Source organism: Dermacentor variabilis, chromosome 6, assembly GCF_050947875.1.
Source record: "Dermacentor variabilis isolate Ectoservices chromosome 6, ASM5094787v1, whole genome shotgun sequence".
NCBI lineage: Eukaryota > Metazoa > Arthropoda > Arachnida > Ixodida > Ixodidae > Dermacentor > Dermacentor variabilis.
The window spans coordinates 54,014,640-54,086,728 of NC_134573.1; positions in this window are offsets into that span (position 1 = coordinate 54,014,640).

Genomic DNA, 72,089 nt, shown 5'->3' on the forward strand with positions numbered 1-72,089 from the left:
GCGGAGGCCCAACAGCTAGCGCAACACGAAAGGTTGACAAAGTCTCGAGCTGGCAGGAACATATTACAGGCAATAGGTGAAGAACTGTATACATCAAGAAGCCCAATAGAGGCTGAAGTAGAATTAAGGACTGACGTTAGGAACAAGATCAGAACCAACCCTCTCCCCAGAAACATGCATCCAGAATATAATGTCGAAAGGATAAAGGCAAGAGCTAAACCACTCTTTCAGGAAATAGAACAACAGAACCAATTGGCAGCTGTAGTTGATGCAGCCTGGGTGAAAGGTAAAGAAGCATATGCGGCCATTGTCTCAAGTTATCAAGGGAAGGTGCAAGATGCTATCACTATTTTTCCAAGGACCCCATGGTGGCGGAAGAAGTGGCAATTGCTCTAGCCATCAGGAGTAATAAGTGTGCCTGCATTTACAGTGATTCGAAATCTGCTATAAAGTGTTTTGATAAAGGCTACGTAGTTGGTGTTGCAGCGAAACTTTTGGAAAACATTCGGATTATAAGAACTGAAATTCGATGGTTTCCTGCGCATATGGGAAAAGTGGACGAGACTCGGATAAACCTCAATGAGGTTGCTCATGACTTCGCACGAGGACTTGCTAACCGTGACAGTCACAACCGAACCGTTCACCATCAAGACAGGGAATCTAGAGATCATTTAATAACATACAATGACATTACCAAACACTACTATTTAGGACGCAGGCAATTCCCATTGCCACATTCAGAACTGAACAGGGCTCAGGCAGTCTGACTGCGCTTATTGCAAACAGGTACATATCCCACACCGTGCACTATTAATAAAATATATCCAGAGAGGGAGATTAGGATGGACTGCAACGATTGTAATGGCATCTTTGGAATCAGACATATGCTGGTGGGGTGCCCCGCGACTCTCCCCAACTTCGTTGAAGAATGGACACAGTGGGAGAAAAGGATTGAAAGCCCATTGTTTCAGGACCAACTAAGGGCCGTCCAGAGGGCCCATGATGTCGCTGAATGGCTTGGCCTGACAGTGCCAACGTGGGAGCAGCCCGCCTTGACTTAAGAAGTCGAGCCTCCGGACCTCATTCGAATAAATGTTTTCACACGCACACACAAACTGCCCCTTGGTTTGTACCTCGTTTCGAACTAACTACAATTTACAACCACTTCATCTCAACTTACCATCTATTTTTAATCAATTTCCAGAAGCAACGACTTCTACACACTGGAAATTGGGCAGGCAGTTTGTATGTGAGTCACTAGCAATAGCCTTCACGTTGAGGTTATTGGAACGGCACATTTATGCCTTATTCATATAGTGCTCTTACCATTCTTGCCATAGTAGGTATTAGCCTGTCTTATCTACTATTTAGCGATCGTCTTGTGAATTTATGTTCTTATATTCGTGATGATTTATTCAACCTACCTATTTTGAGCTGCAAATACTTTTGTGCCTTTTAGTACATATATTAAGATGAATTTATTTATGCTATGTTAACGTAAAAATAAATGGGCATGGGCAGGGCATGTAATAAGGAGGGAAGATAATCGATGGTCATTAATGGTTACGGACTGGATTCCAAGGGAAGGGAAGCGTAGCAGGGGGCGGCAGAAATTTAGATGGGCGTATGAGATTAAGAAATTTGCGGGGACAACATGGCCTCAATTAGTACATAACCGGGGTAGTTGGAGAAGTATGGGAAAGGCCTTTGCCCTGCAGTGGGCGTAACCAGGCTGCTGCTGCTGCTGCTGCTGCTGCTGCTGCTGCTGCTGCTGCTGCTGCTGCTGCTGCTGCTGCTGCTGCTGCTGCTGCTGCTGCTGCTGCTGATGATGATGATGATGATGATGAAGCTTAAATGAGTCAGTGCTAAAATGACGATATAGCGTATTTTTCTGAGATGCGCTCGTGATTATTAAATGATGCAATATAGGTCGCAAGCTGTGCAAGGTGCAAACAGAGCTATAATTTTGTGTATATTCGACAACATTTTTCAACAAAATGTCATGAGGTAAAGGTAAATGGGCGCTTCGCTGTTTAGTTTCCCGAACCTGAAGTGTAAATGACCGCTTCTTCAATGGTTAGTTCTAAAAACCAAAAATGTGAGATAAAGTAAGATAAATATTTTGCTCAATCTAGGAACCGGCTAGCCTAACAACATGACTTACCACACACAAATGTCATAAAACAAAACACCGACAGCGCAGGTACTTTATGTGAAATTTTCTCTGAATAAAATATTAAGACTGCGAGACAGTAAGAAAAGGTCGGCCTACGGAAGAGGCCTTCGTTTCTACGAGAAAGCTCCCCTACGTCTATAGCGTTCGCCACCAGTGTTTCGCGGCAACCATTACGGTTACGTAAGCGCTTCCTCACGGCAGCCATTTGACAGCCACTGTCCGCGGTCATCGCTTGTGTAGTGTTTATGTTTGCCAGTGTGCGATGACACGATGCTATTTAATTTATGTAGTAAGTGAATGTTTAGAACAGGACTCACCGTGAAATAATTAGCGCGCACAATTGACAAGGACACAGTGCAGGGGGACACACGTGCGCTTTAAATGAATTTCCCCTTCACTGTGTCCTTTTCAATTGTGCGCGCTAGATATTTCATTATGAATTCGTACCAACTCGCCCAACTATCAGTTCTTTAGAACAGGATGTTCCATTCCGGCGGCGGCTGCGTATGGCACGGCCGCGCGAGCTCTGTTTTAAATACGATTTGCGATGCGGACAGATTAGGTGTATAGGCCCATTGTGGGTTGATAGTGTTGTGTGTGCAACAGAACCCGCATTCTTGGGCATGACGCGCCTTCGCGAACTCAAATGTCACTGACTCTTTTTAAGCCTAAGTGGGATGAAATTGAGGATGAATATCACAAATACTGCCCGGCGGTTACGAACACTTTGTTGTAGAAGCGTAATGACGCAACACAAATGCATATTCAAGGATCGCTTTGGAAATCATCGGTCAAATAGCGCATGATGGCAATTTAATTACCTATACTCTCGCGCAGCCCTAAACAGCTTGCGGAGGCTCGTAGAATTGGCTGCGTGCCAACATATTGTGAGATGCAGTATCGTAATAGCACAGCCTACTGTGCTCCAGACCCGCACAAATTTCTCTTCTCTATCGCGTCTGTTATAGTTAACCCCTTTTGCCGGCATGCGCAAAGCCTCCGAACGAAGTGGCGCTTATTATAACCTGTTCGCTGCCATCTATTTGCGCTGTCAGTTTTAGCGCTCGTGTCGGTTTTTCAGCTGGCTGAAGCGCTTGCATTGTATCTGACAGCACAATGTGCGATTATGAAAGAATAACAGGTTATTTACAAATATTTTGCATTTGAAGCGGGAGCCGAAATTGGAGGAGTGGCGCAAGAAAGGAAGATTACGGATGCCAACTTTTCTCCTTTGCTTGATGCGCAGGCAGTAAACTCTTCTGACGGCAGATAGCTTCATCCATGGCTTCAAACAGCTTTTATGAATCAATTATGGGTAGGCGAGTGAGCAGAAACGGGAACGAGCTCGTCAACGCAGTGCCGCTGCTGCAACCCAAGCACAATAACAGGCTCGTGCAGACAAAAGCAAGCAGCAACTGCATGCCGAGGATTCGGCATACTACCAAGTCGTCGTTTAAAGAACTGTCGGGATTATTTCAGTGATAAGGACCGGGGCCGCACATTTCAGATTCGCTCGTTGACAGCCTGTATGGAGTGAGTAAGTGTATACTTTTAGGGGGCCATCGAGCAACGAACCCGTAAGGCATTCTCATTAAAATAATTTTTCTTTGGCATAATAATACATGTTTAATGTGTAATGTCACTTCGATGCTATGGGTTTTTTCGTTTTATGACGTCGCGTGGAAAGTGGGTGAAGTGTGCGCAGTGCGAAAAAAATTTGCTGTTAGCTGAATGCTCACGTGTTGATTTACAGACCAAGGTTCTTATGGAAGCCTAATATGGCGCGTGTGACTACAGAAGAAAGGCGACGAGATACAATGACACCAATGGCATGATTATTGTTTCCCTGTTTTTTTGTTTAGCTACGGCAAAAAAACGGTACAACCCCTTCGGTTGCGACTACAACTATCGCGATGGTAGCACAATGCTGCACAGCGTCTACGCAGCTTAAGCTGTAACGAGGAGAATACCGGGCAATGTGCGCCAAGTCCGAAGTAACATCGCCCATGAAATTGCTAGCTGCCACCAGGGAAGATCGGGAGAGACTTGCACACTCTCCCTTTTATAAGCAAGTTTCTGATACGCAACGTGACGCACGTGAAGGACTTCTAAATCTGTTGGACAATCAAATCTGGCTCGTGAGTCCACCAGAAACGTGTCTATCGAACGATAGGCGCGCTCCTCTCGTTTAAAGGAGCTAGGTGCCTTTGGCTTGAGAGCGTAATAGCTGAAGCTTCGCACTGTGGCGCTGAAAGACCCAGGTTCAATCCGACTGTCGGGCGCCCAATCCTAATGCAAAGGATTCGATCGCTAATCTCAGGCAGTTGGTGGTAATTAGTTTCGTCTAAGGCATGCTTTTAGGCCATTCAACAAAAAAAAATACGAACAAAAAACTTGGAGCATCCCATGGTAGAAATAAGCCAATCTGAAAGTAGTTAAATCAACCTCACTCTCTTTCGAATGCATCACATCATGTATAAACAACTTGTATATGAGAGCTAGACAACGAATGTTTATGCCAAGCTTCGGTGGTGAGAGCTAGCGCTTTCAGACGCTATGCTACATGGCGCCGCCTTCGCGATAGGCCCATGTGTGGCAACTCTGGTTGTAACGTTTCTCTGCCGGAGCTTAAAGAGTTTCTCTTCATGTCACCGCCATCATACCTACGTCGTCGCCTTCTTGCTACTTACTAAACACATCCGCTCGCATCGTTTCCACGCACGGAATTTCTTGACGTACACAAAAAATGTCGTCCATCTGGTGGCGCTTTGCCGAAACACACACGGTATAGAAATCCTAGTCGCCTATAAACCGATTCTGATAACGTTGATTTCACGATGCGTGGAATCTACATGTTTTGTTGAAGAAGCCAGAAAAAAATGCGAGACAGCAAATCGCTTGCCCCGACGCGCCTTGCATGAGCCACAGAATGGGTCTTGTTACTCAAAACACAGATGCGGTTTCTGACGACTTCTCTAGCAAAATACTTTTAATAAGAATAGATATGATCATTGATGTCACACAAACGAAGTAAAGATGAAAAGGTCACCGTAATAATTATCCCTCCAGATGACATTCAGGGCAACGCCGTCTAAGTCGGACTGATGCACATTCTTTAGCAAAGTCCTGTGCTGATGGTTGTCGAAAAGCACCTCCACGATGTGAGAAGGGACAAAAATCCAACTGCCTAAACAAAAGTGGAACGCTTGAGAAGAGATGCCGTAAGTGATCCTTTCTATCCATTAGACTACTAGAAATTGGAACAAGCCATTTTTCCAAAATTTTGAGCTGCTTTCGAAGCACAGTGTGATCACTTATCCTCCGTAGCTAATTTAGAACATCTACAGTTTCTCAAAGGAAGATGTAGATGTAAATCTGCTCTTTATTTTATTATATGGCGAGCCTACTTACAATGCGTCTAAAGTAATGATACCCTACTTTCAATATATTTCAATACATCTGCTAAGCAAGCGTATTTGCATTGCGATACCGTATTTCTTTCAAACCCCTCACAATTTTCACACGATATCGGTGCAGTTTAGATGTATCATAATGGGCAACTTGTAACCCCAGCGTCAAGGACACGCAAAATCTAATACACGCTTAAAACCGTATGGTTCACATCAGCGTAGACAAAATTACCGGTTACTTTTAGCAGAGCATGGCAGATATTTCTGCTCCAGACCTGTCTTTCGCCTACAAATATTAATATTTTATAGGAATTACGAATAAATTAGGTTCGTTAAGTTTAAGTAAGCAAGCATTGCAAGAATATCAGCAGAATTTCTGCATGACTAATTCATTTCGAAAAACTATCCAGATCCAAGGTTCATTAGCAATAAGCGATATCAGGCCAGTAATGAAATGCTCTTAATTTGCCAATTTTATTTCTACGTCTTTGGCAGAATGGAAACTGGTACGTGCACTCGTGCTACGCAATGTGACAACGAGTAAATTGGCTTGTGTAGCCCAATTTCTTATTATTCATTTTAACTAGACCACCCACTTCACAGATCTCGCGTTGTGATCATATACGCCAGTATGGAAATCAACACGTGGCGAACCTCTACGATAATTATTTGGCGTTGGCAACGCAATGGTTAGGACATCGACCTACCGTGTTGGGTAGCTTATGCTGGAATACAATCACCCGACGCGCTTTTTCTTTAAATTGAGGAGGAATTTATTCGGTGAGAACCCGAACCGTGACCAACTGACCGAACATCACTAGCGATATCAAGTGATGGTAAGGAGAAAAAGCGTCGGTTTAAAATATACCGTCTCTAATATATGCATGCTCATCAAGATTTACATGGAAAACATTTCTTTTCCTTGTGGGAGCCAATTGATGAGCAAGGTAACCCGCAATGTATTATTTGTGAAAATTGTGGATTGATTCCATAACTCTGTGCAGTGTGAGAATATAAAGGGCAAATGTGCACCGCATATAGAGCGAATCAAGGCCAGGTTATGCACGTGATTGTATAGGTAAGCTCCAGCCGTCGTTGTCACGCTGTCGTCATTCCATTAACATCATTGCATTGCCTCCATAACATGTGAAAATTATTTAGTTGTCATGTGATCATCATCTTTGCGCCCGTATTATTGGTACCAGTGTGTTGTCATATCAAAGCTGCCACGCCGCCTTCAAGCCATCGTCATCACTATTCCACCTTTGTTGCGCCCTTCTGGACAACCCACTGTCTTCGTGTCCATGTCACGTCGTCGTCTGGAGTCCTTTTTCATCATCTCTTGTTCTCATGACATGGTCGTAATGCAGTTTCCGTCACGCCAGTGTCTTGATACGACTGTAATCGCTTTGACATCAGCATCCTATTTTCACCATGTCTGCCGTCGTTATACCTCAGTAATTTTTTCCGCCACACCATTGTCTCCGTGCCGTTGTCGTCATGCCATCGTCATCAATCCAGCATTGGAATCACGTTGTCTTATTGACGTTGTCGTCACAGCATCGCCGTCGTACCTACGTCATCCCTTCAGCATAGTCTTCTCGTTGTCCTTATTCAGTCGTCGTCACGTAATTCATCGGAACATTATGGACGTCACACCATTTTTGTCACACTATTGCCATTATACCATCATCTCGACTCCTACCCGCGTCGTACGCGTGGGTATCATGGTGCTTGGTCGAGGAAACTCCCTCTTAGGCATTCTGTGCGGACACACGCGACAGAATTGCTTTGGCCCGCATTCATTCGAAACAAGCGGTAAGAGACAGAATCAGGCTAACGAGTGGTTCCCCTTTACATAGAGTAAGTGTTTGGCGTCGGCATAAACGCAACAACCCGAGCATCCGCACGCGTCGAGATGGTGTCGTTGATTTCGTGCTTAGCGGTAGGGTCGAATTGGCCAATTGCAAGTATGCCTTGTATTTCAATGCACATAGGCTCTAAGTATCCATATTAGATTGCATCCATGCGGCCGATGAAGGATCATAGAAAGTCCCTAACAAAAGCGTATAAAAAAGAACAAAAGCTAACGCATGCATTTGCCTCGTCTCTACCTTCCAGAAATACATCGGATGCCACAGAATAAAATCAATGATTATTTCTGTTGATTTTACTGCGAAACTCGTAAGGCCGGTAGAAGCGTTCAAAAACGTTATATGGAATTTTGATGGCTTAAAGAAAGCTATCATTCACGATGGTTATATTTCAACAACATGTAAAAATGCAGGGGGCAATAAGCAGGTAAAATTTGAATTGTGTTTTATTTCGGGATTACACAAAAAATGCTAAACCCATGTTTTTGGCCCGTTAATGGCGTTAGAAGAATAACTGAAAAGTTTGCCAATAGCATGAGAGGACCATAGAGGATGTAGGTAGTATATCTGCCGGCTATGGTATCCACTGTCAGTAAAGTGAAGCAATGGTTTAAAGTGCGTGCATAAATTAGGTGCTTTGAAACTAAGTAATTGTCATCATAATATTGCAGTGATGAACAAGGGGAGGGGTAAATTATGGCACGTACCCACAACGGGTGGTCATCCAAGACGCGTGTTGACCTGCTTATTGTGATGCTGTTCATATTATGGTCGAGGCCAACAACGGGGGTTGGCTAAACTATGGCACAAGACGTGATCGACCAAGAAGCGCGATGGCCGGTTTGTTGTGATGATGCTCACATAAATCTTTGATATGAAATTATGGAAGGTGCTATCAATTGTGCATCGCATATAATTATCCTTCTTTTCTTCCTTTTTTGTCTTTTTGCAAGACATCATATGTAATTTAAATAGGTTGTAAGTGCGTTATGTTTTGCCATACTTATTGCTGTTAACATAAGTCCATTATCCTTTATACTTACTAAATACCCTTTTGTATTCTTACGTAAATGCCTGCGCTACAATGTCTACAGGCCCTCTTACCCACTCCTATAAAAATCCCTGATGGGATTGACAGTATCACAAAATAAAGAAAAATAAAATAAAATAAAAAATGGCAGCGGCAACAACGGGAGTTGGATAAACTATGGTACAACGGGTGATAGGCCCAGAAGCGTGTTGACCGGGTTATTGGAATGTTCATATTATGGCAGAGACCATCAACGGGGTTGGCTAAACTGTGCCCGAATGAGTGATCGGCCAAGAAGTGTGTTGACTTCTTTATTGTGATGATGCTCATATAAAGGCAGAGGCCAACAACGGGGGTTGGCTGAACTATGGGACAACAACGGGTGATCAACTAAGAAGCGTGGACCTTGCCCAGTGCGCTACCCCCGACCAATCGGCAGCCGACTCCCCAGAGAACAGGGACACGCCCTCCACCTACAACTTGATTACCAGACACTACTATCTCAGCCCTAGAATCTACTTCATTCCTCATCAGCGGTTAAACAGAGCTCAAGCACGAACGCTCCGTCTACTACAAATAAAAAGTATTGTAATCCGTCACTCTTACAAATAATCTATCAGGATACTTACACCGTTGGTACTTGCCGCAATTGTGGACAAATAGCTACACAAGAACACGTGGTCTGGCCGTTTGCCTGTCACGCTCAGCCAGATGGGAGGCGGTTCTCCACAGCCGTCTTTTGGCTGACCAGCTCTGGGATGTCCAGCAGACACATTATGCGGCACAGAGGCTAAGCCTTCCGCTTCGCACGTGGGAGCGGCCCGCTTACCGATTTCTCGAGCTCTGCAAGACTTCAATAAAGCTTTACCATACCGTACCAACAATGGTGTATCGCCAAACAATGGCACATACGAGGGAACGAGGGAACTGCCAAAAAGCGTTTCCGCGTGTTAAATATGATGCTGGTTCTTATACTATACCACACGCCCACCACGGCTGTTGGTCATGAGATTTTCAGTCTCTTTGTTAGAAATCTATTACGTAGGAGCTTTTTAAAATGCTGCCCCCATACTCCGGGTGCGAGAATGAATATTTGCTACTTCATAGAGTTTTATCATGTGCCCCTTATACGTCATGAAATATTTCCAACGCTGATTTCTGTGGCGAACACGCCAAGCCATTGAGCCAAAATATCGAAGGGGACACGCTGGGAGCAGCAGACCCATCAATGTTTTTGTAAACGGAAATGAGGTTCCCAAGGTGGAGGAAATAAGAATTCTTGGCATGTATATCCAGAGAAATTGGTGCAACCTCACGACAATCAGAAAGCTACAAGGAGACGCGGCACAGGTCACGGTGATTTTTAAGAGAATTTCACTCAAAGGCAGGGGCCTCAAAGGGAACGGCCTCCTCAAACTCATGCAAGCCTTCATTACCAGCCTTATAGCGTATGCCACACCGTATCTTGTGTTTGAACGAGAAGAAAAGGAGAAAATAGATGCGATCATTAGGAAGAGCGTTAAGAGAGCCCTAGGGCTCCCAAACTCGACCTCGACAGACCTTCTCCTCAAAATGGGGGTTCACAACACGCTAGTTGAACTCACTCAGGCAGTATGAGTGTCTCAGTTGGAAAGATTAGGCCAGTCTAAAACAGGGAGAAAAATTATGGAATGGATAGGAATCCAATGCGACAGCGGTGCCCCGACTGACAAGAAAGACATTCCGTTGGACGCTCGTAAATGCTTCCGACTCGCCCACTACCTGAAGATATGCATCCTATCTACAACAAAGAGAGGAGAGCTCACAGGGCTAAGGCTCTAGTAAATAAACTTAAAAACACACCGGCGCACAACCTAGCGTACGTGGACGTCGCTTGCGGCAGAGACGGGGAGGCGGTATCGACGGTGGTTCATGGCGACGGGTGCGTTAAGATAGCGTGCTCCACGTGCACGAGGGAGGCCTGCACAGCCGAGGAGGTTGCAGTAGCGCTCGCTTGTACGGGTACAAAAGCGGCAGTAATATTATGCGATAACAAATTAGCTATCCGAAATTTTAACAAAGGGAGAATCTCGGAAGAAGCCCTCCACATCACTGTCGCATCACTGTCGGCACCATGAATGATGGTGAGCACGCGGGATCAACGTCGTTGCAGCCTCCAACGTCACTGTCACCAGCTACATCGCTGTCACCTTCGGTTGTGGTTGTGCAAACCAAGGATCCTCGAACTTTCTGCGGGACCGATGGCGCGATGTTGAAGAGTGGGTCCCCATGTGCGGACGCGATAGTGTAATCAACAGATGGGACTCTACGCCTATGCTAGCTAACCTATTGTTCTACCTTAGAGGCATGGCAAAGGTGTGGTACGAAAACCACGAAGAGCTGGCCAGCTGGGACCAATGCAAACAGAAATTGACACAGTTGTTTGGAAAACCAGCCGGACGTAAAATTGCCGCAAAGGAGGAACTGGCGTCCCGTGCCCAATCCCCCACGGAGTCCTATATCTCGTACATCCAGGACGTGCTGGCACTTTGTCGTAAAGCCGACCACATGCCAGATGCTGGGAAGGTCGGGCACATGTTTAAGGGCATTGCTGACGAGGCGTTTAATCTGCTCATGTGCAAGAGTTGCTCTACAGTTCACGCAATCATTAAATAGTGCCGAAAATTCTAGCAGGCCAAAAGCCGACGCGTCTTACAACCATTCGCCAGACATCCCAATACTGCCGCAACGTCGACGTGTTACGATCAACCCGCACAACACCATGCATCGCCATCAGAGGACGTGGTGCGAAGAACCGGATGCGATGGCGCCCGCAGCTTTCTGTTCGCGTAGCCCTGATGCTGCCATATTTTCAGTTCCCCTGGTACAAGCCATCGTTCGCCAGGAACTTGAAAACATTGGTTTACAGTCTCTGTGTGCTGTTACCAATCCCAGAGCTCACGAACGCCCTCCCATTTTGGCTCCACCCCGAATCTTCTCTCCACGTTATCGCAATCCGACTGAGTGAAGAACTGCGGACGACGAGCCAATATGTTTCATCTGTCGCCGTATTGGTCATGTCGCCTGATACTGTCGCAACTCGTGGCCCTCAACAACTCGCCCACCGACCAACCTGAGCGTTTTTCATGGAAATACCCGCAATATTTCGCCCACCACCGAGTTTAACAGCGCCGACAAATCTGCTCGAAACACGTGGTACAACCGCTTACCATCACCACGCGGACACCAGTCACGTTCCCTGCAAAGACGTCCCCCATCTTCCCGTTCGCCGCAGCCACGTCGCCTTTCGTCCCCAGTGGCGTTTGGCTGCACCCTTTTAGAAAACTAGGACATGCAGCCCTCGCAGGTGGTGCTGAATTGCCAACTACTGCAGCAAATCTCTTTGTGCCCACAAGGAGAAGCTTAATTGACGTTAAAATAGACGATGTACCTGTCCAAGCACTCGTCGACACTGGAGCCCACGTATCTGTGATGAGTGCTAGCCTACGTAGGCGTTTGAAATCCTCATCCCAGCTAATACCCGAGTGCTTCGTGTGGCCGTCGGCAGCGTGCTGGTTGTTCTTAGAATGTGTGCTGCTCATTTAATTAAAGCTGCCGCCCTACTTCTGTTATCTTTGCTGTGATAGACAACTGCCCTCACGCCGTTATCCTTGGATTGGACTTTTTATCCACTCATTCTTCTCTCATTGACTGCGCGACCGGGCTTCCTCAGTTAGAACTGCTTCAACTCGCCGATGCTCCGAGTACCGTCCCACCGCGCTTAGGCTCGCTTCAATATGTGCGCCTGTCACCCGAGGCAGTTACTTCCGTAACTTTGACCGCTCAGCCACAGGTTCCTGAGGCCAATATGTGCTTCGCCCCATCATCGACGCGCTTTTGAACCTGAACGTTGCTGTTCCGCATACGTTGTCACGGTTACTAATGAGAACGTTGTTCTATCGCTTCTGAATATCAGCTTATGCCCTCATGTGCTTCCGGCCCGCATGTTCTTGGCAAGCGTTTCTAGTGGTTGCGAATTTGACATTGAGAGTCTGAATGCCGAGAGTGGCTTATTAGCGCAAATTGCAGCTGGCAAATCTTGTTCCTTAATGGATGATCTCGCGAAAATGATAGCACCTGACCTCACCTCTGCACAGGCCACGTACATGGGCCTCCTACTTGGATCGTACAGTGACATCTTTTAGGCCTTTAGGCCAAACATCTGTTGTTCACCACCGTATAAACTCTGGAGATACGAATCCTATTTGTCGCGTCCCTGTCGTGTATCGCATGCTGAACGTCGAGTCATCCAATCAGAAGTGGACAAAATGCTCCGCAAAAGGGGTCATCGAGCCATCAGCCAACCCCTGGGCTTCGCCTGTCGTACTTGTAAAAAGGAAGGTGGTACATGGCGTTTTTCCGTCGGTTATCGTCACGTAAACAAGATCACGTGAAAAGACGTCTACCCACTACCACGCATCGATGACGCCTTGGACTGCTTGCACGGAGCCAAACACTTCTCGTCCATCGATCTTCGATCCAGCTACTGGCAGATTTCGTTTATGAAATGAACCGCGAGAATACGGCCTTCACGCCGGATGGCTTATATCTGTTCAAAGTCATGCGCTTTGGCCTAGGCAATGCTCCTGCGACTTTTCGACGTATGACGGACTCTCTTCTGCGCGGCTACATATGGACAACCTGTCTTTGTTAGATTGATGACGTTATTGTTTTTTTTCTTCCACGTTCGACAGCCACTTTACCAGACTCGCTGCAATTATTGCGGTCTTCCGAAAAGCCGGCCTTCAACTGAACTCCACGATGTGTCAGTTCGGGCACCGTCAGATCACCGTGTCGGGACACTTCCTTGACGCATTCGGTGTGCAACCAGATCCGTAAAAAGTTCGCGCCGTGCCACGTTCTGCTTCGGATGTGCGCTGCTTCGTGGTCCGTGTTCTTAATTTCGCTGTTTGGTCAAATATTTAGCCGGCGTTGTTTGGCCTTTGACAGATCTTCTAAAGAATAACACGCCACTCTAATGGGGCCCGGAGCAGGCTCACGCCTTCGCCGCTTTCATCGGGTTTCTGACCACCCCTCCCATACTTGCCCACTTTGATCCGTCTTCAGCGACCGAAGTCCAGACTGACGCAAGCGGCTATCGCATCGGCGCTGTTCTCGCCCAACATCACAATGGTACCGAGTGCGGGATCGCTTACGCCAGCCGCCTGCTGTCACCTGCGGAGAGAAATTACTCCATCACCGAGCGGAAGGGCTTCGTTTTAGTGTCGGCTCTCAACATGTTCCGGCTATATTTGTACGGCCGCATGTTTTCGGTCGTGACAGACCACCACGCACTCTGCTGGCTGCCTTCCCTACGGGATCCGACTGGACGTCTTAGTCGCTGGGCTTCGTGGCTCCAGGAATTTTCATTTAGCGTTCATTACAAGACCGCACGCCTCCACAAGGACGCTGATTGCTTTCACGTCGCCCCATAGATCCTCCCGATCCTGTTGCGCATGATCCAATGACATCCTTAACGAATGTTACATAACACATTACGAGGCTTTACTTTCAAAAACCATGATTTTATTATTAGACACGCCGTAGTGGAGGATTCGGGAATAATTTATACCACTTGGGATTTTTAACGTGCGCCTAACCCTAAGTACGCGGGTTTTCGCATTTCACACCCATTGAAGTACGGCTGCCGTGGTAGCGATTCGATCCCGAGACCTCGTGATAAGCAGCCGAACCCAATAAAAGCTAAGCAACTACGGAGGGGAAGGAATGTTGGCAGTAGACAATTTGAGACAATTTGTTGCCATCCTCAAGAATGACACCGTAGAATGCACTGTATTCAATGTGATGGAGTCCGCGTCCAATATTTCAGACCCGAGTCATACAGTAACTACTGACGACCAGGCATCTCGCTAACACGTACAGTCGCTTGACAGCTGCCGAGCGCTGGCGTCGGACACAGGAACTACTTGTCCTTTTTTCAGCACTTGCCGTCATTCTCGCCTTATTTCGCACCATTCCGTTTCAGCTGAACTGCTTCTACAGCCGATTTATTTGTGCCAGAATTTGGCCACGCTGTCAACGTTATGGTTTCTCATTTTTAAGTCATCTTTTATATTTAGGCTAATGCTGTCCTGAAATTTCCAGCGGTTTCAGCTTTCCCAAAATGCCCGCATCTTTGTCGGCCTACGTTCATATTGTCACGTGGTGACGTTGAAGAACACAGTAGCAATACTGTGAAAGACAAAACTTTTATTGGGCGAACCATTCCCACAAAAACAGGCTACACTTATAGCACAACGATAGCGGCGAACACGGTCGGCGATCGTCGAAAATCTGATCAGCTGGTCAAGCGCGTCGCCTTTTATAGAGCAGTCGTCGAACGTTCCAGACTAATCGTTGGGACCCGCGTGCCTTTCACAGAGTTCTACACCATTCGCGTCACGCGATGAAATCAGATAACACAAGGTTCGGCGACAACAGACAGCGGATAGAAACATCGACAACTTTCCAGCAACTTTGGATACATGCAGGCGCGTCCCGCGCTATGCGATAACATTTGTTAGGTGGCGAAACCTGGTCGTCCGATAAAGATAAGCACACGTGTCAATATTTTGCAGGATTTTTAATAGACGTGGAAACCATTGCGTGGCCCCCTGACCAAGCTGCTCAAAAAGTTATTTTATATCCCTGAGGTCTTGTGCAAGCTTCCGCCTTCTAGCCGTTCACCAACGTTCTAATTTCCCTGTCAACTGTAACCCATTTTGACGACTCCAATCCCACGGAAGTTGGCAACGATGTAATGTCCATGGGATTAAAGTCATTCAAATCAATTCTACTGTAGATACGACAGCTGCTTTCGCTCACTATGAATGTAAATATTGCGTTAATGAGCGCCATTCTCAAGCATTTAAATTGACAGTAGAAAAATTATGCGGGTCCCTTGTATGTGCGAATCGATGTAAGCAAAGCTTTCTGTGTTTCTTGTCATTGTCATACGTAATGTCCACAAAGTGGACAGGCACTCTCTAATGAAGTGCTGTCAATATTTGCCTGATTATGCCTGCCATTGTGATGCAAATTAACGGAACTTCAACTCATTTTCTGAGAGATAAACACTGATTGAAATGCGGACGTCATCCTCAACAAGACCAACAAGTGCCGTAGTGCTCGATCTTACGATGTCCCTATTCGTAAGCTTATATCCGTGATATTTACTTTTTTGGGGGGGGGGGCGGGGGGGGGGCGATGTGCTCTTGTACCGTAGAAAGTCTCTCGGACGTCTCTGATGTGCTCGTTTTTATTCTCAAGTACCCAATGAAAACTGTCATCGCTGCAACTTCATGATGTCCTGGTGGCAGGCCACCTTGGCGTGTCGCGCAAGTATGACCACGCTGATTCATTTGGGTTGACATATACTATTTTTTGCGTCATACTTCGCCACATTCATTTTCAAAACTATGCCAGAGCTCGAAAAGGGCGGCCAACTCACTACGTCCCTTTCCTCTGTTTACTTCCGCAAAGTGCGTGTTTATCGCTGTGGTTACCAAATACGCCCAGCGGTATGCTACCACTCAAGCCTTTCTAGCGGCTGAGCAACTGAAGTCGCAGGCTTTATTCAACATGGCGTCGACGTTCAATATGGCTATCCTCAATTACTTTTCGCGGACTTCTCTCACGGCCTTCTCTTAAGTGTCATCTCTTACACTACTAGCTCCTGCTAGACACAACACACACACGCAACGACCTTAATGAAGTATCAATCACACGATTGTTGACACGCTGTCGATGTATATTTCCGTTGAGTACTGGGATTGGACCGTGATCCTGTCTATGGTGACATTATCCGTCTACAGCATCGCTCAACAACACCGCTCGTTACTCATCACGTTCTTTTTTTTTTTGTGGACAAGAGCATAGTGTATTTCCTCTGAATGTGCTTTCGGTTTTAGGGGTGTCCTTGCACGTCCGCTTTTTCTGTTACGTTGACGGCGACCAGTGTCGTCAGGATGCCGCCTCATTCTGAGTTTCGCAGTCACGAGAGAGCACAGAAAGTTGTCTTCACAAACGAACCACCGGCATTAGCGTGCCCACCTCCCAAATGCACCATCTTGCATTTGGGAGATGGGCACGCTAACCATTACGCTACCACCTGCCTCCACCAATTTATGTTTATCTGCCTTCCCAATTCACGTTTTTGCCGCAGACGCAGGCAGAACGGATGCAGAAACGAAATAAAGTAAGCATTGCTTGAGCCGCCAGCTGACACATGATCTTAACTTTGGCAGGTTATTCTCATTGGAGCGCATGTAGGCTTGCGGCTGCGTGCAGATTGTGGGTCGCCTTAGCTTTATTGTAAATTTGCTTTCACCGACTCTTTTCAGCTAGAACTTAAATGCTGAACAAAAATGAGACCTACGGTTGAATATTTTTTTCTTGTTTTCTAGGTTTAAACCAAAAACGCTCATTTACGCAAATAGTTATTTTTTTAAGAAATGGCATAACGATGCTTTATTTCGAGGTCATGTCGTTTGGTCCATACGGGCCGGCACCACGTATTGACGAAAGGGCTGCAGAGTGCCGATGCACGCAGCAGGTTACTAAATAAAAAAAACAGGAAACGAGTGTTTTTCAGTCCTCGCAACATATCGCACATAGAACACAAGGCACCCACCACCTTCACATTTTATTTTTGACAACAGCGACACACAGTGGTGGACTGATATACTTCTTAAAAGGGATTCATGTTATTTTTTCATCGCAGAACCGCAAGCACAGGTTGCGTCGCGCGTATATCGCAGCCACGTACTGTGGCCGCGCTCCTTTTCCTCTAACAAAGTGGCCTCCGGCGGCTTCACGCGCTCACGTAGGTGGCGGATTGGGCTGTCACTCCAGAAGTTTATATACACAGCCTCTTTGCATAGAAACGACGGCATGATTGTTAACATATTGTTGGCTTGGATATGTTTGGCACGAGGCCTAAGACCCTGTCTTCTAACGCGTTCTTATGTTTGAGTTCGCGTCTCTGTCTTAAAGGGACGCGCATAGCAACATGCTGCAGTGGTGCTTGCGTTGAGCGTATGTATGGAAAAAAACGCAGTTCTAAAATGTCTGTTCACCAACTTGTGCAGTAAAGCCATGTTTATAGTATTCGCGCACTATAGTTGTAGTACAGTAAGAGTCGCGAGTATGGGGCATCCGTAACGGCAAGCGTCACGTTATGGTCGTAACTTGTTCGGACAGCGTAGTTGTAATCCACAGACCCTGCCACTAAGGGATACGTGGCAAGGCATGGCTGATGAATAAGTAATTGCGAAGATTGGTTTTCAGTAAAGGTTTGTAACCAGGAACGGTGGGAGCTTATACTACAGCGAAGGACGGATGCTGGGCGGTGACTCCAATCATTTACTCGGCACATCACACATCTACACTGGAATTCAGCTGGTTTTGCCAACTCTTGCTTATATTCTCTCGCCCCTAAGCTGCGACTTCGCCTGCCACCCGGGCCCCTGCTTTTCCTCTTTGTACCCCGCTTCTTTCCCAATCTGCTGAGACGTGCTTCCACTGATGCTTGCTCCTCCTTTTTCTCAATAAATGAAGGCATTCATTCATGCATTCCTAAGCTACTCCAGAAAATAGCGTGTCTTTATCTCCATAACCACCCTCTCCCACACCTGGACACTCCCATCACAAAACAAAGTTGCTGTGTTGCAAATGGCTGGGCGTCACATATACAATTTTGTAGGAATGGCCAGTAGCACGGCGGGCAATTTTCGGTGGGTGACCGAGACAGTATATAGAAAACCTTCTTTGCCATATCCACACTCAGTGCTCGGCTTCGTGAGCTACTATTAGCCGCTACGACGAATTGCGAAATGAAAGAAACCTACCTGATCTGGGCTGGTCGCGGGCAGCTCTTTTTGGATTCGTTGTCCGTCGATCTTATATATATATACATATATATATATATATATATATATATATATATATATATATATATATATATATATGTGTGTGTGTGTGTGTGTGTGTGTGTGTGTGTGTGTGTGTGTGTGTGTGTGTGTGTGTGTGTGTGTGTGTGTGTGTGTGTGTGTGTGTGTGTGTGTGTGTGTGTGTGTGTGTGTGTGTATCTTATCTAAGCCTAAATGTCAGCGATATAAGCGAGGTGATTTATGGTAGCTCGTTGGCTTGGACTAACGACGCTCTTCACGCAGCACTTTCATATTATTGGTGTTTGCGAAGGGGAATGAAAGACAGGAGGGTAGCACGCCTTTCTTAAATGGAACATTTGGAGTAACCCTTTGTTTGGCAGTTGGACATATGTCGAGGGTCCCCTACACGAACCACCTGCAAGTCGTATCACCTTGCAAAGGGGAACTCAGATGAAACGTTGTCAAACGGATAGGCTTTTAATTATCACAAGTATATATTTATTGAAATTCTTTACCATGAGGTGAAAGCCGACTAATAAGCATTTAAATTTTCCATGTTATTGAAACATCCTGTTAATGAAAGGTTGCTGTGCTTTACAGCCCCCTAAATTAAAAGTAAGTTGTTAAAAATAAATTGGTGCAGTAAATGTGTAAACGCAGACGCAAGAAAAGCCCTAGTCCATTTCCCAGTATTAACTCGATGAAGATGGAGCACCTCTATACTCTCACGTTGTGGTAATGTCAAGAGCAAAACACTTCCAAAAGAGTCAGTCACGAATGTTACGCATTATAAGATGAGCTTGCGCTGGAAAAGAAAATAACACTCAAACATAACGATGGGTGCGCGCAAAGTGCTTCCTCTGATTCCGATCTACGGATCAAGGCGTCGGCATAGAGAAAGAAAAAAGAAGTTAAGACTGGACACTCCCGTACACACCATCGGCCCAATCGACCCTAGCGCGCCTGGCGGTTGTTGAGAGCAACTGGCCTGCACTTCCTGTTTTGGTTTCGCTGGCGTGAAATTTGGATTACCCCGCGTAACCGACGCTAGGCTGTAGCGGAAGCTTGTCATTTCAGTCCACTTTTCGTCACCCAAATGGCAACGCTTTTATTTGTAATTTTGGTTTAGCGATTCCCTATTTTGTCGAGTTCAATATTTGGTGTGAATTAAGGTCGTGACGCTAATTAAATCGATTAAATTATAACAGATGGAGATAGAGTTAATCGTAATTCACTACGGCTTTATCAATCGCGCTTGTCTTCTGTGTTTTGGTACAAGCGGTCATATGTATCGAAGAGACAGAGTTTCCGCAACGTTTTTATTCCAAGGCAAGATTGGCTTCTTCTGGGTTCTGCCGTTGTTAAAGCACGACGACACACAGCAGTAGCTGCCGTAGCTTGGACCGCCGGAGGGCATGGCATCAGCACGGTCTGAAAATGTCAATAAGTGCACGTTTCGTTAATTACCAAAACATATGTAAGCGTCACAACTCAACCAGGAAACCGCTTTGAGCGAATAGCGGACCGATGCACAATATAAAACCACCTACACATCCTGAGCTCTGATCCTCATAACTTGGACTTACAAGGATAAATGTTAAGACCCCGTACAGAGGTGTTCAAAAGTTCCCACGCCGCCGTCCTATACAATCCCATGGCATCGTGGCCTGTGAACTTTTGGACCCCCCTATACGTACGCAGTATAAGGAGTACATTGGTAGGCAAAATAGCAGTTCACACAAGCGTGATAAAGATACATTCGAAACGTCCAAATACGAGGCCTTTGTTCAAATGCGCGCCATGCCACGCCTACGCGACAATACGTTGTGCAATGTGTTCCGCCACGAAAAAATAACAAGGAACTGAAAATTGCTAGAATGCGCAGTACTTCCCAACACGGCCGCCGCAATAAGTACATGCAGTAGACATTGGTGACTTTTCCCCACCTTTACTTTTCTGTACAAAAAATCCGCGCGGACGCGTACACCAGCGTCCGTCCGTGCGCCGTAGATACACACCTCGCTGCAATACAAAACGCAATAAGCTACGCTCGCTGTTTATGTGGCATGCCATTGTTTGCAAGCAATATCATTAAAATATTCAGGAGCCCTTACTCTATAGGAAAAAGGAGCAAGCAAAGCATGACTACAGCGTGCCTAACGTCCTGATTTTATTTATTTAGGTAGCGCCCGTCCCCGGAACGCCGTTTACGCTCTGAATTGGCGTGGCTCCTTTTATGTTCTTTCCAGCGCTCGTCAGCCTTTAGAACGGGCCAACGAAACAACCGTCAACCGTCACGCGATCATGTAAACGCGGGTTACGAATTCAATTTTCTAGAAACCGGAATTTTCCTGAAATGTGCAATTCCTGATATTGACCTTAAACGTTGCCCAGCCGAGCGTTTTTAGTCCACCAACACGAACTATTTCAATAAAGCGGCGATACCGTGGTTCTCGCAAACAGCCCTGGGCAAGAACGGTTTACCTTCGCAAACCGAGACGCAGTGTCTCGATGGCGTCTGACAAGCTGCGAGTCGCAGTGCAGTGCACAGCCGTGAACCGGTCCAAGCAAATGGCAGCTGCGCGTTGTTTGATGATTTTCACGGAACGAAACCAACAAAGATTATTCCGTTCTCGGCGGTGGTAGCAAGAAAGCACATGGTACAGCCCTCTCGCTACGCGTTTCATGAGGGGGCATGCTTTTCGCATTGTTCGCGTCTAGCCGCCATATATAGAGCCGCAAACTGCTTTTTTAGCGAACCTCGTCGCCCTCACAAGTCAGTTACTCCAAGCTTCGCTTGAAAACGTGACTCACCTGTCTCACACACGAAAACACCGCCGCAGCCGACGTTCACGAAAACTTCCCGCTGGCGCGCCGCTGGTACAGGAATCGTTGATTTCTTCTCGATGGACGAATGGTGATTGGTGTCGATGGCAGTACGAATGAAGAACAAAAAGTACGGAAGGTGCCTTGGATAAATTCTGTTTTTATGCATAAGAAACACGCTAAATATGGGCGTATAATTATTATTTTGTAACACGATTGAGCAGAATTCATTACAACATTTTCTTTTTTTGCGCCTGCGTCCTCTGGCGTTTGGTGAGAGCACTAGTTCGTTACGTAGCCGTAACGCAGTTTCTGAGGCCAGATTTCTCGGAGTGTCCGCTGTTAGTCTTTTTTTTTCTCTATGGCGTCGGTTCGTCAGATTGGAATGCTCGTACATTGTAGCGCAATCTCAGGTCGTCAAATGTGATGGAGAATGTACGTCAGTATTCGCTTCACGCGCGCAATCTGATCAGATAACGTTCTTTCGCGATTGAATCTATGACAACATACTGGATATTAGAAACACATGCAGGCGCATCTTGAGCTAACTGATAACTTTGGAACTGTAGTTAGACGCTAAACCCCCCCCCCCCCTAAAGAAAGACTACATTTGCTTTCAGTATTAGCTGAAACTTAGTGCTTGTGGTTTAAAAAGCGCCCGAGCACTGCACAGTGGCGCCGACATACAGGAAATTCAAGAGCGAACAACTTTCGAATTACTGGTATTTATCATACCAGGATATCGTGGTTCAATGTAGCCCTGTAGTCCAGGGGCAAGTTTTACCACAGCTACTGTGTTGGAGCTCATAATACAAGTCAGCATTAATTGTCACAAAATCACAGTATTTTTTTAGATCTTATTATTACACAGCTAAAATACATCCAGCGAAATCCTCACCTTAATATTTCAGTACTTTTCGTTCTAACGTACATATCCGTGCTGTTCCATATGTTACAAAGTACTGAAAATGTGCCCAATGCTTTCCTCCAGGAAGCTGTTTTTATTCCGTATGATGCCAGGAAACCGAGCCTGATACCACCAACGCTCAGAAACCTAATCGGGAGCGCGCACAATGCTCTCGCACACCTTGTGGGATGTACCGTAGCGCCGAGGTGCTTCTTGTATAATGTATGAGAATCGGTTGTAAAGACAGACGTGCAAGGTTCGGCCATATGCTTAAGCTCATGACGTTGATTTGTGCCAAGATAACCTGTGCAAGCTTTCACACTTACTTTATAAGAAGTCAACAGCACCATCAATATGCCGGCTGCTTTTAACTGCACGAAACAAAACTATTGAAACGACACAAACAATGTTAACATCATTTTATCATTTGAGTGTTCAGATTGGTAACCTCAAGATGCGGAGTAAGTTGAGAAGTTGTTTGCGTAATTACAAAGCTACGTTAACTAAATTTTCAGTAATGGTTCTTAGGTGGCTAAAGAAACTGAGCTGTTTGGAGCCCGTCCTCGAGATTATGCAGCCAAGCGAAAAAATTTCGACTAAACATGCTTCTGTGAGAGCCATGCGAACAAAACTTTTCTAAGTAAACACTCTTGGAAGACGTATCTGACGCAGAAAAAGAACGTCGAGAAAGTCACAGAAAGAACAGCACTTCACGACGGGACGCAAAGGAGGAACCACAGACAAACTGCGCTAACTTTCAGCGCTCTTCTTTAAGTGATATGAAGCAACTAGCCCGTCAGTCATTCCTTCCAAACCTGTAAAGTCAACCTGACCACATCTAGCCTTTTGTGTTGCTGTCATCAATAGTATGGCACCGTGAACACGTTCCCCATGGCCACATAGTCGCGTTCCATCTCGAAGGTGAGCATTTTAAAGTTTTAGTGTCAATACGGCAGTAAACTTGTGCCGCCGAAAGCTTGCTTGGTCGCAGAAGCGATGCATGACGGAATGATGGTGCAGATTTAGCGCGTCGCTGGAATCAATACAATACGCTGCAGCCGACGGAAGGAAGATAACTAAAGTGAACAGCTTGTTAACTGATCACGGAGCCGTGCCGATGGTGGTGGTGCCAACATGACGAAATCTGAGCCGACGACATTGAGGGCTGAGGCGTTTTTCTTTTCTTTTATTCTTTTATTCCTTTTTTTACAACGAAGTCGCTAAGAGTAAGCTTAACCATGGCCCCAACTCCGACGCTTCCTATTCAAATAGATATAAAACGCCGAAACTCTTTTCGGAGATAACTTCTGGGCCGATTTTAATAAAATTTGCAGGATTCGGGAGAGAAAGGTAAATTCTAGTGATTATTGGAAGCGGAATTTCTATTTAAGGCTTAAATTCTGGTAAAAGATTTTCAAAAATACAAAAGTGCGAAAAATACAGAAGCACGAAGTTTACAAATTAATAACTCCGCATCAAGAACCTATATCACGGTTCTGTAAACAGCATCTTTCAGACAATTCAAAGCGGACAAATTCAATATGCCGATTTATATCTTAGGTGAAGTTGTTACGTTGTGAACAAGGGTCGTGGAAAAGCTGTATTTCCACATTACTAATTTCTTTATATTCATTCGTAATAGATCCAATTTGACCGCTTTAGATGTGCTGTAAGATGCAATGTACAGAATTGTGTTAGTTTTCATTGCCGAAAGACAGAGTTGTGAACTTGATGGTTTCGTTTTCTAAAATTTTGCGATTTTTGCCAATTTTGAATAAATAAATGATGATCTAAATCAAGAATGCTAAACCAACGATCACTAGATTTTAAGTTTTTCTTTTAAGTGCAACAAACGTTGTAAAATTTGATGCACTGGTTCTGGAGAAAAACGAATTTTTCTTTTCAACGTATTTAGATAGGACCACCAGAGCTAAAGGTTCCTCTTAAGGGCTACTTTCCCCACTATCGCGTCCGCGTGTGGAGCAAAATCCCGAAGATAGCGTTATACCGGCCTGACCCGCAGCGGAGGTGAAGCAAGCGTTTAGCTCTCCCTATACGTGAGCTCATCCGGATTGTAACACCATGCCAGGCCGACCTGCGGCGGAGGTGAAGCAGACATTGAGCACTCCCCATAGGTGGGGGCCGACATACGGCGGAGGTGCAGTTCGCCATTAAGGGGCCCACATACACAGCTTTGCTGGTCATATTTCTTCACAGAGTGGGAGGGCACTCAGATTTTTTACTTATCAAACATAAGGTCATCGACGGCGAAACCAGGGACACCAAAGCCGTCCTAGGGCTCGACCTAGAAAGCGCCTTCGATAAAGTGACGCACTCTGCCATCCTCGCGCAGGTGTCCCATCTAAACCTAGGCGAGAGGTCGTAGAAATATTTCAAAGACTTCCTCACCGGCTGAACGGCGGAGCTGCTCAGAGCCGGCGTCCTGAAGACGGACGAGAAGACATTAGGGAGCCAGGTGGCTCTCTCAAGGCTTGTTATTATTCAAGTTGCCAAAAGACTATGCCAGATTGAAGGATTGCAGCACACCATATACGCGGACGACATTACGCTGTGGGTGGAAAGGGGCTGTGATGCCTGCATAAAATCCACACTATAGATGGCCGTCGGCACGATCTAAGAAAGCCTGGAAGGTACGCGACTGCGTTGCTCCCCAACTAAGTCGGACCTCCTGCTTTGCCAACCGATCAAAACGCACCGAATCAAGAAGCAAAGAAAACACGAAAAGATCAAGATCCGCACCAGGGATGGTAACACAATACCGACGGTCAGCAAGATCCGAGTCCTGGGCATAACGATCGAAGCGCTCGGCAGGAAGAGGGCACCATCACCCGCATCACTGGTAAGGCGGCCAACGCCACCAGACTGCTCAAGCACGTTACCACCAAGAAAGGAGTCATAAAGGAGGAAACCTTCATCAGACTTATACAGTTCTTCGTACTCTACCACATAGGGTACGTGGCAGCATTCCACAAATGGGTGAAAAGCAGAAAGAACAAGCTAGGCATCCAATTCCGGAGGGCTTACAAGACACCACTCGGTCTACCCGAAACTACCAACACGAAACGTCTCCTCCAGCTAGGCATACACAACACGCTCGGCGAGATCGCCGAAGCGCAAAGAGCCGCTCACTTGGAAAGACTGTCATCAATAAAGGCTTGCAGAAAGATCATGTTCAGTCTAGGCATCGTTTATCCCGAACAGCAGGGACCGAAATGCCCCGTCTCCCCACCACGTATGGCGGAACGTACGGATTGGCCCCTTGCCGAGGAACATGCACCCGCAATTCAACGAAGGCAGAAGACGCACTAGAGCCAAGACATTGATGGGCCTGCACGCGGAAGACACCGGCGCCAGATACGTGCATGAAGCCGAATATGCTGGCCGCAACGGCTTCGCGTTCGCGGTGGTAGACTCCGGAGGCAACGTGTGGCCGACCGCCAGCACGTCGAGCAAGCAAGTGGAGGAAGCAGAAGAAATAGCCATCGCCCTGGCCATCGTAGACCGAGAATGCCACATGATCCTCAGCGACTCCAGCCAGGCGGTGAGGAACTACGCCAAAGGAAGAATTGCCCCAACGGCGGCACGCATCCTGCTCCGACAGGCAGACCGCGACAAGAGGACTCGAATCAAGTGGTTCCTGGCGCACGCAGAACAAGCGTCGGAGAAGCATGCTAATCGAAAGGAAACGACACACGCCCGAGCGCGAGGAGTAACCGACCGCGCTCAAGGCAACGGCTGCCGGCTGTGGTTCAGCGCCAAAGACCGGATGACCAGCTATAACGAACTGACCAAGGCTTTAGGCTGGCCCGCAGACTACTCTCGCCGCCCTGCAAAGAGCTGAGCAGGTCGCAGACCGTGCTATTCAGGCAATTACAAACGAGAACGCTTCCAAGCCCGGTGCTATTGCATAGCATGTACCCAAAATCGCACCCCCATGGCAAGTGGAGAGCGTGCTGCAGGGAGACGGCCACATTCGAGCGCATGCTATCGGATTGCTCCAAACATCCAAGCGAAGCTAACTCAGGACGTATACCGCCGCAGCTTGAGGAAGCATCGCGGAGCCACGAGCAAGAAAAACAACTCGAGGCCGTCCAGCAGGTCATCGAGGCGCTGGCTAGGCAGGAGCCTGGCGAGCCGGCAACGGCGAGCGGGGATTCTCGCAGAGCACCTGCCAGGATGACGACGTATGCCACGTCCGAAGCGCGCCTTCGCGCTTTATTGCAGGCTTAATAAACGTTTTCCCAATCCAATCCAATTACTTATCCGCGTTTGTCGTGCATGCGTCTGCGATGAAAATAAGAAGCAGGTATGCATAGAAAATCTGAGGTGGCGGCGGCAGGTGGTAGCGCAGAAGTTAGAATGCCCAGCACCTGCACGTACTTATATCTGCATTGACATGGGTTCGTGGTAGTGATAGCGACCAAAGCGCTACTTTCTCTGCGTGCTCTAGTCATTGTGATACTAAGGATGTAGTTAGCATGCCTAGCTACTGAATGCAAATTGCAGCAGTTACGAGTGGTAGAATCCCGCTGGGGCTGATTGTTCTTTCTCTGTCCAATCTCGCGATGGGGAAGCTAAAATGAGGAGGAGGCCTGACGCACACAACGTTGATGGTCACCATAACTGAATGGATGGACGACCTGCTGAAAGGACAAAGCACATCAAGTTTTTAGCACTTGTCCTAGAGTAAAGCGCTACAATGGCTAGTATGCCCTCATGGGGATGGTAGAGCAAAGTGCTTCTCACTGCTAACACTGGACTGATAACAAGAAAATACTCTGTTCGCAGACACCACGCTATACTGAAATTAGCAAAACAATATAAGTTTATAAACTGATATAAAATAAAAATAATTGCTGGTTTCAGATCTTCCAATGTACTTTGCTCTTAGCTACTATATGCAATATTTTTTTTCTTTTTGTGCCCTTATGAAGAGGAAAACTCCAGATTACTGCAATATCAACAACAGTACACAGTACTGGGGAAACAGTAGTAGTGCCACAATACTACAGAGTAGTATTGGGGCAACACGTTTGAGCAAAATGGTTAGGTTTTTGGTTAAAGCAGTGTGACAGGCGGGTAGAAATCGTTGTCATGCCCGGTCGAAACAATACCATCTGAAATCTTATTTACTTATACATATTTTTTTTTGAAAAATCACTATAACCCTTTATACATTTGCTTCGTATGAGTTATATACTAGCTTGCCTCGTGAATCTCAAAAATGTATTCTCTTTGCGGGAGAAGGCTTTCGTGAAAAACGACGCGATATAATAGTAAAACGTACAGCAAGGTTCCTATCCAGATGATTGAGGAAATTGTGCACTCAGAACGTGTCCACTAGCGTGCGATTGAAAGTTGAATTATGACCGTTGTAAGCTTGTGTTGCGTCTAGCACGAGTGAGTAGTGTTAGCGATGACATTGGTGTGAAAATGGTCAGCTCGGTCTGCGATTTGTTCTTGTGGATCTGCACGTTGAACGTCGCAGTCTTCAGGATGAGAGTGCTCCTGTGACATTATTTGCTGCAGTGGGCTGGGAACGCTCTAGTAGTAGCTCACCTTGAGGGGTATTGGGTAACAATTATTAATATACGTACTTTGCGATGATGAAAAATATGCAGAAACACCACTGGGGTTGTCTAACTATTCGTAAACAGGCCCCCAAATTTCAATTGGCCCACCCCAAACATTGAGTAGGCCCACCCCCTAATTTCAAGTTGGCACACCCTCAACTTTAAATTGGTCCACCCTCAAATTTAAAGTCGGTCACGCCCGATTTTCTTTTCGCCCAGCCTTAAAGTTCAAGTTGGCCCAATCCCAAATTTCAATTGGGCCACCCCTAATTTTCAAGTTGGTCCACGCACGAATTTCGATAAATCGTCCTCCGAATTTCGAGTCGAGGCACCCCAAAATTTAGGTTGGCTCACCACCATATCGCCCCCAAATTCAGATTGGCCGACCCCGAGATTGCCCACACATTTAGGCAGCACCAACCCCATGTAATCCCCAAATACAGATTGGCCCGCCTGCACAACACCGCCAAATTTAGGTTGGCCTACTCCAATACCACCTGCAAATCGAGGTTGGCCCACCCCCATATCCGCCCCAAACTAACGCTGGCCCACACCTCGATCAACTCAAATTTAGGATGGCCAACCGCAAATCATCCACCAATTAAGGTTAGTCCACCCATATATCACCCCCCAATTCAGCTAGGCCCAGCCGCACATCCCCCCATTGTTAGGTTAGCCCGTCCCCATGTCACCCCCAAATTTAGGTTCGCCCACCCCCATATCATCCCCAAATCCAGGTTGGCCCATCCCCATATCAGTCCGAAACTTAGCCTGGCCCACCCCCTCTATCACCTCAAATTTCGGATGGCCCACCGCAGATCACTCCCACATTTAGGTTAGCTCATCCCCATATCACCCCTGATTCAGCTTCGCCCAGCCCCATATCACCCCGTGGTTAGGATGGCCCACCACCCCTATCCCCCCCCCAAATTTAGGTTCACCCACCTCCGTATCATCGCCAAATCCAGGCTGGCTCACCCCCATATTCCCCCAAACTTAGGCTTACCCACCCCACAATCACCTCAAATTTAGGTTGGGCAACCCCCATATCAGCCTAAAACTAAGCTTGGCTCATTACCATTTCACCCCAAATTTATATTGGGCCATTCCCATATCACTACCAAATTGAACTTGGCCCATCCCTGTATCACGCCCAAATTTATGCTCATGCCACTTCCAATTTCATGTTGGCCACCCCATCCCTTTTTATAAAGACCTATGTATTCATGTTGGAAATGCGTCATTTTTTGGCGTTACAGACACGATTTTGCACGACTTTGCTACCAAATTGCTGGGGTAATCGCCAAAGGATGCTGCGCATTATAAGCAACTGCACCGAACGAGCGACGCCATATGTTGATCCTAAATACTGACGGCTAGACAAGCTAGCTTCTCTGTAGAGCGACCGGGGAGACACAGCACGGGACATTTATTCAAATGGTTTTTTTACGGCCACACCTACGGATTCATACCACTTGGTTGTAGGGAACACATTAACAGTAGCTATTAATCCACACACTGCACATCTTCTCCTAGTTGGTGCATTTCTTATTTGGATGAACCTTTAGAAATAATAAACGTTCGGGTAGCGACTAAGCTTAGCAGACCATTTGTTCTGCATGAATTTTGCATAGGAATGGCACCGGCCACCGGGTGGCATTGTGGGCCAGGTGGACCTGATTCGCTCGGAGTACGTGCCATTAAGGACAGGCGAAAGTCGAAGAAAACGGACCTTCCAGAAGAAAGCAATAAAAATATCCATTTTGTTCTCCCATGTTCCACGCTACAAAGCAAGAAAGTTTTTTTTTTTGCATAACACAAAGCTGTGCGCATGTTTCTAGTTCTGATGTCCAATGAATAAAATCTTCATAAACGCGATGAATTAACAAATGAACACGACACTGCTATGTTTTAGGAAGGAAAAATAGAAAACAATATTTTAAGAGAACCCATGGAAAACCAGAACCGAAAGCAAATCATGAATTTTGTGTTTTTGCCATCTGGTGGGAGATTATAAAACTCCTATGCGGCTTTTAAAAAAAACTGCGCCACTGGAAAACCAGAACCGAAAGCAAATGTGGGGTTTTGTGCTTCGGCCATCCAGTGAAAGACTACAAAACTAGGTCCTATGCGGCTTCAAAAAAAGTGCGTAGCGGGAATGGAACCACGGCTACCGCGAAGCGGGCCTAAAGGTGCGCGCGATTCTACTACTTGGCCACGGCTTCCAAGGCTTCGCCCAGTGGTACGCTCATCCTTTTATAGATAACATGTGAATTTTGACGACAGTGTTAGAAAAAAACGCTTTTGGGAGCAGTGTTACGCCACGTGTGGAGAGTCGAGATAGACATCAATCGAAAGCTGAGTCTCCGGACTACACACGCTGCACGGGGTATTACCATAGACGCAGTAGTTTTATCACAGACACCGTTCCCGCCTCGAAAATCGAGTACAAATTTTCGTCTTTTTCATAGGCTTCCGTTGCTAAATCTTTAACCGCTGTGGGAACAAAATCCTTACGTGCCATAGAGTGATCGCTGCATTTGGATCGTGTGGGTTGTCTTCCAGAACACGTCTGTCGCCTGCCTTTTTGGATAATCGACCTGCAGCTTTTGTTATTCGCGAAAAACCCACTCGTTCCATTGAAAACGCGCTAGCTTCGTGCCGGGGCCGCTTGGGGCGCTAGTTGGTACGTGTCCACTAAAGCTGGATATGAAGCTAGATTTCACTTCGTGTACACAACTTCTTGCGGTGCTTTTCATTTTAATCTCACTTTGAAGGTGCCTGCAGGTCTTGCAGCTTGGGCGACACCATGCTTGGATTATGGGGGAATGATGTTGGCAGACGTTTGCTTGCACTAACACGTCATTAAAGTTTCTCTTTCTGCGATAGAAAACTCTTGGTGCCTCCGGGAACGCCTTTCTCAGCCGCTCATTACATGATAATATTCGGTAGTATTTTCGCAGGATTCTGTTTATATTTGGGCGGACATTAGAATATTTTATTATAAAGGCTGGTGGTCTTTCAGATTCTGGTGTAGGTTGTTAATTAGATAACTCCGACTGTCTCCCCAATTTTGTCGCGACATCATAAGCTGTGTCGAGAGCAAATTGTGGATAGTTTATTTCTGCTAGCGTAGCTTTCAGGCCATTTAGGTGGTGGATATAATCGCTGTCTTCGCTGCAGGTTCTTATTTGTTTAGCTTATGGGACAAAAAATTCTTGCTATAAATGTCGCGGGTGATTACTGTTCTAGTGTAAATATTGCTGGCTATCCGTGGGTTTCCCGTAAAGTGCCGTTCTCAGTTTTCCGTTTTCTATGTAGACCATTGTGTCGAGAAAGTTTATTTGACTAAGAGAGTCGCAGACCCGAAAATTTGATACTCGAGTGAAAGCGATTGACATGGCTAATTGAGTCGGTTCACGCGCTTGTGCCATGTTCCCCTCTTACGATTACGTCGTCAATGTAGCACAGATAGGTGTGCGGTTCCGAATGGAAGGATTTCATCAGGTCGTCTTCAAGTTGTCCTATCAACATGAGCCGGTGAAGCACCTGGAAAAATTCACAAGCCCCACAAATTCGGTCAATTTAATCAAAGGTACTGAAGTCATAGTGCTTGGAAAACTGGCGGCTCTCTATTGGAAGTGCCTGTCTACTGCAAGCGTCCCAGAAAACTGGAAGAATGCAAATACTATACTAATCTACAAAAAAGGGAGACGTTAAAGAACTGAAAAATTATAGGTCCATTACCTTACTCCCAGTATTTTACGAAATATTCACAAGGACAATCTCCACTAGAATACAGCCAACAGTATACTTTAGTCAACCAAGGCAACGGGCAGGTTTCAGTAAGGAATCATCTAAAATGGTTCACATCCGTGTCATCAATCAGGTAATCGAGAAATCCGCAAAGAGTACAATCAGCCTCTCTATTTGGGTTTCATAAATTACGAAAAAGCATTTGATAGACTAGAGATGGTAGCGGTCATAGCAGCATTATGTAATCAAGGAATACAGACCACTTACATAAATTTCTAGGAAAATATCTACAGAGATTCCACTGCTACCTTAATTCTCTACTAGAAAAGTAGGAGAGTGCTTATAAAAAAGGGGTAAGACAAAAAAAACACAATCTCTCCAATGCTATTCACGGCGTGCTTGGAATAAGTATTTAGGCTGTTAAACTGGCAAGCTTTAGGAGTAACGATCGACGGCGAATATCTCGGTAACCTTCGGTTTTCCAATGACATTGTTCTATTCAGGAACACTGCAGACAAGATACAACAAATGGTTGAGGACCTTAACAGGGAGAGTGTAAGTGTGGGGTTGAAGATTAATGTGCAGAAGAGAAAGGTAATGAAGAATAACTGGGAAAGGGAACAAGAGTTCCGGATAGCCAGTTAGGCTCTGGAGTCTAAAGGAGTATGTTTAACTAGGTCAATTGATGAAAGGGAACCCTGATTATGAGAAGGAAATTCATAGAATAAAACAAATGGGTTGGATCGCATACGGCAGACATTGTCTGCTCCTGACTGGAAGTTTACCAATACCATTGAAAATAAAGGTGTACAATCAGTGCACATTGCCAGTGCTGACATATGAGGCAGAGACATGTAGACTGACACAGAAGCTTGAGAAACGATGGAACCAAGAATGCTAGGCATAACTTTAGGAGAGAGAAAGAGAGCGGTTTGGATCAGAGAGCAAACGGGTATAGCCGATATTGTAGTTGACATTAGGAGCAAAAAATGGCGCTGGGCAGATCACGTAATGCGGAGGTTATATAACCGTTCACCACTAAGCTTTAAAATCGGTACCAAGGCAAGGAAAGCTCTGTAGAAGGCGGCAGATGACTAGGTGGTGCGATGAAATTAGGAAATTCACGCGTTTTTGTTGGAATCTGTGGGCGCAGGGCAGGGGTAATTGGAGATTGCAGGGAGAGGCCTTCGTCCTGCACTGGCCATAAAATAGGCTGATGATGATGATGACGCTTATGAGCAACCGGGCGCCAGAGAACTTGTCAGTTACCACAAAGAGACGGCTGGACAATAAGCGATACCACACGCCGCCATCAGGGAACTCTGCGGGCGCTTCCTGGCCACGAACAGGGAAGTTTGCACCCCGTGGCTTGGTGTCGGGAACGCCGATACTACCAATAGGGAGGCGGATGGCGGAGACTCCGCGCTTGATTTGTGTGCGGAAGAGCGCAAAGACCAAGACGAGGGGAACGGTTCCCCTGCTGCGGGCTGCGGAGTGCCACGATTAAGGCGGCGAGCTCATCCGTGCGGGTCTCAAGGCGCGAAATCACCGGGTCTGTAGGCGGTATGACAGCAGTGACGTACGTGGAGGTCGCCTCATGAACCTGACCGGCGAGCTCCGCTAGGCGGTCGACGGTGACGTCGCTAGTCACCGCGAGGACGAGGCGGATGGGCTGGGGAAGGCGTTGGAGGAAAATCTCTCGAAACAACACTGTGTGGGTGGGGACATCGTGCTCCTGGAGAAGCTGTTGCATCCGGCGCAGCTATTGGGAGGGACACCGCTTGTGAAGATCCTCCTCGGTGAGGCGCTGCTGAAGGCAGCTGCGTTCCAAGGGCACGAATCTTTCCAGCACCTTGGTCTTGTGCTGATATGCGCTCGTGGGGGCCAAGAGAACATCCGAGATTTCGTTCGCAATATCAGTAGGAAGGGCTGAGGCGGCGTGGTAGTAGCGCGCCTTTGCCGAGGTGATGCATTAAAGGCAGAATTGTGCCTCGATCTAGCGAAACGAAACTCGGGGGTTTTGCGGCCAAATGAGTGGTAGGCGAAGCTGCAGTGACGAAATGTCCTGCGGACGTGACTGCAGTTTCGTGGATGGTTCGAGCGGATCAGTCATTGTGTTCGTCCGAGCACAACACTTGTAGGCTTATGCCTCAGAAGCGAAGGAGAAAAACAGCTGACTCGAATAGACGCCGGGAAAGAGCGACGAGCCGTGGCTTCGCGTGCCATGACCAGGCACCGTCCTTATTCTCAAGCGGGCACGCAGTATTCGTGTTCTAGGCGCGGCCGAAGGGAGTGCGCAACAAAACATTTCCTTTCCTGTCTTCGGCGAAGCTAGCACGTGCGGCAATATAATTTGAAATCAGCAATTTCTTGGTCCTGTGCAAGACATTGCAACTGGATAAAGTAGCAACGTCCTTGGTACTACGTATTTTTATTAGAACTCGTTACTTTTGTTTATACCGAGGAGACATTCGCAAGGTGTCGTTCTAAGATTGTATTTCTCTATGCTTTGAGTTATGATTCAGATTATGTCTGCTCCGATCTTTGTTTCCGTATCTTTAATTGCGACCGTATATAGATATGTGTGTCAAAGTGGTGCCCCCACTTTAGGATTTACTGCATTCACGTATGCTCATCGGGTAATGCAGGTTTCATGTGTGCTCTTCCTGGGATGCGTATTCAGTACTAAGTACTATTAAACGTGCGCTACCGCTAGCACTGTAAGCTTCCGGTGTGTCTTTTGATACAGTGAAGGACGTGCTAAGTTGTGCTGTCGGTTGCTTGAATTTAAGTGAGTTCCTAGTCGTGCACCTAATAGTGCTTGAAGTCATTCTGCCAGCAGGATAATTACGGTGAAATTCACCATCGCCGTGGGACAAATGAATCTTCTCCATTTTTTTTAAGTACCATCCACTTTTTGTACAGTTAACTTTGTAGATTAGAATCTAAGAAGCATTTTCACGTCAAATTGTTCTAACTTTTCATCCTTCTAATCCCTCTAGTTCTCGGTTATGAAGGCTGCGCTGGTGCTTGGAACGACTGGTGCAGTAACGGGCTCACCTGCGGCGGTGATACCATCACGTGTGTTTGCCAGTGCAGTGAGTCTTTTTATCATATTGAGACATACCAAACAGAAGGTGAAAATTCCATACAGCATTTACGTAGTGTTTATAAGCGTGACGGAACGAGGACGTAGAAAATAACAGACAGACAGAGACAGCGCTCCTCTGTGTATCTGTTTCTTTCTATGTCCTCATTCAGTCGCGGCTATACACTCTATCATGGATCCTAACGAACTAGCCCGCCGACGTGTTTCAACCATTTGCGTAGTGGCTCTTTCGAGTCCATTTTTATTACGCAAGTGCATTTCAGTACACTCTAATCATAAAAGCCACTCATAGAAACAGACCCGTGAGGCATGTAGGTGAAGATTTGATATCGAGAAGGCACGTAATATGTCTCAGTCAGCAATCTTCTTGAGTACGTAAACAGCCGCGTTACAGTGAGGAAGATTGCAGCTATTTCTAAATACGCATGAAGTGAGACCTCCGCACACAAAGCATACCAACGCGATAAAGAGTAATGAAATTCTGCCCAATCACAAAAGAATAACAAGATTAGGTGCTTCGAAATTGATTAAAATTGTCATGGCACGTGCCGCAACTCCAGACGCTGTTAGGATTGGCGTCTGGCACCACGTGTTCAAAGGAATTTCAACCGGCCATCTCTCACCCTGCATCGTCGAAATGAGGCGTGACTTCGCCTGTTATTATTGGCGTCCCGCACCTCAAGCACAAAGAACTTTCTCTTACCCAACCTTTTTCCAGCTGGCCTCATCGAAATGAAGCGTCACTTCCTAATTCGCCATGACCATTTCGAGTCTCTGCCTATCTGCCGGAAGCCCCGCAGTGTACAGGCCACTTTTGTGTGCGTGCGTGTGCGCGCGAGCTTCGAGGGGCCATTTTCTCGAATTGGACCTACAGGAGAACTTCCACGAACCCGCAACGCGCAGAAGAGATGGACAGGCGTCTACAATTCCAGGAGGCATGACGACGTCCTCCTTTCAGCAGGCTCGGTATAAGGAGAGGAGGAGGGGCCCGCTTTCTGTGCCGGTCACGTGACGTCGACGGAAGCAAGGTCCCGCCCACGATTGTGGAGAGCCTATTTAAGGGGCTCCGAAATGTACTTCGTCACTTCATTCTGTTCTCATCATCTTTCATCTACCTTTGAATAAACCGTGCAAGTTTCAAACTAGAAATCGTCTCGCGCTTGCTTGGTCGCCATGGTCTACCGGATGCCTGAAGCCCGCCGACAACGCCACGCTACCGAATAAGTAACGTCGGTCGAGCGTCGATAGGCAGGCGCCGCTACAACTCAGCAGCAGTACGACACGCTACCCTGAAGTACGCAACAAACGGACTGGCAGCGATTGGGATAGCGAACCCTGGAGAACCCTACTTGGACGACAACTACGAGATCGTCGCCTCTTCGTCCTGGTGACAACGTTCGCAAGGAAGGTGTCTGGATTCATGACTGCATATAGTGAGTTGACGGCTTTTCTTCACTAAGATATCACTTGGCTTTACGTATTTTTTTGGAAAGTTTTTTAACCGATGACAGAAGCTTTGAGTACGTCAAGGTTGTTATAGAGTGAAGAGTTAGCAGCACTAAGGGCAGCCATGGATTTGAAGGCACTAAAGAAGCCGGAATTGTTGAGCTTGGCCAAATAGTTGGGCCTCCAAAATGCCGAATAAAAGAGAAAGCCGGAGGTCATTGAGGCGTTTGAAGCGACCGGGGCAGACGACGGACGGAATACCTAGAGACAATGCAGAGGCAGAGCGTAAGCGCCTAGTGGAAAAGGAAAAGGAAGAGCGTAAGCGCCTAGAGGGAAAAACATAGCGCGAGCGAGCAGCACGAGAGGCCAAAGAGGAGCGCGAGCGGGCCGCACGTGAGGCCAAGAAGAGCGCGATCTCGAAATGAAGCGCCTAGATATTGAGCTCCTGAAAGCTCAAAATACTAGAAGACCTAGCAAAGAGGCACGTGAAAGCGAGCGAAGAATGACAGACTTGATGTCACCCTACGCAGTAGGTGGGGATATAGGTCTTTTTCTGGGACAGTTTGAGCGCACGTGTGAACAGGCAAAATTCGCGAGAAACACGTGGCCGCAACGTTTGCTTACGTTACTGCCACGTGAGGTAGCTGATATCATCACCCGCATGAGGAAAGAAGCAAAGGACTTCGATGAAGTCAAAGCTAATCTGCTTAAAAAGTATAGGTTATCAGCAGAAGCATTCAGGAGAAAATTCAGAGAAGTCAAGAAGACCAGAAGCGAGTCAGACTCAGATTTCGCATACACCTTGGAAGTAAACCTGAAGGAATGGCTCAGAGAAGAGGGTGCACTCGGCGACGCCGAAAAGACAGTGCAGTGCGTTGCTTTATAACAGTTCTACCACCGGCTGCTAGTAAACATCAAGTATTGAGTTCAGTATAGACCAGACGTAGACGCTATCACGAGAGCCGCCAGTCTCGCTGAGGAGTACGTAACCCGCCGTGCGTTCGAAGGCAGCGAAGCTCCTAAGAAGGAGGTGACTAAATAAAGACCCGACAAGCCAGAGCGATGGTCGAAGTCGAATCAGTATAAATCGAAGGAAAAGTCAGATTCAGTGAAAAGTACTGACGAGAACAGCAAGGGAAGGAAGGAGTCACCCGAACAGAGGGCAGAAAGGCAAAAGAAAAAGGATTTCGAGGCCAAGAAACCATGAGTTTGCTACAACTGCCAGCAAACGGGGCTTATCTCAGTGGGATGCAAGAATCCCAAAGTAGTGTTGATGTCACTAACTAGTAACGAGGGAAATCCGAAGCTGCTAGAACTGTACATTCAAGACCTCGTGGTAAACGGCAAACCGTGTGGAGTGCTTCGCGACTCGGCAGCCACCATGGACGTGGTGCATCCGTCGTACGTAGAGGACGGCCGGTTCACGGGAGAATGTGCTTGGATAAGGCAAGCCGTGGAAACCTCCAATGTTTGTCTCCCTGTGGCCAAGATTCATATCAAAGGCACTTTTGGAGTACTGGACACTGAAGCCGCCGTCTCGGCACATGTCCCACCTCAGTATCCAATGATCGCTGAGCAGGAAGTGCGTAAGGCACAAAGCAATGCTGAGCATTACTAGGACAGGACGGCTCGCACACGTCGCTTTGAAGTTGGGGAAAAGGTAATGATCCTGAAACACTCGTTGATTAACCAACCTGAGGAGATGCCTGTCGACTTTTTAGAGTTAACAACAGTCATAATCATCATCATAAGCCTGATTACGCCCACCGCAGGGCAAACGCCTCTCCCATACTTCTCCAACAACGCCGGCCATGTACTAATTATCGCCATGTCATCCCGGCGAACTTCTTAATCTCATCCGCCCACCTAACTTTCTGCAGCCCCCTGCTACGCTTCCCTTCCCTTGGAATCCAGTCCGTAACCCATAATGACCATCGGTATCTTCCCTCCTCATTACATGTCCTGCCCATGCCCTCCCCCCATTTCCTTTTCTTGATTTCAACAAAGATGTCATTAACTCACATTTGTTCCCTCACCCAATCCGCCCTTTTCTTATCCCTTACCTGTTACACCTATCATTCTTCTTTCCATAGCTCGTTGCGTCATCCTCAATTTAACTAGGACCCTTTTCGTAAGCCTCCAGGTTTCTGCCCCGTAGGTGAGTACTGGTAAGACACAGGTTTTATACACTTTTCTCTTGAGGGATAATGGCAACCTGCTGTTCATGATCTGAGAATGCCTGCCAAACGCACCCCAGCCCATTCTTATTCTTCTGATTATTTCAGTCTCATGATCCGGATCCGCGTCACTACCTGCCCTAATTAGATGTATTCCCTTAACACTTCCACTGCCTCGCTACCTATTGTAAATTGCTGTTCTCTTCCGAGACTGTTAAACATTACTTTAGTTTTCTGCAGATTAATTTTTAGACCCACTCTTCTGCTTTGCCTCTCCAGGTCAGTGAGCATGGATTGCAATTGGTCCCCTGAGATACTAAGCAAGGCAATGCCATCAGCGAATCGCAATTTACTAAGGTATTCTCCATTAACCTTTATCCGCAATTCTTCCCAATCCAGGTCTCCGAATACCTCCTGTAAACAAGCTGTGAATAGCATTGGAGAGATCGTATCTTCTTGCCTAACGCCTTTCTATATTGGGATTTTGTTGTTTTCCTTATGAAGAACTATGTTTGCTATGGAGCGCTATAGATATCTTTCAGTATTCTTACATACGGCTCGTCTACACTGTGAAACATAGTTCCAGCGCACAATTGTACAAGGACGAGGAGAGAAAGACAACACGAACGCCGGTGCACAGGGGGAGAGGGTGGGGGACTGCTAGTGCGCAGGACCACTAAAAATATTTCCTTGGTCTAGGCAAAGGTCATCAGAGGTGTCAAAACAAAAATAAAAAGTAATCACTCAGTACAATCTTGTTCATCCCCCGCCCTACCTAGCTGATTCGACACACCCGTTTGCCCTGAGATAATCAAGCTCTTTTGTCCCGAGTGCAACAAAAGGAGCACTGACACAGTAATCGTTTTCATTGGAGAACACGCGTGTTCGCTCTAAAAACGCCTTGCATGCTGGCTTGTGCGAGCAACGGCGTATGTGGTCGGCTAAATGACCAGCGCCACTTAGTGATGTAGCATTCCTGCGATGCTCTAGCAAGCGTTCATTCAGACAGCGCCCGGTTTTGGCCAATATAGCATTTCCCACAGGCGAGGGGAATACTGTACACAACCCCGACGTCACATTCAACGAGGGCTTTGGTGTGCTTTATTTTGCAGGCTGGCTTCTTCTGGGATTCGTTTACTAGGCGACACATTCGTCCCAGCTTTTCCGGTGCTGAAAACACAACACGCACCCCGCACCTGCCCCCAACCTTCTTGAGGCGGTGAGAAACCTGGTGCCAATACGGCACTACGACAGGGCGCTTTTGCGGGCGTGCGTCTTTTTTCAGCCTGCGCCTCCCACCAGCCTTTGCCTCGCGAATCTGGCTCTCTACCACCGAGGCCACGATTTCTCCGTGGAACCCAGCCTTCTCCAGACGCCTTAGCTGGGCGTCGACGCTGTCACGAACTTGATGTTCGCATGACTTGTCTAGAGCAGAGCGGATGCAGTTTTTTGCTATATCTCTTTTTACGAGCTTGGAGTGGGCCGATTGATAATTCAGAATTTGTTTTTTCGACCGTGGCTTGTACTGCCAGCACACGCGCGCTCCATGAAAAATCAGACACAAGTCGAGGTACTGGATGCGACCACCTTGCGGCAGTTCATGCGCGAATTTCATTCCAAAGGCATTACTAGCAATAATATCGAGAATGTTGCTTATACTATTGCCTTTATCCTGAGCATCAGTCGTATTCATTACCACGAGGTAATCGTCGACAAATCTAAAAGCTTTCTGCACGCCTGCGTTGTAAAGGGACGCTTGAATGCGCTTGGCAATACTTGCTAAATAAATATCGCTTAAAAGTGGTGCTAGGCAAGAGCCGATGCACACTCCTTCTTTTTGGATAAAACAGCTGTCATTAAATGTGATAATGGTGGATGAGAGATAAAAGGAAATTAGCTCTAAAAAATTGTCGGTTGATAACCCAGTCATGTTTTGGAAGGCCACTGGTGCCATGTCTTCAATGTGGCTTCTAACCGCGCTGAAAAGCTCAGGATGAGGCAATGAGTAAAACAAATCCTCTACATCGATAGAAAATGCAAACCTCTTTTGACACGAGGTTTCACAGCCAGAAAAATATTCGATAACCTCTGTAGAATTTTTTACCAGGAAAGGTTCTTCTAACGGAAGGGTACTAAGGTGCTTCTGCAGATACCTTGACAAGATGTCCTGCCAAGAGCCCTTCTCAGTGACAATAGCCCTGAACGGAACAGATTCCTTGTGGGTCTTTACAGTGAAGAAAACACTCAAAGACAAAATGTCAGCAGCGTTGATGCTCTTTCTTAATTTTTCTAGGTTGAGCTCTTCACACAAAGCAATAGCCTTTTTCTTCGCTTTAGCTAATGACACATTCACTGGGACAAAGTTTTTTGCGATAGCCTCATTTGCCTTCTGTAGGAACAGACCTTTTGGCATCACAACAAAGCCACCCCCTTTGTCCCCAACTAATAGGTTAAGACCTTTGCTCTTCAAGTAGTTAACCGTGAATCTGTTAGGCAATTTTGGAGCAAAAGGCGCACCTCTATGTTGCAGTGACCCTACGCCTTCAGCTATACATCGCTCCTGTTCATCTGAATTGGCTGCCGCGGCCACATTTCTGACTATAGACAGCATTCGTACCGGTTCTTCTTTAGGCTCGATGCAAAACTTAGGATCATGGCTTAGCACTGCTGCAACCCTTTCAGGCAAGTCACACTCACCGATGCAGGTAACTTGCTTTGGAGCAACATGCTGTCGCACTTGCGCTTTCTTCAACACACACAGATTTCTAAGACACATGCTCCACAAAACTCGGAAGTCCTAGTAGCCTCACTGTTCAGCGTTCGGAAAAGTGGGTCACCATTCTGTCCAGGCACTAACGAAGCGGAGTAGGTGCGCAGGCAGTTCTGCAGGTGTCTGATCTGTCGCCACAGCTCGGAGCGCATAATCTACATTATCCTTCTTGAATGTCGGGTAGACGGGAAGCACGGTGCAAACAGGGCATGAACACTGGTTCAATTGTGCGCTGGAACTATGTTTCACAATGCTAATCATAACCAACTAGCCCAGCTCTCCATACTTATCGTCTACACTCTGGTTCCGTAATGCCTCCATGACTGCTGAGGTTTCGACAGAATGAAACGCTTTCTCGTAATCAATGAAAGCTATATATAAGGGTTGGTTATATTCCGCACATTTGTCTATCACCTGATTGATAGTGTGAATATGCTGTATTGTTCAGTAGCCTTTACGGAATCCTGCCTGCTCCTTTGCTTGATAGAAGTCGAAGGTGTTCTTGATTCTATTTGCGATTACCTGAGTAAATAGTTTGTGGGCAACTGACAGTAAGCTGATCGGTCTATAATTTTTCAAGTCTTTGGTGTCCCCTTTCTTATGGATTAGGATTATGTTAGCGTTCTTCCAAGATTTCGGTACGCTGGAGGTCATGAGGCATTGCGTATACAGGGTAGCCAGTTTCTCTAGAACAATCTGCCCACCATCCTTCAACAAATCTGCTATTATCTGATCTTGCGATGTTACCCGTGAGCACACAACTCACTTAACAAGTTAATCGAGCCGCATGACGTTGCGCAATACGAACGATTATCAAGGCCAAAGCATGGAGAAACACTCAGCGTCAACACTCAGTATCAACATTATCAACACTCAGCATGGAGAAAAAACGGCGGTTCCCGCCTCGGTTCGCGACCGCCTGATCATCCCGCTGCTTCCCAAGAACATGCATCCGACGCACCACGCCGGGAGACGCAACAAACGAACAAGCGACCATCAGAGGAAGTTTGGTAACAGCAACGAGGCAGTGTACGTAGACGCGGCACGATATGGAGGAGGGAGAAGCGCACACGCGATCGCGGTTGTAGACCGCACGGGTAAGTGCTTCGCGAGCGCCACGCTGACCATGGGACACACGTAGGCGGTCGACGAAGCCGCGATAGCCCTGGCACTCGTCACGGTGCCGAACGCTGCGATCGTGATCAGCGACTCGCAGGCGGCAACCCGTGGCTTCGCGCGTGGTCGTGTTTCGCGGGAAGCGGCCTGCATACTTCAAATTTCGGGCGACAGCGACTCGTCATCGCCCTCGCAACCCGAAAATTCTACGGTCTTCCTCCTCTGGACCCCGGTACACACCGATGTTCCGCTCGCGGGCAACGAGGCGGCCTACGCCACGGCTCGAGGTCTCACACGCCGAGCCACCGCTGATTATGTGGTCGCCGCCTCCGCCCCCGAGAGCGGGGAATCGGATCTGCCGGATAGGGACACTGCAACAAAAATACAGCAACAAGAAACACACTCGGCGTGGGGCGATTGCCTAACCACGTTCGGAGACCTCACCCAACACTACGGATTCGAAAGACGCACATTCCCGCCACTGCACCATAAACTGAACAGGAACGAGGCCGTAACTTTACGCTTCCTCCAGACATATACCTACCCTAGCCCCGCTATCTTACGCCACTGCTATGCGCGTTTATATCCAACAGACGCGTGTAAAACTTCCGGACAGAGAGCAACGCTGCGACATATGCTCTGGGAATGTGCCGGCGACAACGGTAATCAAACCAGCTGCGTTCTCGTCGCGTCCTTCATCGCGGCCGTTTCCAGAATACGGGAAGGCCCGAGCTTGCTTCTTCCCGACGCCGCTCCGGATGCTGGAGCCGCCGGCAACCTTCTCCGTAGGCGTCGCCCCCGCTGGGAGGCGGCTATCAGCAGTTCAGAGCTGGCAGACCAGCTCTGGGCCGTCCGGCAAGCCGAAGATGCCGCCCGAGTCCAAGGACTGCGAGCCGCCACCTGAGGCCCGAGATGCTGGATTGGGCACTTGAACATCTGGGAAAAAAAGACAGGTTTATTTTATTCGGGGATTTTAATGCTCCACACACCAATTGGGGTTATAGGACAAATACAAAAAAGGGCAGAAACCTAGAAACAGTGGAGAAATATAACATGCAACTAGAGACCTTACCCCTCGCCCCAACGAGACTTGGAAATAGCGTCTGCGGAGACACGTACCCAAACCTCACCTTTACATTTAACGTAAAAGAAGGACAGTAGAGCAACCTGGATGAAAATCTGGCAAGTGACCATTATATTATTAGTTACTCCACTACGACTCCTAAATTAAAGAAAGCCTTTCAGAAACGCGAAACTTACAAGTCTGGACTGCATATAGACTTTACCCGACCCCTCAGCATCCGATAAATACAATAGAAGAATGGGTAGACGAAATAATGCAGGCATACCAAACTAACACAAAGCATGTCGCGCTAAGCGAAAAAACACCAGTAGTGGGTCCCCACCTCGTCCATCTGTGGGGAGGCAGGCGAAGTCTTACTAAACGATGGAAGAGACAACGCTTAAACAGAAAGCTCAGAGCTAGAATAGAACAATTGACAGAACAAGCAAATGAGTATGCTAGGGAACTACAAGCGAAGAACTGCATACAATATTTTGACTCGTTACGAGGAACGCTCTCAACACCCAAGACATGGGAAATTTTGCGGAGCATGCTTGACCCATACAATACCAAAACAGTCACTACGAGAGCATTACGTACATTGGTAGGAGAATTTAAGGGGGATGACGCATCCTTGATACAAACCCTGGCAGACAGATACACCGGGACAGGAGGAGATAACATCGATAAGAGAGAGTACAAAGGCATGGACAATCCCAAGCTTGATGCTCCCATAACGAAACAAGAAGTATATGCCGCCGCTCTAGCATGAAAACCTAACTTAGCCCCAGGCGAGGACGGTATCACGAATGCTATGTTAAGAAATATGAGTTATCAACAACTGGAACGCCTAACCCGATACTTCAATGAGAAAATGTGGGAAACGGGAGAACTTCCTAATCAATGGAAAGAAGCGACCATCATCTTAAAACCTAAACCGGGGAAAGCAAGAACATTGCAGAATCTCCGGCCAGTATCTCCAACCTCCTGCTTAGGCAAACTCTAAGAAAAGGTCCTTCATATCTGGCTTACCAGCTATATCGAAGAGCACGAACTTCTCTCGCACAACATGTGCGGCTTCAGACAGCATCTTTCTACACCAGACATATTCGTAAGACTACGAGATGACGTGCTGCAAAATATCCCTACAGGAGGAGAGAACATCATAGCAGCGCCTGACTTAAAAAGCGCTTTTGATACGATCACAGAACTAACGAGCAAATGACATCTGAAATCAGGGAACTGCACCACCTTGCTCTGGAAAGAGGACACCACATTATACTTCAGTGGATTCCTGCTCACTGTGGCATCGTCGGCAACAACCTAGCTGACAAGGCTGCCCGGTGTGCCCACGAAGATACCAAGACGCGTCCAACACCTTTGGCGAGGTCAGACGCTGCCAGAGAACTTCGCCTACTTGCGCGCAAGAAGTACGCCGTCCCTCCCACACGTACTCAGTACTTACTCTCTCCCTTTCTTTCTCTTTCTATTCCCCTTTCCCCCACCCCCAGTGTAGGGTAGCAAACTGGATGCTGTTCTGGTTGACCTCCCTGCCTTTCCTACCCTTGCTTTCTCTCTCTCTTGATACGATCACCCATACCCTCATACTTGAAGAGCTCGAAAGAATGGGCTGTGGAATTAAGATCCACAAGTACATCCGCTCTTTCCTTACTGAACGTAAAGCCACAATAGGTATGGAAAATATTCGATCTTCCAAATTCCCAATGCCTAATAGAGGCACACAACACGGCGCCATCCTCTCACCACTTCTATTTAATGTCGCAATGAACCGCTTGGCATGACAACTAGAGAAAACTAACGACCTCAACTTCGCGTTTTACGCAGACGACATCACCTTATGGGCCTGCAAAGGCTCGTTGGTGCAAAAAGAACAAACTATCCAGGAGGCTATCAACTCGGTGAAGGACTTCGCAGAACAAAACGGTATGCAATGCACTTCGGAAAAATCTGAGTTTATCCGGATCCACGGGCGTAACTACAGAAACAAACCGAGCATCCACCTAACGATGGCTGACAGGACGTTACCAGCAAGAAATATGATCCGAATACTAGGACTATGGTTACAAAGCAACAAAAGAGCCACTCACACCATTGCGACTCTAAAGTCAAGGACAAGGAGCATCGCTAGACTAATAAGCATAGTTACAAAGAAAGGTGAAGGGCTGCGTGAATACGAAACCATAACACTAGTCTAGGCTTTTATTCTTAGCCAAATAACATACGGACTACCATATCAAGAGCTAACCCTGTCAGGAATCAAAGAAATCGACCTACTAATACGTGGCGCCTTAAACGCAGCGCTTGGGCTTCCTAAGAATGCGGCAAACGAGAGGGTGCAAGATCTATGCATATACAACACATTTGAAGAGTTAAGAGCAGCTGTTCTTATGATACAAACAGAACGACTATGCCTTACAAGCACAGGTAGAAACGTTTTGTCGCGTTTAGGCTACCCATTGCGACTGCAGTACTCCAAGGAACAAACGACCACAATGCCGGATTCAATACGCGAGCGCATAGCGGTCTCCCCAATCCCACTCAACATGAACAAAACTTATCACACAGCGAGAAGACAAGCGAGAGCTAAACATCTTCAGAAAACCTTCGGCAGTAATCAAGACGTAACGTATACTGATGCAGCTACATTTAGCAAAGGACCTGTAATAGTGGCAGTTCAACCCACACGCCACAGAACGCTTCACACATCAGCCTCGATACGTATTAGGTGCACTGCTACAGCGGAAGCAGCGGCGATTGCTCTCGCTATCGCATACAAGGAAAAGTAAAACAGCTCAGCTTTAATAATGTCCTATTCACAAGTGGCATGCAGAATGTATCTACAAGGCAACATACCACAAGTCGCCCTTAAGATCATAGGCGACACATTGAAAGAAGATCATGCAATTTTATGTTGTCCTGGCCACGATGGTATCTCGGGAAACGAACAGGCACACACTCTAGCTCGAGGCTTTACCAACCGAGCCGGAGAAACGCACACAGATGAAAAAGACGATCGCCTACTGGTCCGCGATATACTGGAGCACCAACGAAGAACCCGGCAACAGTACGCCCCGCCACACAAACTACTCAATGTAGAGGAGGCACAGAAATATGGAAAAATACAGACGCATACCTACCCACATTTGGGTAGATACCATAAAATAAACCAAATCTTCTGCATGAACTCTTGCCCGTGGTGCGGGTGATGGCCTTCATTGCCTCACGTAGCATGGGAATGCGTCAAAAGAGCTCATGCCATTAATTCAACTTTGGTACTCACCTTACTAAGGGAGCCCTGGGAGGCCATCCTCGCTCTTGCTGACCTCGACGTCCAGAAGGGCCTCCTGGACCAAGCTGGGCGGGTCGCGATGGCCACTCGAGTCTTGGAAAAGGGACCCACCCTGCACCGCTCCCTTCCGCCATTTTTTTTCCTCATCAATAAATGTTTACTCCTCCTCCTTCCTCCTCTATCTCGCTTGGGAGCACAACGCAGACGTATGACTCCTCGGAAGCAGCTCGGCACACATCGCAGCGGGCGCTTTCCCATCAGACGCGCTACGGCGCAGCAATCACGTCAGAGGCGTCCCACATCGGACGCTGCACCTAGGAATCGCACTGTGAGCGGAAAGAGGAGCCGCGTCGCCTGAACACAAGGGTTCGAGTGACGCACGCTGGAAGTTGGAAGGGGAGAGGGCGAGAAAACTTATCAAACGTTAGGATAGTGGGGCATCCTCGCACTAAAACCCCTTGATAATTTGAAAGTAGCGACACTCTCCTCCTCACGGCGCTTTGCTCCTCGATTCTCCTCGCCCGCCGGCTGCGCACGGCGCGCTTTTCCTCCTGGGCTCCCGCAGACGGGCCGCAAGATTCTATGGAGGCGTGCTATTTTGGGCCAGTGGTGCGCCCCACTGGAGTTGAAAATTTTGAGAAATGCTAATAACAGCATCGATAATGCTGGAGGCAACGTTTATGAGGAGGCTGGCTCTTTCTTAAAGCCGTATGAACGGGGTACACCGATGTAAAGGGAGCTTTGGGGCGAGTTCTATACTCCAGACAATTTTTCTGCCACATGATCAGATGCTTTACTTCGTGCGTCTGATATAGTATTGCTTGTGACACATCCCTTTGTGTGTGGCTTATTAAGCGAAAGCTTTACACGTCTGTTTCAAGGACCCGTTGTGGGCTACAGAAAATATCACGGGACCGAAGGAAGGCGGGAAGCGAACCAAAGCATGTGCAGCCGCGCATAAGAGATGATTAATGATTGGCAAAGTAATGATAGATTAGGATTGGATTAAGATGAATTCGGGTGTATTAAGGAGGGTTAAGGTGGATTAAAGTTGATGAAAGTTGAATAAAAGGTGCATAAAGATGACTAGGTTGGATTAAGGTCGATGAAGGTATATTAGGGTGGATGAAGGTGCTTTGATGTGCGTTAAGGACGGTTATAGTGCTTTAGGGTGGATTAAAGTGCATGAAGGAGGATAAGGGTGGATTAAGAAGGATTGAGGTGCATGAAGGAGGATTATGGTGGGCTAAAGTGAATTGAAGTGAATGAAGGAGGATGAATTAATTTTCTAGATGAATTTAAATTTAAATTTTCTGTCATTATGTTGACTGAAACTTGGTACTGCAATGAAACCGATATAGTGCATATTGATGGGTATAATGTGGCCTATATAAATAGAGAAACTAGAGGCGGTGGTGTATGCATGTATGTGGAAACAAGTATTGACTATCAGTATATTGATGAATGGTCTCGATGCTGTGAAGACATTGAAATTCTGTGTTTAAAATTCGAAAACTCTCTATTTACTGTTGTGTATAGACCTCCTCACGGCAACATCAACAAGTTTCTTCAATATTTAGATGAATTCTTTTGGTTTGTTAATGAAAATAATTATACATTAGTACTCGGAGGTGACCTCAACATTGACATGCTCACAAAGACTAGCAAACAAACTGACCTGTCAAATCTACTTCTTTCGCATGGCCTTTCAAATGTTATAACTACCCCAACTCGCATTACAGCTGCTACAGCCACCTTGATAGATCTATTTATAACAAATTTTGCTAACCTACTACACCATGGTCCGATAAGTATCGCTATCAGTGATCATTTACCAATTTGCCTAATTACTACGGTTGAAATTAAACAGAGGCACCCGGTGAAATCAGACATTTATTTCCAAGACATTAATTCACAATCTCTTTCTTGCTTTCGTGACGAAATAAGCTCGTTGAGCTGGGAGGACATACTCTCCTCTTCATCACCTGATAGCGCCTATGACCGCTTCATTAAGATCGTGTGCACAGTATACCAAAAACACTTTCCTTACAGGCACGTAAAAAAACCTAAACACGCTCGCAAGCCATGGATCTCCTCTAAGCTAATCAAAATGATAAATGAAAAGAATAGGCTGTACCATGCGTTTTTGAATAGCCGTGACCCAGATGATTTGAAGCGGTTTAAGAAATATCGAAATAACCTGACTAAGCTGCAAAAACAAGCTAAATGCGACTATTACTACTCCATGTTCGATGGTATCGTTGATGCAAAACAGACTTGGAATAAGCTGAATTCTGTTATATCATCAAGGCGACCCGCCAGTACTATTAAAGAGCTCAAGGTTGGTCATGAGGTTCTTAAAGATGAAGCACTCGCCAATAAATTTAATGATTACTTTGCCTCTCTAGTTGAAAGCACTTATGATCAAGATGCCTTGATGTATTTGCCCAGTCCCCTTACACATTCTTTGTATATTGATGAGACTGATGACACTGAGGTTTTAAATGTGTTCAAAAATTTTAGGCGATCTAAAAGTGAGGATGTGCATGGATTAAAAATACAAACAATTCTTTTTGTTATTGACCTGCTCACCCCTTGCCTCACTCACATTTACAACATCTCCCTAACCTCTGGCATTTTTCCTCAACAGATGAAAATCGCAAGGGTAGCTGTGGTTTACAAAGGCGGAGAAAGGGAAAACTTAAGCAACTATAGACCAATCTCAATTCTTCCACTGTTTTCAAAAGGTTTAGAAAAAATTATTCTCCTTAGGATGACTGCCTTTTTTAACAAGTATTCTGTTTTAACACCATGTCAATATGGCTTCAGGTCAGGCTGCTCGACTGAAACTGCTCTTCTTAAACAAAAGGAACTAATTTTGAAAAATATAGAGGCGAGGAAACTAACATTGGGAGTATTCCTAGATTTCTCAAAGGCCTTTGACAGAATTAACCATGGAACACTATTAGAAAAATTGAATTGTTATGGTACACGCGGAATAGTTTTAGATTTAATTAGAAGTTACATAACCAATAGAAAGCAATGCGTATCAATAAATAGAAAATTATCTTCGTTTAAACTTATTAAGCAAGGCGTGCCTCAAGGTAGCATATTGGGACCACTTCTATTTATCATTTACATAAATGACATTGTTAATATTGATGTTTCGATTACCTATATTATTTACGCAGATGATACTAGTTTATTCTTCTCAGGAACTAAGGAGGATCAACTCATCAATTTTGCAAATGAAATACTTCACAAGATATATAACTGGTCTGTAAAAAATTCTCTCCAGTTAAACTGCTCCAAGACAAAAGCGGTCCTCTTTAGAGCGAAGTCCACGCCTTGTGATCTAACCCAATGCCTCACACTCAATGACACAAAAATAGAACTTTCCGCTACAGCAAAAACATTGGGTGTTATCTTCCATGAATTGATGCTATGGGACCACCACACCGATTACTTACGAAATAAACTTAGTAAAGCGTTAGGTATGTTGCGCAGATGCCAGAGGCTACTACCAATACCACAGAAACTTATGGTTTATAACGCCTATTTGCTTCTCACCTGCGCTATTGTAACCTGGTCTGGTCAAATAGTACTAAGAAATCATTAGGTAATTTAGTTTCAGTTCAAAAGAATGCCTTACGTGCTATTTCAGACTTACCTTACAATGGACATACGCGTGACATATTCCGGAAGTTCAAGATTTTACGTGTAGACCGCCTTTATGAGTATCAACTTATGTGTTCTTTTAAACGTGACATGGTTAAGGGTACTAATCATATCATAAACATCGCGAACTTGCAGCGGAATCCTTCTTTTCGCCTAAATCGATATACGGAACACTGGGAAGTCCCGCGCCCTCGGACTAACTATGGCCTTCAAGCACTCTCCTACTGTCTTCCCTCTACACTTAACAAATATAGTCTAAATGATGTAAACATACGCCATATATCCAAGAGCACATTACTGCAAAAATTTCTGTGAATAAATAACTTTTTGGTTTGTCGGTTGAAAAGTATTTCTTTGCTATTTCTAAGTTGTCATTTCTGGTTTTCATGCATACATGTATGCGTATGTGCACGTGTGTATGTATATATATATGTGTATATATATATATATGTATATATATATATGTATATATATATATATATATATATATATATATATATATATATATATATATATATATATATATATATATATATATATATATATATATATATGTATAAATGTGTGTATATATATGCGTCTGTGAATATGTATATATTGACCTTGCCACAAGAATGTACTACGAATATCTTGCCATGTTGCTGCCTGTTGTTCATGGGGAGGTGGGACTAGTCAAGCTGCCGTTATGCAGCTTTTATCCTGCCATCCCTACCGCTTTGTATATATCAGTGTACTTATGTGGTAAATAGACTTCTTCTTCTTCTTCTTCTAATGGTGGATTAAGGAGGCTTAGGGTGGACTAAGGTAGATGAATGTGGATTAAGGTGAATTAAGGACGAGTATGGTGGATTAGGGTGGCTTAAAGTGAATGAGGAAGCAGTGGGGTTGATTAAGGAGGATTAACGCGCATTAAGGAGGGTTAGAGTAGATTACTCTAACCCTCCTTAATGGACTATTAAGGAGGACGCGTGGATTATGGTGGATTAAAGTGAATGAAGGTGAATTAAGGTCGATGAATGTGGATTCGGTGGAATATTGTGCAGTAGGAGGATTATGGTAGACAAATCGGTCTTAATACTCAATGAACCCTTATTCACCTTAGTCCCCCCTAATCCACCTTAATGCTCCTTCATCCACTTTATTCCAGCTGAAAACTCCCAATCCACCTTAATACAACCTAATCAACCTACATCGCCCCTAATGCACCTCAGCCTACCATATGCGGTCTTAATCCTCCTTTATCAACCGTAATCCATTATAATCCACCTTAATTCTCCATCATCCGCCTTAATCCTTATTCATGCACCTTAATCCAACTTAATCCTACTTAATTGTCCTAATCTACCTGTATACACCCTAATCCACCTCTATCAAACCTAATCCAGCTCCATGGTCCCTAATCCACCTTAATCCATCCTAATCGGTATTAATCCACCTTTAGCAACTCTGATTCACCTTAATCCACATTAATCAGCCTTAATCTTACTTTATCCACCTTAATCCTCCCTGATCCTAGTTCATGTGCCCTAATCCACCCTAATCGGTCTTAATACCCTTTCATCAACCCTTCACCCTAATCCACCATAATCCGTTTTAATCCTCCTCAACCCACCCTAATATTTATTCATGCATCTTAATCCTTCTTAAGGCACTCTAATCCACCTTAATCTTCTTTAATAGACGCCAATCAACATTAATCCTCCCTAATCCACCTTATGTCCATCACTAATGATGCATTAATTACCTTGGGTAGTCATTCTCTTATACAGAGGTGGACATGATTTGGGTCACCTCTGGCCTTCCTGGGTCACATGATACTCCCAGTTTACAACGCGACCTTGAAACATAGAGATCTAAAACCTTTCGCCTTAAAACTTAAAAAAAAATACTCAATGTTGACTAGCTAACGCTCATCACCTGCAAGAACACGGGTGTACTTGCCACTAATTTTTTCAGGGCGCAAAGCAGAATCAATATTGCTGCACTTCCGACTGAATAACAACAGTTAGCGACGTGCGAGGGGAATACTAAGCATACTGAGGACAATCGCAACAAAAGCGCTGGTGAGCAGGCCAGAAGAATGAAAAAAAAATGGCTGTGGCTTAGCTAAGGTTAAGCCCAGGATGCGAAGCATACTAGCCTTTATTTTAGTTGTTGAACCTCTGTTTAGCCTGGTGAACTGCTGTTGCTTGGCTATATTTGGTTCGGCTAGACGAAGAAACAACGCATGCAGGCGAGCGCACGAGCTGAGACCCGGCTATGTAGCTACGCGGCCGCAAGCGAGCGCACGAGTAGACCCTCCGCTTTTGCAGCTGTTATGACGTCATATGGTAGCTACGCAGCCGCGCGCGGCGCAGCAAGGAAGAGCGTGGTTGTGCGGCTAGTATGCTTCGCATAAAAATACAGCTTTACGGGATGCTTTGCTACGAGCTATAAGAAAGACGCCTCAGCTCGCAAACAACGCTGTTCTTTGTCAGAACAAAGTTCTTTCGGCCAATGTCATGCAGCCACTGTTTCCTGCGCAAGCCGTCACGCTTTCCTTGTGGTATCATAAAAACGGCATAACCATCTTAAGGCTTCTTGCTGCAGTTATATGCGCAACAGTCCGGCATAGCGCTAGCACATAGAGCAGGAAACACAGCGTACAACGTTCGCTACGCCGAGCTAAAGTGCCGAGCCAGCCGTGCTCAGGAGTAAAATGGCGCGAACGAAAAAGAAAAACACAATCAAAACTCAAGATCCGCGCGTTTCTAAGGGCAACGGCAGGGAGACCAATCGTCGTGCAGTAAACGGGGGCAAAACTGGTTACTGCGGGGGGAACGCGCAAGGGGCGAGGAGGAGGCGAGGAGGTCGCGCGGTGGCGGCAGAGTTCAAAGAGTGTCGCTACTTTCAAATTATCAGGGGACTTTACCTCGCACCGGTCCCCGCACGGCCCGAAGGGGAGAAGCGGTAAGGTTTTAAGAAGCGGGCGATTGGCGCGCCACGTGTCGGGGCAGCGCCGCATACTGCGAGGAGGGGATCTTCTGTGTTTGCCGGAAGATGGCTCTGCGTGTGAGCAGAAGAAATGTAGCGGAAACGTACTTCTCTACTCATGTAACTGTGACTTCTGTAAGTTACATGCTCATAATTACCGATATACACCGCAGTATGACTTTGTACGGCAGGTTTCTAAGGCAACACCGCATTCACTATAGGCACGTTTGTGCCGCTTTGAACCATCGAACTCGTGTTTGAATGGTAGCGGGGTGTGATAACAAAGCTGGTTGGCACGCATCAGACCTGTGGTATAAAGGGTAGAAGCATCGCCACGAACATACACGTAGCTCAAAGTGTGCTAGAATGTTGTGATGTATTTGGCGATCGAGTGGCTATGATGCAACTAGATCGCGCTAAAGCTTTCCGCCGTGTTTGCCACGATGTTTTCTTCGCCATATTAGAGCGCTCCAACGTAGGAAGCGTAATAACAGACGGTGTCAGGATTGCGTATGCTAACTTCTCAACTCCGGTCATTGTAAATTGGGACCTGACAGACAGCGTGCAAGTGCTGTCTCCTGTGAGGCAGGGATGTCCGCTGTCGCTCCTGCTATTCGCGGCTTACCTTGAGCCTTTGTGCAAGGCCATCCAAACAATGAACGGATAACTGGCTTCAGGTTACAGGGAACACAGGTGAAAATATTGGCGTATAACGATGACATCGCTATGTTCTGTTCAAATAGAAAAATATTTGTGAGGCCGTGGCGGTAGTTGAATCCTTCTGCAAGTGCACCGGGGCCTAAATAAACCGGGAGAAGAGTTATCGGTTTTGGCATGGCGAATGCGAAGAAACGCCAGACTACTACGCTCGACTTCGCTGGTCAACCACCGCGACAACCTACCTAGGCGTGCCTCCCGACTCTTATCGCGACCCTGAGCCGTACTGGAATGAACACGTGGCGAGAGCAAAGGAAAGGCTAATGCGTGGCCGGGACGAAGCTACCAATATTCTCGCGTGCCACAGTCTGTAACCTATTTCTTACGTCCAAGATATTGTATGTCGTGAATGTGCTGTGTGCTTCGCGGATCAACATGCAAAAAATTCACCGTATCTTCGCCGTTTTCATATGGGCATCGACTTGGGAAAGGACCAGCCGCACAAACTTGTTCTTGCCAGTAAAGAAAGGGGGCCTTGGGTTGGCAGATTTACTTGTGCGACAAGTTGTGTCGCCCTTTATGTACCTTCGCGATCAGAATGATGTGTTCCTTCGCACAGTCATGCAAGTGCTTTTATGTCGTTAACTTCTAGGATTTGTTGTATGCTCGTGTGAAGCAATGCATGGTGCCGTTAAACGTTACCTGCGAGAAGTCGTGCTTCCGTACAGAATGTTGCATGTGCGGTTTTCAGTGCAGTATCTCGCCAATATTACTACGAAAAAAATTTTTGAAAGACCTAATTGACACTATGCTCCCTGTACCGATTCACCGTATGTCAAACCGTGGAGGCCCAGGAGATGTCCTCAAAAGGGTTGCTTGGGATGATATTGCCTTGCTTAGTAACTCAAGGGACCAACTGCAATGCATGCTCACGGACCTGGAGAGGCAAAGCCGGAAGGTGGGTCTAAAATTAATCTGCAGAAATCTAAAGTAATGTTTAACAGTTTTGGCAGAGAACAGCAGTTTACGATAGGTAGCGAGGCACGGTAAGTGGTAAGGAAATACATCTAGTTAGGACAGGTAGTGACTGCGGATCCGATTCATGAGACTGAAATATTCAGAAGAATAAGAATGGGCTGGGGTGCGTTTGACAGGCATTCTCAGATGATGAACAGCAGGTTGCCATTATCCCTCAAGAGAAAAGCATATAACAGCTGTGTCTTACCAGTACTTACGTGCGGGGCTAAAACCTGGAGGCTTACGAAAAGGGTTCTACTTAAATTGAGGACGACGCAACGAGCTATGGAACAAAGAATGATAGGTGTAACGTTAAGGTATAAGAAATGAGCAGCTTGGGGTGAGGGAACAAACGAGAGTTAATGATATCTTAGTTGAAATCAAGAAAAAGAAATGGGGGGGGGGCATGGGCAGGAGATTTAATGAGGAGGGAAGATAACCGATGGTCATTAAGGGTTACGGATTGAATTCCAAGGGAAGGGAAGCGTAGCAGGGGGCGACAGAAAGTCAGGTGGGCGGATGAGATTAAAAAGTTTGCAGGGACAACATGGCCACAGTTAGTACATTACCGGGGTAGTTGGAGATGTATGGGAGAGGCCTGTGCCCTGCAGTGGGCGTAACCAGGCTGATGATGATGATGATGACGCACCTCGCTATCGGCGAGGAAATGGGGGGGGGAAACAAGGAGGCCGCCGGTCCTCGCAAGAATGTCGAGGACGCGGCCGTCCACCCCACCCACTTTGCCGCCTCCAGTGACCCTGCAAACACGGCAACAACGACAACTACGTGAAACGACGTTACTGTCAGCATCATTAGAAAGTTCACCTCTTCTCGCTCGCGGCCCTGGCCGCTTCTTTTTAGGGCTTATGAGCCATTTTGGCCCAGTGGTTCCGCCAACGGCTCGTTGACTTCACTGCTGGGCCCTGTCCGTTTAGGACTGCCACCACCTCCTCCCATAGCTCGTTCTTTCGAGCAGCAGTCATACGTGGCGAGAACTCTGTAGAAGCTCTCGCCAAGTATGGGTGCTGCTCGATGGACTGCACCAAAATAGCTGTTTGTTCTTTCGACACTCTGGGCTCTCTTGCTGCCGCCATTTTCGCTTTTCAAACTTAGGAATTTAAGCCAGCCCGCAACACAGTACGAAATTTACAGGCAAACATTCTGTCTAAGTTAAGGGCCTGCATAAAGTGCTCACTACGAATTGATAATTTTTCGCCTTTTTATACCACTAGTATAAAAAAAGTTGAAGTCGCTACTCACATTTACCGTTGTAGCTTCTTTTTTCTCGGAGCATAACCGTCATTGCAGGGGCGCCAGGCCCAGAGTATTACCGTTGCTGCGATCACTTTGACGAATCTATTGTTCAGTCGTGGCGGTGCTCTATTGAAAGGTGCTGAGTTCCTTGACAGTTCTCGATCCAATATGCTGCAAAGTTTGTCCTCGGGTGTTAGCGATAATTCTAGTTGGCCCATTGTAAAGAAGAAATTATCACACGTCAGACATGCACCGAAAACCACACCACAACGTAAGCACTACACGAGCAATATTTACTCACCCCACTCCTGCTGTATCTCACGGCTCCTTCAAGGAGCGCTGATTCTTATCAGATGCAAGTATACCGCTGTGTGCCGCAATTAGTTGCGCTGCGTTACGGACACGCTAGCGGATGTCCGGTAACAGAGGCCGCCATTTTTCGTGCGCTCAATGGCATCTACTGCTACCAGGCGACGCGCCGTGGGGCAGATCGCAGGGATAGCGGTAGCACGGCGGCAAGCGAGTAATGTCCGAGCTGATGACGAAGGGCGAAAAAAGAAGGAAAATAGATATTGCCGGCTAGTGAAGGTGTCCCTAAGAACCAGTTCACGGTTTTCTCGCGATCCCTACTTAAGAAGTGCGTTCCTGTTGCGTGCATTGGACGAGCTCTTGATAGTAGATGACATGGCTCTGCGCTCCGCCAGCTAATTTACGCTTGCGATACCGCCTGTCGGCTGAGAATGAAAACGAATGACATTATTAAATTACTTCTTAATTGCGTAACTGCCTGGCACCACACATTTATACTTGAGAACTTGACGTATAATATATAATTTATATTTTACATTTATTTAGCAAGCAGAAACAATCTGCACTTCCTCGATTAGCTCGTCATATAATGACGTACACTTCAGAGGTGGCACCCTCTGATCCATTGGTCGCGTCCTCCCGTTCTTCCACCAGCGGCTTGGGAGTGGCAGATCTAGTGACGTAAGCGGCGAAGGGAAAGGTTCGTATTCCGAACCGTTATAACATTCGGCCCCAGAATAGCTTCCAAGGGAATCATAGAAAATACATGCGTTTGTCTGATTTTTGTGTTTGTGGATTCAAACGTTCTTGTGGCTTTGTATGTTAGACTATATAAATATAATTGTCGTGACTTTCACCGCACTCTATACCTTTCGAAGTGCAGAAGACACTGCGAACACGCACAGTTACTATTAATGGCAACGATTGAGCTTGTACGGGTGGCCAAATGGAAACGCGCCAAGCGTCCCAAGGCACTCACATGCCCGCGATAAATTCATAAGAACGTTTCATTCGCTTGTCGGAACGCCGAGGTGGAGCCGAGCGGAGTGGTTGGCTCTGCAAGGAGCTCCGTGATTTTCTATCTTTTGACCAGTTTTTCCTATGATGTGCTGAATTTCGTGTGGAATACGTGATTCGGGAACATCTAAGGACTCTGCACACACCAGTGTTAGCGGTGAGCCCTTCGTATTTTCGTAAAAAGGGGTCAGGACGTGCCCGCCACACGTGTGCGGATTGCTAAGACTTACGGCGACTACGGCGGCGGCGGCTGCTGCGCGCGAGACACCGTGCGCGCTGCCGCAACAGATGGCGACGCCGGCTGCGTCCGGAGCTGCGACGCCCACGGGGGCGACGAACGCTACGACGAGCACTCCTAAACCAAAATACATTGAAGCTTCAAGCTCGCACCAACAACTAAAAGTACGAACGACGTTCTCGGACCTGGACCGGGAACAAATGGAGTACCAAGGGATAGTATCATCCTACAAAACACTAATATGCCCGTCACACGCGTCGGGCATGAGGAGGACAAAGGAGACTGGCAAACGGTGTTAACTGTTCGCCAGAAGAAGGCTCTCGCTAGAGTTGGAAGAAAAACCATGGGAGCAGGGAGTGCCCACGACTCGTCGAGCCAGCACCTCGGACTAGCCAAGAAACCGCCGATGAAGAAAAAGCCACGAGTCAGCAGACTACCTTCGTTAGCAAAAGAAGACTTCAAAATAATAGTCCGACCACATCAAGTGCTACCAATGAAAGACTTGACGGCTGCGCAGATTTCCGAAGCGGTCATCATGGCCACACAAAGGAAGGTGAGCGGGGAACACTTCCTTTTACGGCTAATGCCAGGATCAAACATCTTTATCATATCTACCCCCAAACAAGAGGTAGCAGATATAGTCAGGAAGATAACGACGCTCGTTATCAACGGCAAACAACACGCAGTGAACGCTTACGTTACGGCCGGAGAAGACACAAAGAAAGGTGTAGTGCACGGATTGGCAGCGCACACGAGTCCGGAAACACTCCAAGCCAACCTGCGCATCAGAACGCAAGGAGTGGAGATACTAGGAGCGCGCATGCTTGGGAAAACAAAGACAGCGGTCATTACATTCTATGGCCCCATGATACCACGCTTTGTCTACTACATGGGAGGAGAAATGCCCTGTTACCCATTCAAGAACACCGTACAATTCTGCAACGCTTGCATGCAAACAGGCCACAGGACGGACGTGTGCCCTCAACCCCATACCTCAGTATGCAGCAAATGTGGCACTAAGGAACAAGAGCACGAATGTAAACCCACCTGCTCCACTTGTGGAGAGGAGCATCTTGCCGGTTCGAAGGACTGCAAGAAACGGTACAAACAGCCGCGACAGAACAACAAAACGCATAGGAAGTCTTCCTCCAGACTACTCAAAACTCCAATCAAGGAGTCTGTACCAAGGCCATAGTGGTACGACACGGATGAAACGGACGACGACGGATGGCCACCGTTAAAGCGACAAGAAGACCTACCAGCGGTGTCGCCACGACGACAGCGATCCCGATCAAGAGAGCGACGAAGGCGACATAAGGGCTCTGACTCTTCAGACCACCCCACTTCCCACCGCCAGCCCATTCTTACAGGGTCCAGGCAAATATCTCCCACTCCAACAAGGAAGAAGGAACCCACCGACAACAAGGTGAGCTAGGCGGGCATGGTTCGTACCACGGCTCCCATAACATCAAACCAAGAATACCAAAAAATTGTATTGGAAAATAGGCAACTCAAGCGAAGCTTAGAAGAACTTAGGCTGGAGATCGCCGCACTTAAAGGCCAACTCACAGCTAAGGCGGAACAAGCAAAACCCACACATGTGGCACAACAAGAACACACGAAAGCGACACCAACTACGGACAAAACACTACAACTCCTTGTGCAACAGATGCAAAGCATCCAAAACTTCCAAGAACAACTATACGCTGATATACAAGGACTTAAAGGATACGTGGAAAAAACGCTAGCCCGACAAAGACCACTGCATAAAAGAGCGAATAGCAACCCCAGTGCACCGTCGACTAGAAAAGCCAAGAATGGCATTATCTCAGACTCGACGGACGTCGAAAGCGTGATCAACAATGGCCAGTAAAACACCCAGAATCGTAGACACCGCTGAGATATGGCATTGGAACTGCCGCTCTTTCCAAAAAAGAGCGGCAGCGCTAGAAACTTTCATCGATTCGGCCATCAGCAAATCTGATAATCAATGCCTCCAAGAAGTAGGAAAGGGTACAGTCAAGCTAAGGGATTACTACACAGTTACGAATCAGCAGTACCCGCGGGTTGCTACATTAGTGCATAAAGGAATAGCGGTGAGCTCACACTATGTCGCTCAATGCGCAACCGAGCACCAAATCATTGAAATACACACATCGAAGAAAGCGAGAGCAAATACGTTTATTTGCAACGTATACAGCCCTCCCAAAGAACGTCGGCCGGACCTTGCTGCAATTGCGGCGACGAGATACCCCCAAAGGCAGAAGCCTGGTAGAAATTACAGACAAATATGATCTAGAACTAGTAACTCTCCCACTAACACCCACTAGATTAGAAAATAGCGTGTGCGGGGACACCTACCCCGACCTAACCTTCAAGCTAAACATAGCGGATGGGCAATTGAGAAATTTAGACGAAAATCTGGAAAGTGACCACTATATTATTAGCTAATCAATGACCACACCCCGGCTCAAACTTCCACCAAAGCAGGCCAGAATCACAAACTGGACGGCATACAGGAAATATCCAATGTCCATAACACCCCCAACACAGCTGAGGACTGGGCAAAGGAACTCAAAGTCGCACACGAAGCCACAACACGAAACATATCCATTAACGCGAAAACACCTGCAGTAGACCCACATCTGCTGCACCTGTGGGAGGGCCGGCGCCGGTTAACCTAGCGCTGGAAAACTCAAAGACTGAACAGAAAACTTAAGGCAAGAATAGCAACGCTAACAGAACAAGCAAATGAGTATGCCAGAGAGCTCCAAAGCGGAAAATTGGCTCCAATTTTGTGATTAACTGAGAGGGACGCTATCCACCGCTAAGACATGGGCTATATTACGTAGCATGATAGACCCGGACTCTACAAAGACAGCAACAGCGAGAGCGATACGCACCCTAGTAGGTGAATACAAAGGTGACACCGATAAACTGACCCAAGCGCTCAGGGAGAAATACATTAACACAGGGGGCGATAGTGTCGAATCTCTCAGCTACAAAGGGCGACAAACAAATCTCAAGCTCTAGATGAGCCTGTTACGGTTGCCGAATTGTATGCAGCGGCGCAGGATATCAGACGAAACACAGCACCCGGAGCGGACGGCATCACCAATGCAATGCTGAGCAACCTCAGCAATGAGCAACTGGGACTACTAGTCGACTACTTCAACAAGGGCATATGGGAAACTGGTACCATTCCACAGCAGTGGAAGGAAGCTACCATAGTCCTAATCCCTAAACCGGGAAAACAGAAAACTATTCAGAACTTGAGACCAATCTCACTAACGTCATGTCTCGGGAAGCTGTTTGAAAAAGTGATACTCAGCAGGTTAACTGATTATATCGAAAGTCACAACCTCCTATCGGTGTACATGTATGGTTTCCGCAAACATCTGTCAACAAAGGATGTTTTTCTTAGGCTAATAGATGAAGTAATAAACAACGTGGCGACTGATGAAGGGGGGGATGCAAATGAGAGAAAGGCAGGGAGGTTAACCAGACTTAAAACCTCCGGTTTGCTACCCTGCACTAGGGGAAGGGAAAGGGGAAGTAAAGACGGAAAGAAGAGCGTGACAAAAATAAAAGCGTGAGAAAAAAAATATGAAAAGGGATGAAATGGGGTCCTTATAGTCTTTCTAATAGGCCACTGTCACGTAGAAAAGTCAACAAAGCCTTGACCGACTTTTGCTGCGACGACAGTTCACGTCGGCATTCCAAAACTGACTGTTCTGAAAGTGGCCTGTCGTCAAGGCGTGCCAACGTGGTCGCTAGTGACAGCCGGTGCGCGCTGTATTGAGGACAGTGGCAGAGCACGTGTTCGATGGTCTCCTCGCCGCCGCAGTGTCTGCAAGCCGCGCTGTCGTCCATACCGACTCGGAAGGCGAAGGATCTTGTGTAGGCGACACCAAGCCACAGTCGGCAAAGTACTGCTGTTTCTAGTCGAGAGAGTCCAGATGGGGGTCGAAGTCGAAGGGATGGGTCCAGTCGGTGTAGACGTGTATGCTGTAAGCTTGGTGTGTTCCATAAAGTTTTGATGGATTCATTTGCAAGCACACGAATTTTCGTTGCAGCGTCTGTTCTTGAGAATGGAATGGAGTCTTGGAAGCCCTCCTCATGTGCAGATCGTGCTGCTGCGTCGGCAAGTTCATTGCCCATTATGCCACAGTGGCTTGGAATCCACTGCAACGTGATGTCGTGTCCTTGCTCGACGAGGTGGTGAAGCAGCAGTCTGATTTCTAGAACTAGTTGTTCGTGGGGTCCTCGGCGTAAGGCAGAAACCAAACAATGAAGTGCAGCCTTGGAGTCAGTGAACACGCTCCATTTCTTGGGTAGTTCTTCAGAAGAAAACATAGTGGGGTGTTGGACCTAAAAGCGCATTCGACACTATGTCTTATAAGCTCATCCTGGAGGAACTAGAAGAAATGGGATGCGGAAAGAAAATTTTTGACTACGTCAAATCCTTCTTAACTGGTAGGACTGCCACGATAGGTTTAGAAGATATGCGATCACCCAAGCTCAATCTCCCCAACAAAGGAACTCCACAGGGAGCTATACTCTCACCATTATTGTTTAACATTGGCATGAACAATTAGGCAAGAAGGTTGCATCAAATCCAAGATCTCAAATTCGCGCTCTATGCGGATGATATCACCTTATGGATGCACAAGGGATCGTTAGGCCACAAAGAAAGCACCCTAGAAGAAGCCATCAACACCGTTCAAAACTTCGTGGCAGAACACGGCATGGCCTGTGCACCAGAAAAGTCGGAATGGGTCAGAGTCCATGGATGAAACTACCGTAACAGGCCAAACCTACACCTCCAGCTAGAGAACCGAATGCTTCCAGAAAAGACCAAGGTTAGTGTGTTGGGCCTCTAGATCCAAAGCAACCGAAGAGCGGATCACACTATCGCAACCATGAAAGCGACAACGAAGCAAATAGCAAGACTAATAGGACGAATCACAAAGAAAGAGAGAGGCCTATACGAAAACGAAACAATACGACTCGTTCAAGATTTTGTCATCAGCCGGATAACATATGCTCTGCCCTATCAAAACTTAAATCGCACAGAAATCAAGATGGTGGACCAGATCATACGGTGCGCGTACAAGGTGGCGCTAGGATTACCGGTGAACACCGAAAATGAAAGACTACACGACACAGGAGTTTACAACACCTTTGAAGAGCTCAAGGCAGCGGTTATGATAAAGCAGACAGAGCGCCTGTGTCTCACACAAGCCGGACAACAACTACTGACTGAACTAAGATATTCGGTGAAACGACAATATTGCAGTGACCAAATCTACCAGATACCAGGCCACATCAGGAAGCAAATACAAGGGACACCGATACCAAAGAACATGAATTCCGAAAACCACAAAGGCCGAAGACAAGCCCGAGCCAAGCAACTTATCGAAAGCTTTGGGAATAATGAAGAAGTGTGATACACGGACGCCGCTCGGACTTCTAGAGGACACGTCATTGTAGCAGTTCGCAACACGCAGCGAAAAAGAGCCGAAATAACGGCCTCAATAAATACAACATGCACAGCCACTGCTGAAGCTTCAGCAATCGCGATGGTAATCAAACACAGCGACAGTACTGGGCACTCGGCACTGGTTATCTCCGACTCTCAAGCAGCATGCAGAAAGTACGTGCAAGGCAGATTGCCACGAATCGCGCTGAGAGTCTTAGCCGACGCGCTCCAAGAAGAACATGCAATCATATGGTGTCCAGGACACGAGGGCATCCCAAGAAATGAGGGCACACTCCCTAGCTCGAGAACTCACAAACCGAGCGGGGAACCACAGCCCTTTCCAAGACAGTCCACTTACAGCCCGAGACATCCTCGAACACCAACGTCGCACGAGAGAGCGCCTTGCACCCCCTCCCCCGCATCGGCAACTAGGGGTACAAGAAGCCCACGCATACAGACGAATACAGACGCACACCTATCCCCACTTGGGAAGAGCACACCACATGAATCCCACACTACATGCCAGCGCTTGTCCATGGTGCGGTGCGTGGCCGTCGCTGCCACATGTGACGTGGGAATGTACAAAAAGACCACGAGAAGCGAACTCGCCTGAGATGCTTGCCTACAATAGAGAGCCGGGGGAGATCCTCCTCGCCCGGCCGCGGCTGGGGGCCCAAAGGGGCCTCTTGGACCAGGCGGAGAGAGTAGCCAGGATCACTGGTGTCCTGGAATAGGGACCCACCCTACCGCTTCCCTCCCACCCTACCCTTTTCCTTAGTCCCCTCTTCCCTCTCAATAATTAATAAGGTTTTTCCACCAACCCCACCATTCGCTTGTCGATACACGCGTCCGTGGCTTAAGAGTTTCAATATCAGGCTTCTGTGTTCGAATTCTGCCAGCGGACAATTTTAATTAGGCTTAATTAATTATTTATTACGCAGTACATGTTTTGATTTATTATACGTGAAAGATCACTGAACAGGACGATACATGAGGGTCAGGACATTAAAACTTGACATGAAAACTTGAAAATGACACGTTTACCAAGTGAAAAAGCCGTTTGAAGCCAAAAGGACGAAGTTTAGGCAAATCCATGTACTTGCCAAGCTGGTACAACCGCTCCCATTGCAGCTCCTGTAGGCACTGGCGCCAAAACTCTCTCTAGTAATTATTGTATGAAACTCTATGGCTCCTATGGCCTCGACGTCATCAGCCCTCGGCGAAAACACGTGATTCACTGCTCCTCTATGCTTCCGGTTACTCATTTCATTAACAACCGAGCAATTTACTGCGAAGCTGTTAGCCTCTAGTTTGTCGGGATTTCTCGCGGGCTCGTTCTTTGCGCACCCAAAAAGAGTACCGCCGCCTAGTGGCCACGGCGACTCAGACAGACCTCAAACGGCAGCTGGAAAAGGGCCTTCTATTTCAGTTTCCGTTCAATACAATTATATTTTCTCGTATCGTCGAATTCCAATACGAATCTATGATGCGTCTAGATTGTGCGCAAGACGTACTTTGAGAATTTTCCGACACAATTTACTTTGAAAACTTCAGTTAGTCAATTAGGCGTTTCCGCGTGTCGGGGGGCCTCGACGAATGCGGATGTATCCTGCACTTCCATACACCTGCGTGCGCTCGTGACGTACGTAGCTTGCCGTGGTGGTACTTGTGTAACGTCTGCAACAGCTTCGCTGTACGCATTTCACAGGGTGAGTGAAGGCGAATTTTTTTTAATGAAACAAAGCCAGCTAGTCAACCTGTTTGAGTGTGTCCTGCTTCTCTTTATAGCCCCACGACCAGTCTGGGTTTCACATACGCGGTGTCATAAGTGGGTACCAGAAGTCATGCACCACAATCACGACTATAGCGGATGTCCTTGAATTTTTCGGTTTACCTTTTTTCGCTTCTTTACGTCGCCGGCACAGCAAAAAGTATTAGATTGTTCGGCGTTTTGACAAGAGAACTTCATTATTTGTGAGTTTTCGTTGCATTTCCGCTACCTCCCACGTACGCATGCGTGAGAGCGTGTGTAGCAGCAGTTGGACGGCCGCAAAGCTGAGAATTCGGCTGCTCATCCGCCCGCGCGGGCGCCCGTTCCGTGCTGCTCAGCCCCGCGAAACGCCAGCTTTAGGAACTGGTGTAGCCCACTCACGTGCCTTCCTTTTTCAGAACAATCCTGAAAAATGCGATCACGTGGTCACGCAAGAACGTCACGCAGAGCCCACAGCGGCCGCCACGCGGCCCCTGGAAAGTTATTTACAATTTTGCTAGCCGTAACTTCCACACATAGCTGCCCTAAAAAAAGTTTGATTTCGCGGGACGCGCAATAAAATTACGTGAAACTCGGTTCAGCAAGACAATTACTTTAAAATTTACTTGAGGTCAGGCGTCGCCTTTTCAACGTAGTTTCAGTAGTTTTACGTGACAATAATTGTACTAGCTACATCATTCCCTTTCGTTTGTTCATGTCGGTACGTTTGTTAATCACTATTTGCCTATTGAAAACTATGTGAGTCGAAGTGGTACCTATGCATGTGATCTGATGTGCGCTGTGTGATATGGAGCTAGAAACGCGCGTATTTTCTGTCATGCCAACATCAACTAGCTCGTTCAGAAAGTACCTACATCTTCAACATGCTAACGATGTGCAAACTATGGCTACATACGAAGTGGGGCTGAAGAGCAAGGAGGCTGGCAACGCTCGGACCAATCTATCAGCGATGCAGGCGCCTCCTTCACATAATTTTTGCATCAGACACTTCCAGACGCTCAATGAAAGTGTCAACCTCGTGCGGTAAACACGCCACTCCAGAGAGCGTGATAAGTGAAGTGCTGTTTTTGTACTGCTCTACGAAATGGAACAGCGAAATTCGAAGCAACGGTGTGACATCAATTTTTGCGTCAAACGTAGTGAATGCACGAGTTTGACCTAATAAAAGTTGAGACGATTCTTTGGGGAATTTTCAGGGGCACAAAGCATTTTTGGAAGGCCGCGAGACACCGGTAGACGAACGTCGCTCAGGGAGGCCTTGAAAATCGAAAGCTAAGAAAAATGTGGAAAGATTGAGGGCTTTTGTGGGGTTGGACAAAAGACTAACTTTGAGACTGATGAGTAGTGTCCTAAATCGGTATTGTTTTACTCTTCATCAAATTTTGAATCAGAATTTGGGCATGAGAAAGGTGTGACGAGTTGCTACCAAAAAACCTCTCCACTGAACAGAAAGACAATTGTAAGAACGTGTGTCATGATCTTCGCGACCGGATAGAAAATGACCCAGGATTTGTCACTCGTGTGATCACTGATGATTAATCATGGATTTTTGAGTACGATCCAGAAACAAAACTATACGACTGGGACACTCACATTTCCCGTCGACCGTAGAAAGCTAGAATGTGGAAATCAAAAATGAACTCGTTGCTGATTTGCCTTTTTGACAGTAGAATTTGTTCTTTTTTTCACACAAAATTTCTGCCCGAAGCACAAACTGTCAACCAAGATTTTTTACAAAGAATTGCTTGGAAGGCTAAGAAAGCCGGTGCTTAGCGGACATTTTGCCCACTTGGGTGTCCCACGCAGACAACGCCCCCTGTCACGCGGCCATCTGCATGAACCAGGGTTTCACGAAAAAATTATTTTCACCGGTTCCTCAGCCACCGTATTCGCCTGAATTTAGTACGTGTGACATTTTTTTTCCCCATGATCAAACCCCACCTGAGGGGCAGAATTTTGGTAGTATGAAAAATATCCAGTCGAGCGTAACCAAGGAGCCTTTCCTGTTCAAGACTTCCAGCACTGTTACAGTGAGTGGAAGCAATGCCTCCGCCGATCTATAACGGCCCAAGGGAACCATTTTCAAGTGGTTTACATTGCTTTGTAAAACTATAACAAATCTTGTTTTAAAAAATCAGCCTCATTGCTTTTCTGCCATATTTCGTACGCTGAGCAAGTGAACGGCGAAAAAGCGAACTGATAGATCTCATGCCACCAACTAGTTGTTTGAGTCGATCGCCAAAGGTTATTGATGACAATGGTTTCCATACCATTGCACATAGTCAAAACGAGCAATCAGCCAAGAAGCCTCTTCGCACGCGGATCGTGACGATGATTTCCATACTATGGTGCCAACTCACAACAAGCGATTGGCCAAAAAGTGGATGGTAGATATCGGGACATAGCGTACGGCCTTTTGGCCATTGTAATCGCGTTGTCCTCCTGAATTCCAGTCCCTTTATCCTCCACCACTTCCGTAAATCGGTTCCTCTACGCCTCTTTCCTGAATCTTCAACAATTTTCGGTCTTTTTCTCGCCGACTACGTTCAGTCTCCTATTATCCACGGTCCTCCAGCTATGGAGCAAAATTAAAGGCGCAGTTCCAGGACAAGAACTCGAATCTCATCGAACTGATGAAGCCCTCGTCTATTCCTTGTGAGCGCCATTGCATATTATGCCGAAGATATCGCCCTTCACGCGTTGTAGAAATGGGTACCGCTGTGTTAGTGATTGCTGATCAGCTTCGCCATACGCTCCGAAAAATCACAACGCCGCTTTCTGCCATATTGCTACGTACAGCAAGCACGGAGTTAAATGAACCTGCAGGAGCTTCCACATTTCGTGTCTCCATAGGTGCAGCTGTGGCGTAGAGGTAAAACACCCGCCTCACGTGCAAGAGGTCCGTGGTTCGAATCCCGGGGCCGTGCAATTTTCCACCGGATTAAAAAAAATCCGCGTGTTGATAAAATTGCATAAACAGGCCTGGAGTGTGGCCTGATCCCGGTGACCAGAACCGGTAACGCAATCCCTCACCAGAGCAGGAATAGCCACCCTGGTGCAGTACTAGGCCACAACCTCCTATATGAACACAACAATCAAACCCCAGCCCTCAGTCCCCAGCAGCTGCGAAGCAACTGACCACGGCGGCGGTCAGACCTGCGACGCAGCGGAGGGTGCTAAGAATCCCTGGCTCCGGACAGGCCGCCATTGGAATATGAACCTGGCAACGTTTAACGCTAGAACGTTATCTAGTGAGGCGAGTCTAGCAGTGCTATGAATACCTTCTTCCGCAAGCGGGATAGCCGAAAGTGGACGTGGAGGAGCCCGAACGGCGAGACTAGAAATGAAATAGACCTCGTACTCTGCGCCAACCCTGGTATCATGCAAGATGTGGACGTGCTCAGGAAGGTGCGCTGCAGTGACCATAGGATGGCAAGAACTCGAATTAGCCTAGACCTGAGGAGGTAACGGAAGAAACTCGTGCATAGGAAGCCGATAAATGAGTTATCGGTAGGAGGGAAAATAGAGGAATTCCAGATCAAGCTACAGAACCGGTATTCGGCTTTAACTCAGGAAGAGGACCTTCGTGTTGAAGCAATGAATGACAATCTTGTGGGCATCATTAAGGAGTGTGCACGACAACTGATACCACATTGATTTTCTTGTTTTTCCCCCTGCTCTCATGCCATCATTTTAGGATGGGACTTCCTGTAATCTTATCACGCAATTATTTATTGTAGCCGTGTAGAGCTTGCACTGAAAAAATTTTGCAGCAACCTTTCTGAAGATTTGCCTTTGTCTTCTGCTCGAGTGTTCGTCGCCTCCGATATCGATATCCTTACTTTCTCTGTCCGTTTCCTGTGCTGCTATCTATAATTTTACAGTTCTCTTCACACCGTCTAATCATGCTGCACGCCGTGATGCCTTCTTTCCCATTCGCCAGGGCTCCAGCATACTTCAAACTTTGAATCCATTTTCATGTCCGTGAAGCTCAAAGCATGATAAGGGCCTCGGTTCTGCTGACCAATATGACGCGAAGTGCCTGCGAAGTGCCTGATGGCTCGACGCCTCTTCAGGTTGACGCCATGGCACTTCCTGTCTCTGCGCCTGAGCTGGAATGTGACAGAACGCTTGCTCGGTCTACTTATCCAAAGCTTACTCCGAGTGAGCATGCCCTGATCGTCGACCTCTTTTACCGATTTCGTACTTTGTTTGACCTCCAACAACAATGTTTAGCACATACCTCCACAGCTGTTCATACCATAGACACCGGCAGCCCTGCGCTGCTACGCCATCATCATTACCACGTGTCCGCGACGGAGCGCCGTGTCAGTGGCGACGTATCGTCGCCGTGCCGTGCCAGAGGCGTCGACCAGTATTGCGGAATGGACCAGCTTGGTCCATTCCAATTCCATTCCTGGAAATTGGAACTAGCCCCAATTCCGTTACTTTCAATTCCTTCGAATCAAAGAACAGCCCATTCACACTCCTGGTTATGGCTGTTCAGTTCAATTCCATTCCTGTAATTGCTCAACAGAGGAGAGGAATCTTGGTAGTTTTATCGAATTACCGATGAACGCATCATAAACCTGATGTCTTGATGCGCGTCAAGAAATGACAAAATGCGCAAAACACATCACCAAGGTCGTGGAATAGTTGCCTGGGGACATATCTCCAGCAGCACAACCACCCTACTAATTGCCACAGTAGCAGTTATCCCGCTACGTATAGTATTTGCATGGTCAGAAGCTTTAACGGCTTGTGATGCTTTAATAATAATGGGTGTAGCGTTAAGGGATATGAAAAGAGCAGATTTGGTGAGAGAACACACGCGAGTTAATGACATCTTAGTTGAAATCAAGAAAATGAAATGGAGGAGCATGGGCAGGACATGTAATGAGGAAGGAAGATAACCGATGGTGATTAAGGATTACGGACTGGATTCCTAGGGAAGGGAAGCGCAGCAGGGGGCGGCAGAAAGTTAGGTGGGCGGATGAGATTAACAAGTTTGCAGGGACAACATCGCCACAATTAGTACATGACCGGGGTAGTTGGAGATGTACGGGAGAGGCCTTTGCCCTGCAGTGGGCGTAACCAGGCTGCTGCTGCTCCTGATGATGACGTTGAAGCTTCAATGAGTCAGTGCTAAAATGACAATATAGCGTATTTTTCTGAGGTGCGCTCGTGATTATTAAATGCTGCAATATAGGTTGCAAGCTGTGCAAGGTGCATAAAGCACTATAATTTTGTTTATATTCATCAAAAAATTTTTAATGTCATGAGGTTGAGGTAAATGGGCGCTTCGCTGTTTAGTTTCCCGAACCTGAAGTGTAAATGACCGCTGCTTCAATGGTTAGTTCTAAAAAACCAAAAGTGTGAGATAAAATAATTGTATTCTACCTAACTATGGGTCCCGCTTCATAAAAGTGAGCTGCTCGAAAGAGCTGCTTCACAGTCAATTTCGCTTCGCTGTCATTATCACGGATGCCGGAGAAAATGCGCGTTTCACGTCGGCTTAGGTCGCATTCACCGTTAAAACTGCCGTTGCGTGGCTGCAAAACACGGAAAAGGGGCTAGCGTTTGCTTTCCATGGGTCAGGGGATTAACCGTGTCTGCGAAAGTTCCCTCTATAATGTAAATATGAATTTGCCCTGCAGTGCATCCAGGCTTAGTGCTCAATTTAATTTTGCCTAATGTCTGTAAAAATCAGTCGTCTTGGCCTTCCTTCAGAGTCTGCATTCGCAACGGTCTTGGCGTTGTCTGGCCCTAACAAAACAGGCTCCCTCGCCAGCACATCAGAACACATCTGCTGAGCTGTGGCAGCTGAATACCAAGAAGACTTAAACCATTTGTCTAGGAGGGCGTCCATAAAACGAACAATCAGTCCATGTGCTTTCAAACTGCTCCACGAGACTACGATGTATGCCTTTAGCCATCTTTTTGAAACGAAGTTTGACTTTCCTGCGCAAGGGAATGGTCAATATTTTTTGAGCGCGGGCAGCAAAAGCGCGGCTGTCTCGTGCCTTTTCTGCAGCAACTCCGTCGCTTCCTGCACAGGGCAGAGAATATTGATCAAGTCTGTCACCAGCCTCAGTTCATATTTAGATAGTTAAGCATTCTTGCACTCGTGTAGAGTTTTTACCTGACCCGGATGACTCGAAACAGTGGTACCGAGCTTTCTCATCATTGGCATCTACAAGTTCCACGTCGTCGCATTCTGAGACTCGAAACTGCAGACCGGCCACATTTAACAGTTCTTCCAGGTGGGCGGTGCTGTTGCTTCTAGATGCAACGATGACGCTGCAGATTGAGCGACTGCTTCCACATTAGGGTCCTAAAATAATGCGAGGCAGACAATTAGTGAATATTTCTACTGCTAGCACAGGCAGTGCAAACGGCAATCATGTAATGCAGTAGAGTTTCAGAAAGATAACGATGGCATCTGTAATCGTACTGTATGGCATTCGACGACACATTCAAACTTATGACTGCACTAGACAAAATAAAGTGGGGACAGACACAGCCGTTTCCTGCAGCCTTGCGATAGATTGTGTGCACAGTAAAGCGTAGGCTTCACCTTCCTCTTCTATAGAAATAAATGTCGTGCGCGTAGTGCCATGGCTATGGCACTGCAGCTGGTATTATATTAATAAAATGGTCTTCGTAATTCAAACAAACATACTAGCAGCAGACTGCCGCCGCACCGACTGGTCTTATACCCAGGGAATTTGTGTTTACGGGCAGAGCGATTTGTACAAGTGATGACGTATGCGAAATTTCAATTCACTGGGCATGGAGGGGGTGTAATGCAAAAAAAGGAGAGGGAGATCACGAAATCAGAAAAATAAGAAGGAGCACAATATAAAATAACAGAAAAATCGCTCGAACATATAATCGACAAAATCCCAGTGTTCTAAAATGTAATTTCTGGAAACCATGGGCGTTCATTACATGATGTGTCAGTTTTTTTATTTGTCTTGAGATGTATTTCGGAATGGCTGATAGACGTAGTGAGAGCAGACCCTGAAGTAGCGTAAGATTGGTGCCTCGTCTATGGCAGAAAAATTATCCGTAGCGTCTCTTTGATGTGAGGCTGACTTCTTGACTTGTGTAATGTCAGCAAATGCCCCACGAATTCCCAAGATGAAACAGCGAAGCACGCAAGAAAATTCTGCTAAACATGAGATGGGTAAGTTGCAT